General features: G+C 39.4%; 1 protein-coding gene across 1 annotated transcript; it reads right to left on the bottom strand.

Annotated features, from left to right (window-relative positions):
- Positions 1–56,211: 56,211 nt before the first annotated feature.
- Positions 56,212–64,930, bottom strand: AMIGO2 (adhesion molecule with Ig like domain 2). The gene is made up of 2 exons (XM_079303518.1): positions 64,542–64,930; positions 56,212–57,955 (listed from the first exon to the last, which is right to left on the bottom strand). Exon 2 carries the CDS (start codon positions 57,880–57,882, stop codon positions 56,317–56,319), a length of 1,566 nt encoding a protein of 521 aa, XP_079159644.1. The 5' UTR covers positions 57,883–57,955; positions 64,542–64,930; the 3' UTR covers positions 56,212–56,316.
- Between the last annotated feature and the right edge of the window lie 7,159 nt (positions 64,931–72,089).

The raw sequence follows: 72,089 nt of genomic DNA, 5'->3' as shown, positions 1-72,089 counted from the left end.
TCCCAAAAAATAGTTCAGTACAAGGAATGAAATTTTGTATAAATTTGGTCAAACGTTTAAAATTCTTTTTACCAGCAAAAAGGAATGATGATGAATTTTCTTTCTAATAATGGTTTGGAAAAAGGAAAGTGGGCAATATGAAAGACTGTGGATGAATTTCTCTGCTAAGATCAGACACTCCATCAGTAAATTCAATATATTCCTTAAAAATATTAGTGGTAGAAGTGCACTTTGTTCTTAGGAGGCCAGTAGAAATTTTAACATTAAGATAAGTGTGTGTTTGGGCATAAATCCTGGGATTAAAACAGAGAAGGCTTGTGGCTGTAGGCTTGGGGTAATTATAGGTTCAGCCTTATAGCTGGACCCTATAGCTGGAGCCTATAGGACTCATGTAGACGTAGCCCATATAACCAAAATGAACTTGATATTGAAACATATGTAAAAAATACTACTAACACCTAACTTTCCCAGCTCTTTCAGTCCAAGAAGAAGCTCACAGTGCACCTGGTAAAGATAGATATACAGTTGCTTTCTTGCAGTTGAAATGCCAAAGGTCCTTTCTAGGCAGTGAATATGACCCTTTCTTGTATTTCAGATCTTTTTTTTTTTTTTTTAATTTTGACCAACAATTTAAAATAATGTGTTTTCCCTAATTCTATGCTTTTTGACATAGTCTTTAGCATCTTCAACATCCATACTGAAAATAAGTGACACCTTGCTTTGTACCTGTGGACTTCATTTTGTGATGGAGCTCTGAAATAAAATTTAAAGGGTAAGTATGACACAACTGGAGAACATCTGTGAAAACAGAAATGAATTGACAGTCTTGTTGGTACCTGATGAGAAATGGCCTAATGACTTGGTTTCACACAAGAATTTTTCATGCATGGCCAGTTTTAGAAACCTTAGTTCACCCAGAGCTTCCTTCTTGAAGGCTCACACAAAATAAGTATGATTACTTAAGGCCATTCAGTGTGAATAAAGGTTTCAAAGTTTAAGCTCTGAGTTGTGAAAATGGGAGGTGTGGAAGGATAAAATGAGTCTGCTGGAGGAAACTGTGGCTGAGTAAGTGTGGTCAAAATAAGAAGGCATTTTTCTGTTAGGGTGTTCAAGAGCAGCACTGATAAAATATAGTTGAAGATCTCTTTGCTTTTCATTATTTTTGACTTATGCATAAATAATATAGGAAATTTAGCAATGAAATTTGCTTTTCCATTCAAATTTGAAGAAGAACCCTTTCCATCTATAATTTTTGACTGCTGTTCCCTCCTTTCCCTTCCAAACCATCAATTTTTGCACTGATGTGTCAAAGAGACAAGTAGAAAAGAACCCAACTCTGAATATTGTAAAAAAACATTGCTCTCATGGGCTGAAAATCAGCATTTGGATTTCATTGCTCCTCACATGACTGATGAGAGTGAGGAGAGTAACAGACATTAGGGTTAAGCATGTTTTCTGTCACTTTAATGCAGATATTCCTCAAATCTGGGTAATAAGTCAGTCTGTCTCTGCTTGTCTACTATTTGACCCAACTGGAGTGTGAGATAACTCAGAAGCAACACTGGATTCAGAGTATTCCTATAACTTAAATACAAGGAGGTAGAATTTAATTCATGCAGTTGGGCAAGAAAAGTGTTTCTGCACTGGTTGAATGAAAGACATGAGGTGTAAGATTATACAGGTTTATCCTGTACCATGAATGGCCTGACTTGCAGCACCCTTGATTTTACTGGAATCATCATACACAATATTTGGATGAGGAAATGGCTGCAGCTTCTCACTGAGAGCTGCTGATCTATGTTTCTTCAGGCACCCCAAATCAATCAGAACAGATCATCTTAGACCATCTTGTCCCTGCCTTGTCCTCTGCCTGGTTCCCAGTTTGGAGGAGTGTAAGACTGAGGACCACACAAGAGTTTAGTATGCATGTGGCCCTTTCACTGTGCATCACAGTGCCAGAGCACCTGGAATCACTGGGAAGTGTTGAACCACATTCTAACTAAGCTTGTTCATCACTGGTGCTACCCTGCTGCCCTATTTTAAGTTATAGAAACAGTGAGCTCTGCTGTCTTAACTTTCTCATAGCCTAAATGTTGTATTATCAGTATTAACCAGCCCTTTTATGTTGGGGCATAACCCCTTGAATAATATTTTTTATACCTGATTCGTGCAATATTATTTTTTCCTACACAAACTCTGAATTTCAAACTCAAAATATTTTATCCTTTTACTGCCTAAAGCTTTGATTTCCCCATGTGTAAAGCAATGAATTTTGTGTAAAACAGAAATGCAGTGATTTTTGGGAACATACTTCATGCCTTTCTGATACTGTGAATGCTCCTTAATGTCATCCAGCATACTTCAAAAATTGTCAACCATAAAATTTCTCTCAAAGTCTTCATCACTGTAGGTGAGTTTTCAGTTCCTGGATTCTCACACAGAACCCAGGAAGCCTGAGCTGGAAAACATTGTCCCTGGCATGGTGTTGTAACTGATGTTAAAACTGGACATTACTTTGCTGCTTACTTGGATTTTTGATGAGCTCATGATTTTGGTTCTCTGCAACTTGTAAAGTTTGTCCCTTTGTGGTAGTGGTGGGAGGCAGGGAAGGTTGGGGTTTCAGTTTCTGGTGGTTTTTGTGACTGTAACTGTGGAGTTTTGTCCAGAATTTCAGATGGAGCAATTGTCTGAACAAAAGGAAACTGTTCCAGATCAGCAGCACCTTACAAAAACTGTAAGACCTGAACCCTGTTGTGAGTCTCCACATGACACAGTTAAGATTCTTTTCTCTTTTGTTTGTTAAGATTGCTGTCAAAGCCATTTCTCCTGTCCTGACAGTAGAATCACAGAAGTGCTTAGGATAGAAAAGACTTTAAGATCATTGAGTCAAACTGTTAATACGTGCCCACCATTAAATCTGAAATGCCACATATATGTATATTTAAATTCTTCCCAGAATGGTGATTCCACCTCTTCCCTGAGCATCCTGTTCCAGTTCCTTCAGCATCTCCTCATAAGACCTGTGCTCCAAACCCTTCACCATTTTCCTTCTATGGACACTCTCCACCACCTCAATGTCCTTCCAGTAGTGACGGGCCCAAAACTGAACACAGTATTTGAGGTGCTGCCAGTACCAAGTACAGGGGGAGAATACTGATGAGATAGACTGAAGAAGTAAGTTTTAAACAGCCACAGTGAAAACTCTTTGATAAGCAAGTCATGAAAGCAAACAATGTAAAAACATTATTCATGACCCATGAGAAAGACAAAAGATAAAAAAGAAAAAAAAATTCAAGATGCTGTACCATTTAGTTCTAGAAAATGAGGAATTGCTTAAATTGCCAGTCAGAAATACAAAAAATATACAACTTCTTGTGGTTTATATTTTATTGCATATTTTATATTTTCTTTTCAAGTTCAACTTACTAGAAATCAGCATATGGTTGATTTCAGCTATTAAATATGCTGTGATTCACTACATATTGAAGATTGTTTTCCTGTTTTTAATAGTGACCTTTTAAGTTTACCATTTAGGGACAAACTATTGTTGCTGGGGTTGTTTGGGGATTTTGGGGTGTTGGGGTGGTAGGGATTCATGTCTGGATGGCATGCCCACAGTAGCTGCTCTTTCTTCTATTATCTTTTGCTCTTTGCATTGTTGTGTCAGTGGTGTGGTATTGTAACACTACAGGAAGAAAAAGCTCTTCAAGTGTACCCATGGTAACAGAAAGGGGTGTGTTTTCTGTCTGGTTTGAATCAGCATTTTCTGTATGAAATCCTGTTTGTCTGCTGTATCCTAAAAATATTTTAAAGAGATGGTGAAAAACTAAGAGCAGAACCTTGTCCTGATATGATAGCCTTATTCCAACCCTTTTCCCTCAAGTCTTTTTTCAGTTCATACACTAAAGCTACAAGAGAAGAACAGGAAGATTTGTCATTCTGATCTAGGAGATCCACATGACTTTTTAAAAGACCTAACCAGGTAAACACTGTGTTGTTAACTGGGAATGTGATATTGAGCCTAAAATCCCATGGAGGAGTCAGATTTCCAAAATAATGATGGTGCTTCTTTTGAAATCATGGATCACACCACTGAAACAGAGTGGGAAGGAGCAGAATAATAAATTCTCTTTCATATTTACTTAACCTAGAGTTTTACTGATCAGATTTTGATCCATATCTTCCGGCAAAGGTTTATCAACTTTCTCTTTCTACAGCACTGCTGAAGTCATCCTGGGTGATGTATAGCAGCTCTGCTTCTTGATTCTCCATGTAAACATTTACAGTGAAAATCTGTGCCTTATAATAGCACAAACTCTCAGCAGGAAATGCAGATGTTAACACTGTAGTTATCAAAGTAGTGCAATACATTGACTACAGGATGTATTTTAAATGTGGTCAGATTTTTTTCCCATTTTCTGAGTAGGATTTCCTGAATATCATAGGAGAATCTCCAAGTCTAAAATTAATAGGAAAAAAAAGAAGGGAACAGAGACAATTTCTCTCTTTAAACTAATTTCAATGCATTCAACATACTTTCACTATGAAAGGGTCTATTATACAGCCCAAAGTTCAAACAATTGAGTTCTTTCATTCAAATGATGCTCTGTATCACGCTGAAATCATTACAGGGCTTGGTCACTATAAGTCACATCCTTAAAAGGTGGCAAGGATAACCACATTAAAGAGGGATATTTTGTCTAGACTTATTTATCTCTTTCCAGACTTCCTAACTTCTTAAAAATCTTATTAAACACTAGATTTAATGTACTTAGCCTAATTGCTGTCTCCAAAACATTAAAGAATGTCTGTTACAGATAAAAGAGAACATATTAACTTTTCTCATATTTTTCCCACTTTTTCTACTATAATTTTTTCTAGCTTCTGAATTGAAAGAAATCCCTTATTTTGAATTCTGTTGCAATTTGTAAGAAAAGGATCTGAAATATATATAATTCAATTATATATATATATAATATATAATATATATTTTATATATATAATATATATATAATATATATATAATATATATAATATATAATATATATATATTGTGATACACAACTCTACCATCTTAATTTCAAAACTTGCTCACCATTTCTATTTCAATATGAAAACAAGCCATGTGTTAGCATAATTGTCCATCACGTCTTGAAGAATGCCTTATTCTTAATCCTGTATCTGAATTAGCTTTGATATCTGAACTTCTTTAATAATTAAACAGTATCATCAAATATTTTTTGCAACTGGTTGCTGCAGCCAGACAAAGGGCAGCCTGGAAATTGTGATGTGCTTTTTTAGTCAAATTTTTTAGTCTGCCTGCAGGCAGTGAAGAAGGTCTGTAGCTCTGTTTTGTGATGCAGGTGAGAGCTTTCCCAAAGTTCACTAACAGGCAGCTTGGGAGCCTGGAGATCTCCTGCTGCAGAGCCAGGAGTGAGAAAATCCTTGGTGGCCAGAGGGTGAGCACTCCAATGAGATGTAATTCAGCAGAGGTAAGCCTAGTAGATAACAAAGGCCTAATTAACACCAGTGACTGTAAATTGGAGACAGGGAAATTAATGTTGGGATTATAGTGTCATAGGATCACAGGATAATTCAGAATGGAGGGTGCTCAGAAGTCACCAGTCCAGCCTCCTACTGAAAGCAGCATCACCTCTGATCTCAGACCAGGTTGGTAAGAGTTTTATCCAGTCAGGTCATAAAATCTGAATGGGTGGAAAGCACAGCTTCCCTTGGGAACTTGCTCCATTTCTGATATCGTAGGGAAAAATTGTTTCCTGCATCCAGTAAGAACTTGTAATGCCAGAGACACATTTATATTGTTGTGCACTATTGGGATAGATCTGCCACAGGAAATGGGGAATTCCACATTTATTGTTACCTTCATGACTGGATAATTTTCTGGGAAACTTGTCTTTTATCAAAGGTAAGATGACATTTTCTGTATATACAGCTGTTCTTTGTGGCTTTAATTTAACAAATACATGAAGACATAGCTTATATCACCTAGCTGGAAGAGCTGAGGTATTTTGACAACAAAGGAATTTTTGTTTTTAAAACAAAAATGTTGAATCTCTTTTAATTTAAATTGCTAAAATTATAGTAAAGGGATTTACAGGAAGTGAAAACTTGGTTAAAGGAACAGTTGCCCTTTCTAATCTTTCCATGATTTTTGAATTCAATACTTCTGAAACCTTCTAATGGTATTTAATTATCACGTGACTTGGAAAAGAACAAGAATAGTCTCAGAAATATGTGAATAACCTAGTTTGTACTTGTGCAAAGCCATCAAAATACCTGTTGGTTTGTAAAAATAAAACAAAAAAAGCAGCAGACCATTGTCTTTCATGTGATAGGAAGACATAGCATACATGGCTTTCTGTCTGAACAACCACCACCCTTCTCTCTGTAATGCTTCAAAAGCTTTATTTGCTGAGTGATAAAATTTACTGATACATTGATTATCAGGCTAATGGCACATGCTGAGAATACAGACAAAGAGGTAGTTTTGAGGCTCTTCTGACATTTTCCTTTGCTGTTGCTGTCATAATAACATGTAGCAGGTGGCTGCATGGTCAGAGAAGAGGCCTATTGCTGGGGCACATCATCGTTTTATTGATGTATTTAAGCCTTTTTGTACTGCTTCTTGCCCTCAGTTTTCTGAGAGGTTCCATCTTCAATGAGAAAATGCACTAAGATTAAATTCAATGGAGATGCTACTTGTCCATTCTGTATCAAGACCCATACCAGGAACACAATGACACATGATGGTCTGAACTCAGCTTCACATTATACATTTAGTAGCAAGCAATTAAAGCATGCAAATTTTGGATTATCCAAACTAGAAATTGTTAATCTCTGTTTACCTTGTTTAATTTTGGACTGTACAACTTACTCAGCATATATATGCCAAATTGTTTATTTATCTAAAATTATTTATCTAATTCAGCTGACATATACATTCAAGACTTAGGGTATAATTGTGGTCTGATTCCCCAAAGGTGATGGTAGTATCCTAATCTCACTTTTGGGTTCTAGAGAGTTACATTCTCATAGTCTGCCTGAAGTGCAGATGCTGCCTAATTACATAGTACAAAGGACTCTTGTGTAATGTCTGCACACTTCTGAAAAGGCTTTGTCTGGAGGCAAAAAAAAAAAAAAAAAAAAATAAAGCAGCTTGAATCTGAATTCTATCCAAAGATTTTCTTTGTAAAAGAGCTGCATGAGTCCTAGCATGGAGATGAAAATACAGATAAAGGGTAAAATTTGTTTGTGGTACAACAGAGAGATAAGGTTCCATTTAGCACATGCCTGTGTGGGCACCTACAACTTGGCTGCTGTGCTGGTGGTTTCCAGCACTGGGAGTTTACTCTGCCCTTCCTCCCATGGCCATGGTCCTTGCTCTGCTCCCTCCAAGGTCCCAAGGACTTTTTCCTGCTCCTGCTGTCCACCAGGAGTTGTGCAATACCTGCCATGTGGTGTATCAAATATGACCATATAAATAAAAATGTGACTGGGAGGAAAAGTAGACAAAGCTGTGAGAACTTTGATGTTTTTGAGCAAGGGCTTTGCAGTAGATAAGTTTCAGTACAAGAGATGAAAACTACTGTTTTAACTAATTTCTTTGTCAGTAGTATCTAAGGACCTTTGAAGTTGATCCCCACTCAGCTTTTTAATATGATTTCTGGATTTTGAATCTTCCTTTTATGAAATCAACATAATTTCATTCTATTACATATTTTACATTCTATTACATTTTTTCTTTCTTTCTTAGAACTGTGAAAAAATCTTCAAAAATATATATTAAATATTAATAATATTTTTTCATTAACATTTTCAGTAGTAAGTCTTGCCTTTGCTAAAAAATTGCTCAATTGAAAAAGAGACTGACATTAAATACCTAACTATGCACACCAAAATGGAATCCTTATTTTTAAGTTATCATCAAAGCTAATAATAATAATGCCAAGTTAGAAATTTCCTAGGGGAGGGGGAGTGGGAGAAATAAATCCCTCGAGTTTTGCTTTTTACAGAGAGTTTTGATACATGTGTTTTCCACATGAAATTCTTGTTGGAAGCCCTGCTACACATGAGACAACAGCTGTGAGCAGACACAGGCAGTTCTGGCTTGGCTCACCTGTGCTGCAATGCACCTGGGCAGCCTTGGCACTGAAACTGAAATGTGCTGCAAGACCAAACTGAGAGCTGAGACCTTGGAACGGAACAAGGATATAACAAAGCTGCCTGAGTAAACTATTTTTTAAGGAGTCACAAGTGTTTTTTACATGGGCAATGTAGCACCAAACAAAAAGCTGGAGTGTATGATGGTTTTATGATGTCTAAAAGAGGATATCTGTGTTTAAAAATCTATAGATAATCAAATAATGTTTCTTTACATAAGTAGTAAGGCTTCTCATGATCAATTTCTATTTTAGCAGTGAAGTTCAGCATTCTGGGACTGCAAGATAACTTACCTCCTAATGCTAATTTCTTAAAAGGTTTGAAAAAAATTAAAATAATATTTTTACTGTGTCCAGACAGTGACTAGGTTCTGAAAATTAACCAGAGGCAGTAGTGACACTGGATTTTAAACAAGGCTTTAAAATTTTAGTGCTCCCTGACATGGCTTGAACAACTAAGACCTGTAGAAAAAAGTTTTTAATCTTTTTGACCAGAAGTAAAACATATCATTGGAGATGAAGTTTGTATCCCTGTAACTGTTAATAAGTGGAAAATTGGTATTGATTTTGTGATCTTGATGAAAATTTCCTGAGTGGTAAACTGACTGAAATGTTTTTTAACATGTAAGAAACTAGATGAAACTGTGGTGCTCTGGGGCAACTTCCATGCTATTTTGAAGCTAAAAGAAAAACAAATGAAAGTAGACATTTGTGTTAGAACTTCATTTACTCCAGGCAGTGTTAGGGGTTAGAACATAATATTTTCCTACTTCTCAAAGAGTTGAAGAGAAAAGACAAGAGACCTCATATGGACCTCATGTGAAGATTTATTGTTATCAGCCAAATCTATCTGAAATAATTTCCTGTTGCTCTGTCAGGCCCAAATTTATCTCATGAATGCTCTTTTCTAGATGTGCTGTTATTTATGCATGGTGTTATATATAAACCATGAAGTCTGATGCCCTTTACAGTTACAAGAAAGCCTTTGTAGAGATAGGAAATGAGGGATATCACAACACCATGTCTCCAGCCTTGCAACTGCTGTTGATCTAACAGTGTATATCCTGTGGTATTTCACAGAAACCCTGCCAGCCTCTGGTCTTCTGGTGGCTTTCTGTGCTGTTGCTGAGGGTGGAGATTTGCCATTTTCATATAAAGATAGAAACGACATATAAACTTTTCTATCAAATCCTGGAAGAATATTAAAGAGATAATTAGTAGCATTACTGATTAATTTATATCTGCTTTGGAAATTCCAGATTTTAATCTGTGTGCTGTGAATTCAATTTTTTTCTTATGAGAAAGCATTTGTGAGAAATTAAAGTGCTTTATCTATCTACTGATCTAACCTTCACCTAATTTGAAGTATTTTAACTTTGAAAAATGATCTGATTAAATACCTGGTGGGAAAGACACAATATTCATCAAAACCCTTCTAAAATGGTTCAGACTTCAACAAATGGAAGCAGAGGTTCACCATATGAAGACCATTTCTCCAGTGATGGAAGATTTAGGTGACTGCTCATTCTGGTTCTGCTCACAGCTGTTGATGAGAGCTCACTCTTGCTCTTTGGCTCTAGACAACAGCTGAGATAAGGGCTACAGAGGTCTAGGACTCTGGTTTGGAAGACACAAATACTAATAAATGGAACATAGACTATTCCTGTTCCAAGGACCTTTTTCCACAGAGGTAAGAAACCACCTTCAGCCTCAGGGAGCTAATCTGCTCACCCTCCATCCAGACTCTGGGAAAGAGCAAGTGAGTGCCTCAGAAGGGACTGTTATTTGGGCATTCTGACTTGGTGTCTGTAGAATTCCACCTCTTTCTGTTGCCTCTGGAAGGGGTTTCCTCAGAGAACACCTGTCTACATAACCAGGCTGGTGGAGAAAAGAGTTGGTTTTCAGAAAATTAGGATATAAGTTCTCCAGAAGGAAGCTGTCACCCCATGACCTGGGCATACCACAGCATGGACACCCCCCAGAGTTTTCCACTGCTGTGCCATGTAGTCATAATAGCACAGAATGGCCTTTTTTGTCTCAGACAGTAAGGCAGTAGGAGGTCCTTTCTATCTCAAAGTGTGTGACTGCACAGCAAGAAGAGCTGCCATACTGCAGCTTTTAAGTGTTGAACTCATCAGAAGTTTGAAGCAGAAGTCTTCGAGCTTGTGACTTGTTAAAAAGAAAAATATTTACAAAAACTGCTGAATAACCGGAGATTTTTGTATTATATATTATATTATATATATTATATTATATTATATATCTTGCATTATAACTCTTCCTACATTCCAAGAGTAGGTGGGTTCCTGAAATTTCTGGAACTCAGGATATTCAGCATGGAATTCATATTAGTAATTTCTGGATGTCCATGATGAAGATGGCTGTAAACTACTCATCCTTTTATAAGACTCGCTTTATAGTCATTAAAAGGCGAGTAAATATTTTTAGGATGCAATTCATCTAGTACAGCAGAGTTGAGTTAGCCTCTAGAAGTGCCCAATTCTCCCCAGTAAACATGAATTTAGAAATTGACTTCAGGGTCTGCTATTAGGTGGCACAACTTCCACTCATAAATCTTCACATCATGTTTTCTTCAGCTTACCATGCAATGGGACACAGAGATACTACACCTTTTATTACCATACTTCTGTCACTTTGAAAGAGGCCAAGAACTGAATGGAGAAAATAGGAATTATTTGTAGTCAATTTTGAAGGCATCCAGGAAGACTTCAAATTATGGGTTAAAAGAAAAGACAAAGGGTATTAATAAAAGAGGGACACTTAACTAAAATATCCATTCAGTTGAAGAAAAATAAGATGGAATGCCAAAGAATGAATTAGCTGAGGAACAAAAGTTAGTAGAGAAGGAATACTATCACTACTGGAATCCATCAATAAAAGAGTAATTTTTATTCATTAACTAAGTGCCTGTGTGACAGAAGTCCTTTGGTTGTGCTGAGAATTGAGGTAGGTGGTGACTAGGTGCATCACTTTTCACAGTCCCTGTACCCCAGTTTTCAGAGGAACCCCCAATTTTGTGTGCTACTGACCATCTTTCCATCCCCTCTCAGCATTTGAACCTCTATATTCAGCTCTGGGTGCCAGGAATGGGCCACCTGGGCTTCTAGAAGGAACATATTACACACCTAGAATGGGAGACTTCCAAAATGTGTGCATTTATAAAACAAAGATAAAACAGGACAGAATGATGTTGGTATGAACATTATGGAGAATCCCTTTCTTTATTTTGACAAAGCTGTTAAAGGGTTATGCTGGTCCATGGAAGTTATGCCAATAACCCAACCCAGAGGTCTATAGATAAACTTGCTGTCCCAAGAATATTATGGTCTGAACACAAAAATAGGCTGGGTGAAAGGAAGACATATACCCATTTATCTGGTAGGCAACTGAGACCTAGATAAATCAGAGAATGTCCCCAAACCATGGTGATCTGAATTACCTGGGATTTCTTCTATCCTCAGCAGCTTACAGGAATATTTCAGTTGATATTCCTTTCTCATACTCAGAGATCTGCATCAGGATTATAATTTTACTAATTGTGAAAGAAAACCAGACAAAATTTTACAAAGGTTTATCTCTTTTACTTTTAAGAAAAATAACTTTTCTCATACTTTGATTATTCATCTGAAATAGTAATATTCTGTTTTCATAAGCACACTCATGAAATTTTAACTAGTACCTGGACTAAAGCTAAGTTACATCAGTATTTTACTGCACCATAGACTACAGTTATATGGAATGAACTTAATCAGATTAAATGAGCAAAGGAAGAATCTGTAGTGCCAGACCACCTCTCATGAACTTCTGTGTATTTCTGCAGATAATCTCTTAATTGGATTTTTATAAGGAATGTTTGCCTATTTATCCAGCTTAGTTGTTTTCTGTTACAGACATGGCCCCTGTTTTCTCTGAACATCCAGAGTTCTATTGAATACTTTATGCAGTTCTGTACTTTCAAAACACAGAAGCAAACAAACACTACGGGAAATAACAATATACAGAACATATCGTGTGACAAACTGCTAAATTAGTACCCAGGTCATTACTATCAGACAAAGCTGCTTCCGTGAATAGCTGCATTTTTCATTCTTCATTCATTGCACAAGGAAAGAATGGCAGAAAATGCCTCTATCAGGGCTGGATTCCCTCCAGGCAGCGAGGTCATTGTTTGTAAAACGTTGCAGGCACGGCGTGGGGTGGCACTCTACCAAAGCAAGGCCCTTGCAGGATAAAGGCAAAGATGTGGAATTTTCCATTGGCCAAGGCGGGTTCACAGCCCTACAGAGGCATACTTTGGTAGGGAACCATAAAAATAACACTGTGATGGGTTGAGTAACATTCAACTAAAGGTTAATGTAATTACCAGGAAAAGCCCTCTGCTAATTACAGACTGTCCTGTCTTTTAAAGCTGTTATAATCACATTGCTTTCAGAACTGTAGCTGAAGCTTGGTTAATGCAGCCTGCTATTTGTGTGTATGTGACAACTTGGGTCAGCTCCAGTGCTCTCTCAAAAATGCATTAAACAGTGATTTTATTGCCTCAGAGGTTATGAACAGGAGCCTGGCAGAGCCTAAGGTGCTTCAGTTACTGAAAAGAGGGATGGGAAAAAAACTGAGGACTGAGAACAGGTGCGAAGGGAAGAGGGCAAAGATTATTGGAACAACTGCTTCTGCTGGCTGCAGGCAGAGGTGAACTGTGGTGTTGTTTCTTCAAACTCTGGCCATTGTCTCATGTGCCATATCCAATGTGCCCCCAGTCCTTGTAGCCTTCCCCTCCCAGAGTTCAAGCTTAAGAAAAATAGGCAATGGGAGCTGCCCAGAACAGCCTTTGGCACCTGGTGAATTCAACACTTTAGATACTTATTCTACACAATAGAAGACACGATAAAAACATTTTTTCTACAGTGTGAAACCTAGTCTTAATGATTTAAGACCAAAATACACAGGCTAAGCATAAAAAAATTGCATTACGAGCAAGTGCTGTGACTTCTAAGCAGTTTTCTTGCACTCCAAATACTGCTATAGATCAAAACATAAAATTATGTACCCAAAAACTTGTGTACATATCTGTTGCTTTTCCCTGGATCTTCCAGATATAAATAAAATAAAAATAGAAATAAGTACTTCCAGAACTGATAATAATTGTATCAACAACAATGATAATACAGTACATTTAAATTTGCTGTTATGAAAAGAGCCATAGGGTAACTTGTGAACACAGGGGGTAGGATTCTTTCCTGAGAGAAACCCTGCTCAAACCCTGTCCTGCAAAAAGAGGTCTTGGTCTGTTTGATGACAGCTAAAATTAAGGAAATTAGTCCTAAAAACAGCACTGTACAAAAGCCTGGACAGATGCTGAGGCACATGGGCACTGGGGTTAGTGCAGGAGTTTGTAATTAGAATAAAAATTGGGGATTAACTGCTGTTTCTGTCAGCTGGCATCAGGCAAGAACCCAAAAAGGATTTGTTCATAGCTGTGGCCCTGAGGGAGCTCAGGAAGTCTTTGGGTCTGATGGTTATGGAAAAAACAGGCTGGGAGCTATGACAAGGGGAGTGCTCTCTGGGTTTTGACTTTCTGGTGAACACGAAAGCAAAACTTCTTTGTCCATAGTTTTCAGATCCTCACTTGTGTTCAAGGAAATTCCTGATTTCATAATCATCTTATATAAAACTAAAGCAAGGGACTAAATACTTCCAAGCAAGTCAAGTGACTTGCATCTCTCCCAGCACTTCTGTTTGGTCCTTGAGCCACTATATGGCTGCATTTTGGCTTGAATGGGCACATTGTCTCACTAATTTTCCATACATCTTAGTAGCATTACAGAGCATTTTGCAATTTCAGTGCTTTTTCTGCAACTCGAGAGATTTTCTGAGCTGGAAAATCAACATTAGCAATAACATCCTTAGATGACTTCACTTTAGCATTGAGGAAAAGACTGGGAGCACTTGGGAGACTTTTTGGTGCCTTTCCCGTCTCTTTAAAGTGCTTTAAAAATTTGCTCTACTCCCATAGACCTCTGTAGGAAGGCAGACAGAGCAGCAGCAGCAATTTCAATGACAGAAACCTGCAAACCCTGTCATGCTTGTTCCCATAGCTGCTCCTGATCCCAAAGGCAAATGGGACAACTGCCCCTCCAGTTCCATGGCCAGAGGTACAGAGACATCTTCCTGGATTTATTGTTAAAAGTTCTTTGAAGTATTCAAAAAGCCAGTTTATATGGTTCTCCAGCAGCTTGGATCACAAATGCTAGCTGGTATATGGCAAAGAGGAAATGAAATAATGTTTCTTTCCTTGCAGCTGATTCTGGTTATGTTAGATTTGAAATAAATGTTTGTACATTCATAATGTTAAATAAATAACGAAGTTTTACTCTGATTAAGTGCGTACTAATAGAAAATCTTAGTGCCACTACAAAATGTATACAGAGGAAAAAGTCTGACTGCACACCTGAAGCAGTTCCACAGACCTCAGTCTGGAGGAACAGCCCCTTTTCCAGGGCTTTGTGTAGTCCTCTTCCAGGCTTATTTCCAGATGAAGCCACTACAGTGTTGTCTGACACTCAGCTATGCTTAGTCCCAGCTTTGGGAGATAAAAAGGGAAAGGAAAGGCCATGTGAACCCTTTGCCCAAGAAATCTTTAATGATCCCCATAAGATCCATGTTGTCCAGACTGAAAACATCATGAATACTGTGGAAGTTGAAGTATTCTTCATTCTATATCATCAAGCCTCTGCTCATTTGCATACAGATGTGTGCTTTGCAATAATCCCTAATCAGAGATGTCTGTGATAGGCAGTCTGGAGTGAATCACACTGCCAGTTTGCCATCTAGTGGTATAGCATAAAGCCAATTTTACATGCAATTTCATAATTTCTGCAGAAAGATGCCCTGAGAACACAAACACCACATGATTTTAGCAATCTATTAGCAGAAGACAGTCCATACCCATGACCCTTAATTCCTAGACCTTGCACTTGTTCCCCAGCAGCAGAGGCTGGCTCAAGGTTGGACAGTTTTTTTGACTCCATAGGGGAATGGTTGTATAGATTCAGTTCTGTTTAATACCTAAGGCTTTATTGCTTTCAGTGTTATCCTGGTCTTTTTTGACTGTATTTTTATACAAGTATCAGGGAATTTCAAAATGTGGAATATGAATGGCACTTGAGAGAGCATTGTCTGTAGGACAATGGGTCTTCAGTGACCACCCATGTCAAGAGAGGATCAGTGTGACCTCAAGAGCTCCCAACAGATGTTTGTTCAATCTGTTCCAAAAAACTTTCTGGTTCTCATGGCTTCACAAACCTCTTTGGGTGTGCTGCCAGGGTCATGGCAGTTGTCCTTTAATGCACTGATCCAGACTGCTGGAGGCAGCATTGCAAAAGAAAAATACCACTTTCCTGCAAAGTCTGTGAGTGCTGCTGAGGGAAAACTCATCAATTCCTCACTGAGCTGCTGTGGGATGGGAACCTCATCCCAGCCAAGGGATTCGACTGGCCACTCTGAGGGAGGTTAAAAATATCCAGGAAGGAAGTCTGGCATAACCAGCCAGAAGCTACAGGAGTTGAGAAAGTGATGAAAGACCATGTCAGGGCTTAGGGGACACTCACACAGCATGTCTAGGTTTTCACTCTACCCTAAGAATACAGCTAAGAAAATTTTCCCCTTCTATAATAACTCCCATATCCTTCATTCTTTTATATCTGATAGGTGCATAGGCTATAGCTATATTTGCAATCACTTGGATGGTTTTTTTTTACTGGTTTTTGGGAGGAGACAAATTATGGTTGCATGGAGACCAGAGAGACAGTGTAGTCAGACAGTCACTGTCTGAAATCTTTGTCATCAGTTAATTTAACCTCCTCAGAGTTTCAATAGCTGTTCTGGCAGCGTGTTCAGCCACATGGGCCCCTAAGGACTTCAAGTAATTTTGATAAGCCATTAATTTCTGATTTAAATACAGAAGGAGCTTATGACAAGACAGTTATAAAACCCTCACTTTGGGAAAATTTGCTTTGAGAAAAGTTTCAGATATGAAATTCTGCAGAGAAAGGAAAGCTGGGGAGAAACATTTACTTTATTTCTTTGCACCCTAAAGAGCAAACAACAATTTCCATCAGCTGCAGAACTTAATTTTGTGACTCTGTCTGCAGCAGTAGCTGGAACAGAAGACTGCCTTCCCAAGTAGCACAACTGAGCATGTGAATGCAAAGAGATGCTAAATACCTGTGAACAGTTTTGTATTCCTACTTCTATCACATACTTGCCAAGGAGCAGCATGGGAAAGACACAAGCTGGAAGAGCCATTTTGGAAAATAGTCACTGTAACTTGATGGGAAAAATTCCAGATCTATAGCAAACTCAGTTCATATGGGCAGTTCCTTTACTCTCTATGTTTTGATGTGAAACTGGTTGCCTCAGTTTTAGTGTGCTTTTGGAAGGGGAAATAATCTTTCAGAAGAACCAAACACCACTGTGTTCACCACTGAACCACATCCCTAAATGCAGCATCAGCATCTCTAGTAGATATCTCCAGGATGGTGACCCTGTCACTCCCCTGGGCAGCTGGTTCCAATGCTTGATAACCTTTCCACAAAAGAAAATATATTTCCTAATATCCTGATATCTAATTTTCTAATTTCCTAATATCTAAACATCCCCTGGAGCTACTTGAGGGCATTTTATTTCATCTCATAACTTGTTACCTGAAAGAAGAGACCAACAGCCACCCCTACTACAACCTCCTACAACCTTTTCCTTCATTGATTTAAGAAGGATAAAAAAATAAAATCTGTGTTCTTCATTCTGCTATAGTCTGGTTTTTTTTCAGAGATCACTGAAAAATCTTTACAGTTCAAATGCTTCTACAGAACTCTGCACTGAAGCTTAGTTTCAAACTGTAACTGGTGTATCACTGAAATTAGAGGGAGTAGTAACCTACTATATAATTTATTTCTTAGTCTCATGACAAACTAGTGCCAAGAGCTGATCTTCCCATTTCCTCCAGTGAGGAATTATTTGATAATCAAAAATGAGTTAATTACCAGGAAGTTTTTTCTGTCATTTGGCCAACTAAGTATTAGTGAGTTTTTTGCATCATAATGTAATCACATCTGCTTAGTGCTCTGAAATCACTCTGCAATACTAATAAGAAAACCCTGAGTCAGGGAACAGTGGTTTAAAAGAGATTTTCAAAAGTGAGAGTAGATTACACTGATTTACTAAGTACAAGGAGAGAACTAGTGACTAAGGTTCTTGTTTTGTCCAAGGTTAGGCACCTGTGAGAAAGTAACAGAACTATTTATATGATTCAGCTGCATTTTTAAAAAATGCATTTCCTCTAAAACCATTTGATTACTGACACAAAAAATACTGCCTGCTTTGTTGTAGTTACACTGAAATTTGGGAATTGCACAGCTTTGTGCTTTCCCCAAATAATGATTGTAATATAGTCTCCATCTGCTCTGAAATAAGCAACATGGTTTCTAATATCTCCCATCTGTATGTATATTTTTATTCGCACATTCAGGTTTGTAATCCCCCTGCTCCAGTCTACATTCCTGGCATAAAACATAAGGCTTGTTATTCAAAAATTTTAAATTATGTTTGTGTGCGCATGTGTCTGTATTTCAAGTTCTTTTCTTAACTCTGGGGAAACAGTCTGAAATGAGACATTTCCTATTTCTCTTAAATCTTAAAAAGTTTCTATTCTTGAATTGTGAGCCATATAGTTTCTAGATAGTTATCAACAAAACACCAAAAAGTAGAGAAATTAGAGGACATAGAAACCTGAACTGAAGCACTATGGGCCAAGCTATTGGAAAGTACCTTTTAAACATGGATTTCACTTTATAACACTGAGTTCTCATTTATCAGGATTTGAAGAACAAGCTGAAGGCTTAGCATGATTGACAGATAACCAAAGGATGAAAAATAACATCCCATATGGGGTTCTCAGTTGTGTTTTGTGGAAGCAGTGCAGAATATGGAATTTCCTGCAGTGCAAGAAACCCAATTACTTAACGAGACATGGAGGGAAAGAAAACAAATATTTTCAGTGACTGAAGAAAATGCATCCACAGGGGAAACACAGCTTGTATTCAGAGTTCTTAAGCATTTGCATTGCCCCTAGCTTATTTTGGTGAAACTATTTGCATGCTGAGAACAACTACCTAATTAAGGAACAGCGAGAAACAGATATTCCAGCAACAGAGATATTGTTGCAGCAGTTGAGAAAGGACAGATTCCTATTCCCAGACTGCTTTAAGGAAGCTGGAAGGTCTTCTGTGGAGCACACTGGCATTCAGATCAGCTGCAGCTAGTGCCTCTCTTCAGTGCAATGCACACATAAAGCTGGTGGCTGGGCTCTGAGGATCTGAGCTAAGAAACAGCCTTCCAGCACCCTCCAGAAGGTGTTTTGAGGGTTTTGAGCAAGTCACTCAGTCTTTGTGCCTCAGATTCCCATCTGTTTATTCTAGAGAGGTGATGGGAAGAAACACACACTCAGGTTTACCTTGCACCTCAGTCCCTGGTGGTGTAGGGATCAAGAGTCCCTGTTAGGAGATCCCAGTGCAACCATCTCCACCAGAATTCTGGCCCTGGTGCCAGCTCATGACACATCCTTTACAGGAAGGAACATGGCACTGGGCAATAAAGAAAAATCTTCCCATTAAGATAGATGTTCTTTCCATATGAATTAGTGTTGCTTTATAAGACATAAATCCTTCTGTTGCTATATTAACAATATTTCACAAATATCTTCTCCACCAGAACTGTTAGTTAATCCTTTCCCCCTACTCCATGCCTTCTAAGACAACTATGGCTCTTTGACAAATTTCAGCCAAATTCTAGAATTTACAGTGGACAAAAATAAATTTGTTTATTTGCTTGTTATTATTTAATGCTAGAATTCTTTCCCCGAGTTTTTATATTATAATTAAGAGCAAATGAGAAAGTTTGGTTCAATTTTGTCTGACTCCTGCTTATTTTTAATGCCTCTGTTACATTCTTCCTAAAGAAAGCTCTCAGAGTTGCTACAAGTTACTCTCCTGCAGAGATCTTTTTCATCTTTGATTTTTCTTAAAGTTCTTTTTGCACTTCATGTGTAATCAGTAACTTCCTACAGAGGTGAGGTTGACAGATGCTGGCCCAGTGTTGCAAATACATTAGTGAATGAATGTGTAGTGGCAAATAAATTTATTTTAGAGTTATTTTCCATTATATTCCCTTAACATTCTTTTCTTTCCATTGTGACTGGACTTTGGGCTATGGTTTACAGCAGAGCACTGAAGATGTGCAAAAGCTTGGAAACTACTAGAAAAGTGTGTCTGAGGAAGCTGTGTAGGGAGCCTAGCAGAATACAAATTATTTAACTTCTTAAACCAAAGGAATCTTTACAAACACACTACCACTGACTAATTATGTTCTCACTGCCAAAGGCTATTACCAGATATTTTGGACAAGGATTCTCAAAGAATATAAAAGAAACAGAAAGTCAAAAGGAGAATTTTCATTTACTTCAATGGGTTCTGAACCAGAAATTAAGATACAGACTGGATATTATTTAAAAATATATCAAATATCTGATGCTAATTTTCTTCCTCTTACTAGGCTTTCCCCTTGGTTTTAATTAGCCCTTGAATAAGTTTAGTTTTAAATGTCATGATCAGCTTTGAGAAGTGCAAAATAAAACTGTGGCATTTGTAGGTCTTCAATTAGAGTAATTACTGCACCATCATTTTGTGAAACTAAGGAAATTAGGGTCTTAGAAAAAAATTATGGGACAATACAGAAGAAGATCATAAGCAGGTGGAGTAATTTTACCTGTAGCATACTCTGGTTGAAGTACTTAAAGCACTGGGACAGTTACAATACTTTACCATGCACTGAGCAGGCACATTATGATTTAATGGGTGACTTCTAAAGAAAATGCCACAGTCGGGTAGAAGTGTCAATTAGTGCAGCGTTTCCCAACATCCCACTGATTAATTTCTTCACCTTTGAGTGTTAGAGGAATTGAAAATGTTGCACATTTAAACTGCTCTCGGCTAATTTGATTTTTTTTGGGCCCTTCATGGTACATTTTATTCCACTTTGGACATTTAGAAACAATGTTCTACCTGAACACAAAGGAAAACGGATTCCCAGATGAGCTGTTATTTCAGCCTGACAGCATGTGGGAAGAAAAGTGCATTCAGGCTGCAAATCAAATATAAGGTATGTGAGGTTACATCTCCTGCTTTGTTCAGGTTTTTGTCAGGAAAGGAGTGTGGGGAACAGCTGCCACCATTGGCGTTGAAGGCACCAGAGAGGTGCAGCCCTGAGATCTCCAGCCAACTTTTCTAGTATTTCCAGTGATCTGGCCACTGCCCATTTTTTAGCCCCCTGCCATCTCTCTGTCATGAAAGGAATCTGGGGCACTTGGAAAGTCCTTTCCTGATCCCCCAGTAGAGGTACACTGAGTTGGTTTAACTGTGATCTTGAGATCACAAATCCCATCAGAGATTTGGGGATTGCTCTCTGTAGCCCATAATAACAGTGGGCTTTTCTATACAAATTATATACAAATATTTATGAAAATTATTCAGAAATAGCTGTTGAGGTGGTGCAAATTCACACTCTGCATAAATCTGCTTTCATTTGCAAGTTTGCACAAGCCTTTATGCTTTATTATCTAAGTAAAGGTGATAATTGGTGTGAAATCAGCAGAGTAAAAACTCCCCAACTAACAAGACATAAAGGAAACTAGGCCTTGAGCAGGTGATACATTTAAAGAAACAGCTCTTTTTTTTTTTTTTTTTCCAGTGGGAGATCTGAGCTGCTGGTTACAACTAAGCTGTGAAGATGAGCATGATGCTTTGCTCTGCACAGGAAAGTGTTACCAGAGGCAGTATTGATGTCCTACTGCAGCACTGGCCTCCTCATGATGACTTAACACAATAAACATTGTGCTCAGGCAGCCAGACTGCTCCCAGGGGTGAGGTACCTTTGCTTGGCATGGTGTTGTGCTGCACATATTTACTGTCTGCTGTCACCTGCAGCTTGCTAGAGTCCAGCCTCCTTTTTACAGCATTGCCAAGTCATGAAATCAGGTTTCCATGAGAGAGGAGAGAGGGCACCAGCTCTGAACAGGGTCATGTCTACCAAATCTTGAGTCTTATATCTATGATGATTACTGACAGTCATAGCACTGGTCAGCTGAAGATATTTAGTTCACAACTAACCCTCCCCTTTTGCACTGGGCACAGTACTTCTTTTGGGGACTCCTGTCACACTTGCTGAAAGCAGCCCATGAACTAAGCAGCAGCACAAACATGACTTTTCTTCTATTTCTTAGCCTGCTAAATCTTTTCTAAAACTGGACAAAAATGCAGCATGAAATTTTCCTTGATTAAAATTAGACCTGAAAACATCTGCAGTCGATGCATGTAGGTAAGACAGCAGCAGCAAATTGTTCTGCTGCCAATTGTGATTTTATTGTGAGTCCTCCCTAGAAGCTGCTTTTCTCTGCAGCTTTAAGATAGAAATGCCCAATTTTCCATAAAAATAGGTTTCTAGCTGGAATCAAAAGAAAGTTTTATACATAAAATGCTATACAGGAGGTTGAAGATCAGAAATTAGGTAAAAAGAAACCCATAATACCTGTCCAACACTGTCGAGATTTAAATAAAAAACTTATGATTATACAGTGGAAGTCATTGGCCATAAATTTCAAACATTCTGACTTAGCAACACTGAAATTACCTCTATGGTAGCTATTTCAAGCTCATTGAGTACCTTGAAATATTTCTCCTACTATTTTTCAACAGCTCCAGGTGATTAAAAGGGTTTTAGAAATCTTTAATCTGACTTCTGAAATTTTTGGACAAAGAGTCAGCTGCCCAGATTTTGTAGACTATAGTGGAGGAAGGAGGCCTCAGGGATCATTTTGTCCAATCTTTCTTGGCAAATAAATGTTCTAAACAGTATATCCCAGCACCCTCTTTTTTAAGAGTACAACACTGGGCAATCCATCACTTTCCTGGGGAAATTGCTACAATGACTGATTTGCCTCATTCTGAAAAAAAATGATCCTGTGTCTAATCAGAATCTCCCCAGGATGAACTTGTACCCATTATCCTTAGTCTTTTCCATGTGACTCCTTGCAAACAGAGTCTCCATCTTCTTTGTAGTCACCTGTCTTGCAGAACATCACAGCACTTTATAAAGAAAACACTTGAATGATCTCTTACTTTACTGCTGAATATGGTGTTGTGTTTCAACTGAAGCCTTTTTTTGCAAAGCCTGAGGCAGGCATGTGACATTTGAGGGGACACAGTGCTGTCCTGCTGCAGCACCCTCCAGGGCTGGGGCAGTGAGGGTGCTGCCTCTGGCTGCAGAGCAGCCTTACAGCCAAATTCACATGCTGGGCCATCTTCATACATCCTAGTAGGAGGCTCAAAGTGCCCACTGATCTAATTCCCATGCTTTGGAGTTATAGAATAAGATAGGACTGGAAAAGCTGTGCTATAATTTTATAACCTGCAAAAAGGTCACTGCACTGAAGCAGAATAAGATGAAAGCCAATTTTATGCCCCATTCTTGTTGCATGAGTATTGAGAGGCCATAAAAGTTACAGACTTGAATATCCGTGACAGACTGGGAGTGTTTTTCCTGCTGATGAGAGGAGTTCAGGATATCTTTTGGAACCAAAATCAGCTTTTGGCTCTACAAGGTTGATGGCAAAAGCAATGCCCCTTTCAGTCCTACTGATGAAAAAGAAAAGTTGAGACACAGCCTAATGAAGGCTTTTAATTCTACTGGAAGAAGTGGTGGAGGAACTCTAACTACAGTTTGTATTTTGGTCTGAAAGTGGTGGGGCTGAATTTTGGAAATATGCCATTCCTCTGCCCTAATGTCTCTGTAGAACCACTAGAGGGCCCCGAAGTCCACCTTAAAAAATTGTTTTTGGCGTTTTTGAAAAGACGAGACAGCAATGAACGCGTTTTCCAGAACTCATGTGCTTTCTCATTTTGCTGTTAACATGGAAAATGTAGGGTGAACATAATCACAAGGAAATAAGGATTTGGGGAAGAGGATACCTTGAAGGATAGCATCACCAGTGATTTCTATCCATTAAGGACTTGCATGGCTTCCTGGAGTTTGGTGGAAGTGGTATCTCCCCAGCAGCAGCTGGATTTCCCCTGTGTCTTTTCTATTTTATGAGACAGAAGTATACGTAGTAGATTTTCTGAGAGTGCACAGGAGGCTTTTGATTTTGTACCATCCCTATGAGGATGTTTGCCATTTTTTAAACCTCACCCCAAGCCTTACATCCATAGCTTGCATTTTGATTGTGGAGGAGTGAAGCAGCTGGGTTATGCTTGTTGTTGAGTGTGAGTTATAAAAAGGGTGAGTTCTTTTGCAAAAAAGAAAAGGCTCCTTTTGAACAATGTTCCTTTTTCCTCGTAGGGTTGAATGTGGAAGGCAGAAATGATGTTCTGCTCTGCATTTGTGGATGTATCTCAGCAAAGAACTTCTGGGCTTTTGGTCATCCTGAAGAGCATTTCTTTGTGCTCTGTCTCCTTGCAGTCCAGAGTAATAACTAGAATTTTGAAGGTGTTCAGACACATGCCAAGTTTAAAAATAACTCCAAAAATTTTTCCCTTTTTTTTATCTTTTCCCTTCCTTTTGACTAAATAAGCCTTTCACCTCACATGCCATGATGAGACATTTAGCTAAAGATGTGTAAAATTGTATTCAATTTTTGGCATCCTTCTCAGGACTGAAACTGAAGCTGAATCATATGAAGAGAGAATATATCATTGGGACCAACCATTCACTCACTTCTGTCCTGGGAGAGTTTGAAATGTTGGGCACTGAAATACAAAATATCATAAATTTTATGGCTTTTGCTGAAACACTTATGATTTGATGGATGATAGCTAGAGCAACTGACTCCACAAGTCAGAGAGGACAAAATACTAAAATTTCCAGAAACTTTCCTAAAATACTTTGCCTGTGACATACAAGGAAGCAGGTTGGGCTGGCTCTACTGCTATTTGCTTTAAATGACCTGCATCATGTCAGTGGCCCTTCCACCCCAGACTAAAGCAGCTGCTCAGAGTGACCCCTGTTACTCATTTAATGCACTGTGCCTACACTGCCCTGTTTTTCCAGGGGCTGCCAGTGGATACAGATGAGGCACAAACTACCTGTTTTCCTTCAGAGATAATTCTGCCTTTCCAGAAGTGAATTAGACACTTGCATAATAAATAGCATTTAAGACAGATGTATGCCTGCTCGGCTAGTGAATTCCAGAAAAATTGTTCACTCAATCTAAAGGTAGATGACAAAAATATATTATGCAGGTCATGTCTGAGAGGTATTCATTTATCTCCCTTAATTACCAAAGAAGTCTAGATGACTCCATGGGTTGTATACTATATATATCTACTTTTTGGCAAGATGGATTCCACCCATACTGTCAAGTGTCACCATGTGAATCTTGCATTATTTTTGTGCTAAATTACCAAGTACAGCCTCTGTGCTGTGTATGTGGCACTTGAGAGAGAAAAGCTTACCCTGGGGGCAGCTTTCAACACTTATAGGATCTTGAGAGACGCTGCAACTCCAAGGAATGACCAGGCAGGGTTCAGGTATTCCAAAGGAGGTCCCTTTCCCAGCCTGGGACTCTGGAGATGCTGTGTGAACAGGTGCAGACAAGCTGCTCTTGAGGAAAGAGTGACCACAGATCTTTGGCTCAAGGGTAACACAATTCTGTGTCCTGAGCACCTCCAAGGGTCGTTTTTTGGGGCTTTTCTCAATCCTTCCAGCATCCCCCCAGGAGTGAAGAGTGCTTTATACAGGAGCCTTACTTGGGACCTGGCATGCAAGGAGGGTGATCTGTGAGGAAGGATGGAGAAAGAGGGCTCTGGTAAATCATTTTAAATACACATCATTCTTCAGGGTGTAGGTTAACACTCTCTGCTTTTTTTTGGTCTCCTACTGCAGATGTTTCACTTCTGTTATGAGTGAATGTTCTATTCTTAAAATAATAAAGCTTTCTATTAAGGAGTGGTTTGAATTTGCAGTAATTCAAATTCTATTTTTACTATTTTTTAATAAAATTCTTTATAGTATTTAAATTCCTTTTATAAGCATATTTTGGGTCTTGAGGGATGTTCAAAACAAACATGTTTTTGTTCAAAGTACATTTCTTCTTAAAACCCTTGTGTTTTGGGACACAGCCAGATATGACAGAATATATATTATTTTTATAGCTCATATGTTGGGTTGACAGAATGAAGAATGTTTTATCCTTGCAAGAAAATTAAATATTCCTGTCTAATTTTAAAAAAGGGGTTGTCTAAAGGACTTGCTTTATATACTTTCAGGATCCTCTTTCTCTTCATTAAGAAATGTTCTGTATTCTTTTGCAATCAGTTGTCATCATTTATTGTGTCATTTCAATTGTAAGTGGTTTAAAAATGCCTAAAAAAGCTCTGTGATCATCTAGTGTGTTAACTGGTTGGGGAAGAGAAAGGTGTTAGATACAGTATAAAGTATCTTTGGCCAAGATACTGCAGTTTAGTGGCTGATTGTATGATTCATTCAATATTGAATGAGGAGCAAGAATTCCTTTGAAACAATGGTTGTCTTTTGTGTTGTTTTTGTTTTTAATAATACAGCTGGGAAGTTTAGGAAAAAATAGTAAGTTCATTTAATAAAAAAAAAAAAAAGGGAAGACCATTATTCTCAAGAAAAATAAAATTTTCTGAAATAGAATTTATCTCACCCTCCTTCAGGCTAATGAATAATAACATATTTTGCTGACAAAAGACAACTATAGAAATATGATATCATCAAAGTTAAATCTTATTGATTGATCCCATGCAGTTAGCAGGATGTTAGTTGTGATAGCCTTATACAAATTACTTCCTCCTAGAGTTACAGATCCACTTTATGTTTCTTTTTTTTATTTCTCTCATTGTCATTATCTCCGTCACTGGTGAGAAATACCTGGAGTACTGGGTCCAGGACTGGTTCTCAAGTAAAAGAGAAACAGGGACATACAGGAATCAAATCAAGCACAGCATCATGAAGGAATGGGAGAATCTGACAGAGGAGGAGTGTCCAAGAGAGCTGAGATTGTAAAGCCTAAAGATAAGATGGCACCAGAGGGATCTCATCAATGCATATGAACAAGATATGAGTTGATGAACTGATGAACAAGAGTAAGGAAGAGGGATCCTGACTCAGGATCATAGGAAGAGGGCACAAACTGAAACACAGGAGACTCCCTCAGAATACAGGAAAACACCTTTCTACATAGAGGGTGATTGAACTCCTGCACATGTGGAGCAGAGATGTTGTAGGAGCATCTGTTCTTTATTAGCCTGGAGAAGAGCAGGCTCAGAGGTGACATTATCACTCCCTACAGTTCCCTGAAAGGAAGGTGTAGCCAGCTGGGGGCTGTCCTCCAGAGGTCTCCCATATCCCACGTCTCTTCCAGCCTAATTTTATCTGTGATTTTCCAAATCCCTCTGAACATCATCCTGGCCAGCCTTATCAAGATGACCCTACATGAGCAGGGGGTTGCACTAGACCACCTCAATCCTCAGCTCTTCTGTGCTTCTGCCACTGTTTATGCAGTTTGACAAGAGCCTGGACAGGCTGTGGCTGAGCAGCCTTAATGCCACCTCATTTATGTGCAGGCATGAGCTTCTGAAAAAGGTATTTTGTTGATTTACAGGTTGAGAAAGAGATTTCTTCATTTCCCCAGTGAAATAGAGACAAAGACCAAAATGGACAATGTATACATCCAGATTGAAGCCCTGTTCATTAGAAGCCATAATGCCTAGTCTAAATTAATTAACAGTAAAATAAGATCTTCTGAGGCTGAGTAGTCTGTCTCTTTGTCCCTAGGCAGAATTAAATGTACCTTAATCATTACTGGCAACATTTCCAGTCATTAGTGATCTTTACTATTAGAAAGAGTTCCTTAATATCTAAGTGAAACTTCAGCAACTGATTTCCTAGATTCTCATTAATGTCTTTTTGCTACACTGGTCATTGAGCAAAGTTTTCAAGACTGTTGTCATTCCCTTCTCAGCCTTTTCTTCTCCAGGCTGAGCAAACACTTCAGTTCTGTCCACCTTTTCTCACTAAAGACACAGAAGAAGTCAGTGGGTACTTTGAATCCAAAGAGTGGCACATGCCTGCATGTTTTCTAGCCTAACCTAAGTGCAAATAAATTACTGGATGCTCTCAGTCTGACCCTGGAAAACAGCCCCTGATGTGATGTGTGACATGTACTGAACAAAATGACCTTGTAAATGCACTTAGAGGCTTTTGGAACATTTCACCGAGACTAAAAGCATTGTTTAGGTAAATCATTCTGTACCTAAATAAAACCAGTGTTCCCCCAAGGGAAGATGCACACGGGGTGTCTCTGGGCTTCCTGCCTTGTCAGGCAGTGTCTGAGCTTTGGGACAGCAGTTCACTGCAGGTTTGTAATAACAGATTTTGACAACTTCCTGTGTGGAGGAGCTTGTCTCCCTCCCTTGAGCTGCCTCCTACTCCAGGCACAGCTGCTTTCCCAGAGCTCAGGAGAGCTCTGGTCCCTGGGGGCATCATCGGCACCTGCAGCACAGCTGGGATGCACTCACCCACAGGATGCTCTGGGGTTAACCAAGTCCACACAGCACCAGTGCCCCCAGATGCCCCAAACTCCCCTGGTGGCAGCAGAAACTGCACTAGCCAGCATTTGAGGCATTTTCTTTGCTGCCTCAAGCACCAGGTAAACCTTTGCCCTCAACTACCACAATCTGCCTGAAGAAAGAGTAGAAAGCAAATGGATAGATACAAGTTAAAATAGGAAAGAGAACAGGGGGAAAATTACTCCACATCATGTCCTCTGTTCCTAGCCTGGTCAGGCAGTAAAGGCCTTGAAAGATGGATTTTGCTTCTGTATTTGTTACAATACAAACTGAAGGAGTTATAGATGCACTAAATTCAACACAAACAGTTCAACTTCCCCCAGGAACAGCACTATTTGCCCAGAGACAATTTAAAAAATAAGAAGTGATAAGTCTTGTATGCTGAGTTATGAAATCTGTAGCTTCTATAAACATAATAGGGCTACAAACAATAAACCAAGAAAACTGGTAAGACTTTGCAATCACAAAAAAAGTTGCTGCTATGGGGAATAATAAGGAACAAGAGTCTGCTCCTATAGAAGTCCCTGAAATTTTTTTTTCTCACTCATTTCACTTTGAAAATACCTTGAGAAATAAGGTATATTCTGACCTTAAAATTCTAACAAATGAATAGAAATTCACAATACTTTTCAGTGCCACCTAATCTGTATTTTATTCAAGTGAACTCACTGAATAAAAATAGATAAAAGAGGAAACAGGCCCAAAGTACTGAAGTGGATAAAATAATTTAAATGCAAAGTGTAGTCTGCTAAAATAGAGTGCACATTTATATGTTCAGAAAAATACTGATGCTTTCAATCTCTCCCACATATTACTAAAGTATGAACCATTTTACTCAAAATGTTGTATTCTAATTTCTTTGTCAATCTCCATTGATTTAATAAGATACTGTTGGAAAGAAATGTGGAATTAGAAAATAAAATGTTCTAATGCAGGCATTTGCTTTTACAGATCTGTTTCAGATGTCCTTGATCATGCTTTGCTGGAGTCTTTGAAATCACCTTCCAAGTCCTTTCTGTGGAGGCTACAGTGTTATTCCCACCTCTTTCTTGTACCCCTGTGGATGTTTGTGGGCACCACAGCAGTATCACCTCCTGGCAGAAGGACTAAGTTTTAAACAGAACTTATTATCTGCTGTGACAAATTGTTATGAGCCCTGGCAACATAGGTGCAAGATCACCTAGAAATGCAAAAGACAAATAGACTTGCTAGCTCAACAAAGTCAAAATTATTTGAGAAAGGTTAGGGGTTTGAGCTTTATTTAAGATGTATGGGTTTAAAGTTCTCTCTGGCAGAATGTCAATTGTAATACATTTATAACTTGGGAAAAAGAGCATAATATCATTTTTCAGCAGTTTGATAAATGAGACACTGGGGAAAAAATGTTTATCCTAAACCAGAAAATATCCAGAAAGCTTCTGTCACAGACCATGGACTTTTCAAACCATGAGCACCTCTCTTGCAGTAGTCAATTAAGCCATATTTGGAATTATCATCAGCTTAACTTTGATTTTCTTTATCACTGTTTTACAAAAAATAGAGCTGGGTAAAGGTTAGAAAAAAGATTTAATTAGTTTTCTTGATAAAGTTATTAAGCTCATGCTTTTTATTGGGCATTCATATCTAATTTCTGTTTCTCTCAATGCCCAGAGGGTAAAAGAGATCAGCAACAAGTAAGTCTGAAAGAATAAGATTTTTTATGAATAAGAACATAGAAAGAGAATTACAGGGCATGCTTTGACGGAAAAAATGTAGAAAAATGGATTGGGAAAAAAAAGTGAAAGTTAAAAGATACTGAGATATACTGTGAGCTTTTTTATTTTCCAGATTTGAAATAATAATCAAAACCATTTGTCACAACGGTTAATTTCAGCATTTTTCAAAGTAAAATGCTTCACTTTCCAAACTGAAGTTATTTGTTTTCTTTTGATTTAATAAAATCACCACTTTGTTTTAAATGGACTGCACTGAAAGCACATTGACTTAAGATAATTCTGTAATTAAAAAAAAAAAAAAATATGCTATTCAGCTACAGATAATTCTACTACTTGATTCTGCAATATTTTCAAAATGTTCCAGTTTTCAGTCTGACCAGGAAATTAGAATATTTTGTAGTTGCTAGTTGTTTCAGCAGACCTGTCATTAGGGGTAGAAATGAGCCAAGACACAGACTCTCATTCAACACCATGAAAAGGGTTCTGGTTTATTCTTTACAGCTCAGCCACCCTGACTCTGCTGCAGCAAGCTCCCACTGCAGGGTCCAGCTGCAGACTGACTGTGGCTGTTTCCTGCTGGGCTGTGGCTGCCAGTGTTGGTTTGCAGACTCTGAACAGCTTTCACCAGCTCAGCTGAGACTGCAGCTCCAGCAGCAGCTCTGACTCCATCAGAGCCAGACTGACCTCACAGCAGATCTTCTACTACAGCAGCTCTCTTCCTGGGTTTGTTCTTCTTTGGGTCTCTCTGGATCATTCCTTCTTCCTCAGGGCTCCTCTTCCTCCAAGGTCCTCTTACCCCAAGACCTCCTGACCAGCCAACCCACCCCTTTTATTACACTTATCTTTGTTAGTCACATTAGACCCTATAAAGGCAAGGCTGTTCCTCTTGTTTAATAATAAGTAAAACTGTTACTTATCAGGGGCAAGGTCACCTGTAATCTCTTCTTCTACATCTACAGCTAGTGGGTTAAAAAAATAGAACTATTTTCTTAGCAGATCACATTAGGTGGTAGCACTCCATAGTGTCAGAAGACTAAAAGATGCTGCACTTAGACTAACAGTTGAGAAGGGGAAAAGGCACAAAAAATTTCATCACAAACCCCTGCTAGTATTTAAGTATTTGGAGAAAAACAGTAGCACTGATTTTGAAGATATGACCAAATATGATATGATTCACTGATAGAGCTTTAGCATAAACAGTTCTGTTTTCTTGGAGGGGAAAAGAGAAGTGGTTTGATAACTTTCCCTGATAATGTGACTAAAAATTTTACCTTGAAGTTTTGGCTTAATTTGCTTCATTTGTTTTAGTAGTGGAAAAAAAAATGAAATAGAAAATGCCCTGATATAAGGAAAACATCAGTGATAGAGGAAGGACAGACAGTCAACTTTTCCAGTTTTTACAGGATTTGGAACAGTGCTAGGAGGGCAAGTCGCACACAAATTTTGATTAAAAAAATTTAGTTTTCCTGAAAGATATGCATTTTTTCCCATCAGTTTTCCTCTATAAGAACATCATTCTGGTTTGGGGAATTAAACTTGTACCTTTTGGTGTAGTGGGGACTTGCAGGCACTCCTGCTCTTTATTTGACTGGAGTAGAAACTCAGCAGAGACCCTGTTTCTGTGGCATTGACTCTGCTCTGATATCTCCACCTTGAGTCCTCAAAACAAGTGGCAGCTGCAGGGAATAGTATGCAGTTTGTAGCTGGCCTCAGCATTTATATTACCTGAATAAATTTTAATGACATAGTTGTGGTAAGAATGCAGTGCTTTGCAGCTTTGTGAGAAATAAATTGTTCTCTGTAAATTTTTAAAAAAATATTTTTAACAGTATGGATCTTGGTTTTTTTTTTGTTTGTTTTGTTTTTTTGGTTTTTTTTACCACCTAATTATCTGCCTTGCATTCCCATTCCTTCATTGTTTTATCATTAATTTCTTTGTCGTTGGCTGTGGTCATACCATTTGTTACAAATTTCTGCCATAATTTTTTTGCCATACATCCCCATCCCTTTCCCTGCTGGGCAGTGTTCTGGAGCTAGAGGTGGGTTATGATGTTCAGTGCCCCAGCCTAAGGCTGATAACATCCCCACAGGGGATGACCCCACACAGTTATCAGATGGCCATGTGCAAGGAAGGTCTCTCCAAATCCTGTTGTGTTCTCATAAAAATGTAAGTTAGTGGAGTAACTAGGATATTTTGATGGGATTTCCCCTCCTCAAAGCTAGAGGGGGTGATGAAGAGGGAAATGAAGGAGCAATACTCCTAGATCTTGTCATGTGCTTTTTCTTTCCTCAGTGCTGAAATGTGGAGTTACAGAAAGAAAAGATGCTCTAAGAGATATTTGATCAATATCTGCAAATTAATTTGACAGATGCAATTAAAACTGAAAATGGAGGCAGTAGAAAAGAGTAGGACAGATCTAGTTTAATGAAGATATTTGACAAAATTACATAACTTGTGGTACAAAAATAGCACTTCTATTCATCTCCATAGTAGAAAAACAAGGCAACTTACTGTGAAATTGGAAAAAAATCCATTTTAAAGCTGATAGAAGAGAATGTGTTGATACACAGTATGCTATTAGCCTGGGACTCCTCACAATTTCTATCACAGACAGCTTTTGGCTGGGCTGACCGTTTCTTGTGGGAACATTGAGACAGCAGACAGTAAAGCACTGAAATAAACTCAGCACTTAAATGTGCATAGGGACACACCTCAATATTAAATCATATATTCTTGTCTTTCATTAAGTCCATATAACAGAGGCAAGTGACTTTTGTTTTCAATTAAATATAAAATAAATCAATAAAAGACACTAATCTTCAGTGAAACAAATCTGTCTTTGTGTGAGATGCTTGCAAAAATATTTATTTTTCCATTTCACTTCAGTTTCAGGCCTCTTACTTATCTAAACAACACTCATCCCTTGTGTTTAAGATGACAATAATTTTCTCTTATAATAACTCTACAAGCTCTAAGAATAATAATAAAAAAACTTTTCTCTACTATTTCCTTTCCTGTGCAGGAGGCATATTATGGTATACTTTTATTTCATGCTTCTCAACTTCTACATTGAAATTATTTGCTGAAATAAAAGTATATTTTGTATGTAAAATAGACTTAAACAAAATTTTTAGAGTGGAGGAAACAGAAAGGTGAAAAATCTGCAATTATCCTGAGTTTTCCATAGTTAAAGGAGTTTGTAAGAGTGGTGAATTCATAACTTTGGTTATTTCCACAATTTCTGTTTTACACTTGTGTCTCTCTGCCATTCCCTTTTTATCTGAAGTTTCTGAACAAGACTCACTGGCAGCCATTGTTATTTATAGGTTAATGTGCAATGCTACAAAAATTTCATCATGTTTGATAAAATATGGTCAATGGCCATCAATGAGTTGGGTCTCAATCCTGAAGTAGTTACATATGAATTTATAATTCCTATTCTTACACTTGTGTTAGATTTTAAGAGGTTTAATTTGAGGCATGATTAACTGCAGAGCATGAGGTAAAGTACCATAAGTCTAAATACCTTACCTTTCCATATGTGTAAGAAAATTTTTGTGTTTCAGAGCCTTGGTGAATGTAGGTAGCATACACACTTTGAATAAAAAAACTAACAAAAAATACTTAAACCCAGAAAAGTATTAAGAAAGGTAGAGTGGCTGTGTCTGTAATGTGCTTGTGGACCCAATGTGACCCAGCTGGGATCTCTGCCTCTTCTCTGCCTGTACTGGCAGGGGACACCTCTTAGAGCACTGCCTTAGCAGAGAGCCACTAGCAAAGTGCATTGGCCCTTCATCCTCCTCTCTCTGCACACAGGGAGGATGGGGAAAGGCTCGGCCAGAGGGACTTAGTGGGCATTTTCCAAAGAAAGGAATGGTGTGGACCATGCTAAAGGTCATTATTATTTGCATCTCTTGTAACCTTTCAATAAGACCCACAGCACACATGGTTGACCTTTCCACGGTCCAGCTGCTGCAGAGTTTACAAAGAACGTGTTTAACTTTGCTATTTGCAACAGGAATTGTATATTTATAATGCAGGGTAAAGTCTTGAACAAAGACCATAGGTCTTAATCACCCCATATCCTCTAGATCCAGGATAGTCTTAATCTGTTTTTACTATGTCCCTTCAAGTAATGCAACAATGATATTTTAAAAACGATTGCATTCACATCCAGTTTGAGCCAAGATAGATGTAAAGTTGTCCTGGTTAGAACTATGGAGGAATGCAAAATTTCTGTTAAATGTGCTGTGTCCACAGGTGATCTGTGTTTTGCTTGACTTGCTGTTGATCTTCTCCCCTTAGCTGCCTGGAATTGGCAGACTGGGGTTGGACTGTTGGGGTGCTCTTCATGCCTTCTATGTTGATGGGCTAATACAAGATGGATCTAGCAGGGATCCTTGCTACCTGCATAGCTACAAGTATTCTCTGTTCTCAGTACTATGATGAAACTGGAAGCACTAAATAAGAGAAAACAAATCCTTGTAGTAAAGGGACTCTGGAAACAAATATGCTGTGAAAACGTTTCTTACATAATTGTATTCTGAAGTAATATGATTGGTGAGAGGAGCTGAATGAGGGAGAATGGGGAGCTTGACTCGTGGTAGTCACCCTTGGAATAATTTTTCTAGACAAATGTTTACCCTGTATTTTCACTTGGCCTTCCTGTGCAAAGTTGGTTAATGCACATTTTTGCTTTATCTACCTTAGAATCACTGAATCTGCCTTACACATTGTTCTTCACTTCCATTGTTTCAGCAGTGGCACAGCTCTGAAAGGCCAGTTCTGATGTATGATTAACCAAGCAATGCATGGCTTAAAATAAATAGTTTTAGAAGGAAATCAGGAAGAACTTATATTACATATGCTAATTATAATACGTCACTGAATGTAAGACTAAAAGGCAATTTAATATGGAATTTGTCTTGCCTAACTCTAGCTGTCAAAGCTAAATTAGGAACACACAGGGGAACTAGGCTATCAAAGACAGTAATTTAATGTCTTTCATATAAGGGGAGAGAAACAAAACAGACACCATCATAGAGCAAGTTTTTCAAGGATTCTTAGATATGTATTTTAGATATACTTCACTGGTTATGGAAAATCCTAGCTGATTAGCTTAGACTGTGTGATGAACATGCAAATTAGATGAGGCAAATCTTTGTCTTGATACTGTAGCAAAGCAGATAATGAAATAAGACAACAGCAAGTTATTAACAGCCATGGCTAACAGTAATGACATTCAAATCATTGAGATAATATTAAATAATTAAAAAATAATTCCTGAAGAATTAGCAGAAGTGTGTCATTAACTCACCTGCTTCCATTCCCTCCCATTCACAAAATATACTCTGTCCCTCTGCACAGAGAGATGGTTGCTTGCCCTTGTCTGGTCAGCAAGATACAGGGAGCAATGGGTTGAGATGAGTGGAGATTAGGTTGTAAAGATCTGTCCATGGTGTCTAAATTGACAGAGTTATAGCTGAAACACATTTAATGTGAAAATAAGCAGTCAGCATCAATGACATCTTTATATGAGCTTTGAGGAATGGTCATTTAGTAGTGACTGAAGGAAGCATGAAAATGCTGACATAGAATCCAAGAAGACATTCAAATATTTGCCATTTTCCTGCTTTGTATTTCAGTTCTGAACTTAAGGTCGCTGCAAATGAGGCATGGTAGTCAAAACATATTAGTGGCCATAACAGTGGCAGACATTGCTTGCTGCAATGAAATTAGAATCACTTTTTAAAAACCTTCCCTCAACATCAACTCTAGTACTACATAGTCAAAATACTAACCTTTTTTTATTTTCTTCAGAACCTAATGACTGGATTGAGCGAATATTTGTGATAGGAGTTATTTGGGAGCCACTAAAAAATGACACTTAGAAAATTCTGTTGTTCCAGCAGGGTTGCTCAGCTCCTAGGAAACAACATCTCGCCAGTACCAAATCAGCAACAGACTCTGTACATCAAGAGGGTACATTGCTGGTTACATCTCCTCAGTGACTGTTCTTTTGGTTGAGAGATGGAAAGAGAATTAATGAGCCCATGGTGTTCCTTGCTGTCTTTGTAGCTGGACAAAGACAAACAGGATGTACTGAAACTATGAGAAAGGTGACAATTCAATTACTTTTGTTTGAGGCATGGGAAGGCTGAAAATCTTTGCTTTGAGAATGGGGAGGTGTTTTAAAGCTATTTAAATGCTGTCTAGCTTGAATATTAAACAGCTATTGGAGACTACTGAGAGAAAAAGACAGAAATGTCAGGAAATACTTGTGGTGTGACTGTAACTTGCCTGTGTGTAAGAGGTGTCATTGAATTAGCTGTGAATCATATAAACTTGGCACTGCACTGTGATTTTTGGCCTCTATCAAATTGCAGTGGGTGACCTGTGCATTTGGTGGATATATTTTCATGTTCCCTCTAATCAGTTCTTGCATGCCAGTCATTTTGTAATTCCATTAAAGGCTAAGCTTGAAGAGCAAGCTGTATGCAAATCCTATGACATTGCTGACTTTCTGTGTTAGAAAAAAAAGACAACACAAGTACAACGAGTGCTGCCTACTGACAATATTGCAGAGCCAGAAAACATTTCTTTAGGGGCCATGAAAAGTGTAAGAAACAGAAATAACTAGAAAAGAAAGTGTCTGCATGCTGAGAAACACAGTGTGGAAGTCAGTGTTTCCTCCAAATGTTAACCTGTGGCCATTCTAAAATCCAGATTTGTGTCCATTCAGATGGAAACCCCAACTACTGTTAAGAGAGTATCCTGAAATGCATGAGAGGATGGATGAGAGGACACGAGAGCATCCTGGAACACAGCTCAGGATGCCATGGGCTGCTTTCCCTGCCAGTCTCTGCCAGTCTTTGAGATTTGCCAGTTACCTCCAGTACTGGAGTTGTATCTGCTTTTTCCTCCAGAGCCAGAGATGAGGAAAGAAGGCCTGACTACTTCCCTCCAGCAACTAGGAGTGTTTCTCCCAAAATCAGAGGGATCTGCAAAAAGGAAGGTGCACTGGCCTCTTTCATTAGGGTTTCTGGGCCCTCCATCCTCCTATGCAACTATGGTCCACTAAGAATGGTGGTCTTGGAGGTAACATTTCCCACATTTCTGCTGCTAATGCCAAGAAGCTAAATTCTAGGAACTATGTGTTTCTAAAAATAGGTTGAAGGCTGTCCTAGTTTCAGCCAACGATGGGGTTGATTTTCCCAGTAGCCCTTGAGAGGGTAGTTTGGAGCCATGTGGGCATAGCAAATACCTCTCTTTACCCCATATCATCTTAAAACAGGTCTGGGGTGGGGGAAGCAACTCTCACTTCTGCCTCAGCTTCTGAGAGGAAGGAACACATTTCCAGTCATGCCAAAATGTGCTGGATACAGGGCACAGCTACCATTATTCATTGTCTCAGGTTGGTGAGCATTCTGCTTGTAAATAGCCCTCTCTTTGCACATGCTGCTATTATACTGTTGCTGTTACTGTTCATTTTCTTATCCCATTGCTGTTTCCAGTAAATTGTTCTTATCTCAGCCCATAATCTCTGCCTTTTGTGTCTCCCACTGGAGGGGGGAAGGAAGCAAGCAATCAGCATGGGATTTGGGAGAGTCTACTTGTAGTGGGACAGTGAACTAGGGAGTGCTGTTCCTAAAGCACAGCACAGCCCAAGATCACCCCTGCAAGAGATGGGAACTGTGACTACTTGCTGAGGCAGACTTACAGTACCTGCCCACTTCATCCCTTGCCCATTTGAATTCCCTGACAAATCCAGTGCTGGTAGGTAGTGCATCTATGACGTGTTGTGCAAATGTGAGTCAGAGCTACAATACATTTCATATTAATGTAGTCAATATCAATAGTTTACCATGCAGTGAGTCTTCTATTATTTGAAGGTAAAGAATAGAGGTAAATTAAAACCAAGATTATGGGTCCACTAAGGTGAAAGTAATTTGCCTAATGTGTGAGTTTCACTTAAAAACATGAAATAGTTTTCTTTGTCCTTGAAAGGAAGGCATCACAAATTTTTACCACTTGTTTAAGAGCAAGTTTCATATTACTCATGGATAAGACTTCTTGAGCCAATAACACTTTATTCCTTCTCATTTGATTCTGCTTTTCTGGAGAATTGTTTCAGATATATTTGTCTTTGAGAAACCCAAACTTGGGATTTTGTGTTTCTTAGAAGTTGTCCCCTTTTGGTCTTGCTCTTGATGGATTAATTTTTTTTTCATTCACACATACAAAAATATAATGTTATTGTTGTAATTTAGAGAACAGTAAATCAGTTCCACATACATGCATTTCCCTAGAATCTCACAGCAACTGGAAGGAACTGACATTTTTGTCAGCTGCCTGCTTTGTGCAAAAAGAAAACAAGCAGAAATGTCAAGTTTAGGTAATACTGGAGTCTTCACAAGTTATGCAGTTTGGAATATTCTCTACCATGAGAACTTTCCTTCAGTGGCTCTGAGATACATATGATTTTCTGCAATTTAAAGACCTTCTATATTTTTGTAATATGTTCTGGTTGATGAAACCATATTTTGTGATGAACATCTGTGGTTTTTATTGTAAGCACTTGCCTCTAGCACTCTGATTATGAGTGAATGTACACCCATAAATGTCACTGCCAAAGTCTGACCCTGTGGACAAGCCTCAAATCAGAGAGCTGCATCTGTTGAGTAGGATTAAACCTTCTCTTTAACTGTGAAGAGGCCACACACTGTATTTCAGCCACAATTGTGCACACAGAATAGAAGATGTGCCTAATGCTTCTATCACAGGTAATTTTGTTCCCTGGTGGATTTGCACTGCCAGACAATTTCTCTGGGATAGGTTTCACAGGAGTCCATGCCTGAGCTAGTCAGAAAAGCCATGTAGGGCATGTAACTTGTATTGGACAAATGCTTCTGTTCACCAGCTATCCAGGGAATCTAGAGAACCAGTTCAGATGTAGACATCAGCTAAAGAGATGGCTGGGGTTTTCTGCTGGCCTTTACTGTAGGTATGCTTCTATTCTTCTCTACTGCTCAGCCTCTGCATTTTGTAACCTGCCAGTGCCCCCATGGGGAAACAGGGCCAGCAGAGTCAATTTACATGGCCTTGTGCTGCAAGCTGTTCCACACAGCACAAGCATCCTATGGTCCTGAAACATGGTGCCCTCAACTCGTGTGCTGATCTGCTCACAAATTTGTGAATGCTTATCACTGATTTCCTCAGGGTACATTTGACCATATTCTTCCCATATTTAGAGTTTCTCAGTGGTGGATAGATGTTATCATTTGTGAATTTGTGAAAGGGAGATTTTTTAAAGGTTTATGTCCAGGCTCAATCAAGATGGAAGCATATCTGATCTGCTTGTCTGGCTGATTTGCTGAAACATATTCCAACACTAATCTAGAAAAACCAAGGCTTTTCTTTTGAAAAATTGGCATGCAGAGGCAAATCTGGTCCCAGTGCTGCAGATGCATAAAGCACTTTAGCAGAGGGATAAATGTGGTTCTTCTGCACAGACTTTGCTGCTTCTCTCTGCAAAACCCAATTCTTCTCTCAGAGGATCTCTGCAGGAAAGACAGAGTGGTGCTGATCCTGGGTGATAGTTTGCAGCTTTTCACTGTCACCTTTGCAACTCAAAGAAGGGGAACTTTGAAACCACTTTTGCATGTAATTGAGATGAAGGACAATTTGGAGACTTCAAAAAGAGTCATATTGTTATCAGTCAAGAGTCAGAAGAACTGGCTTTTTTTGCTTGGGTTTTTTTTTTTTTTTTTTTTTTTGTACAAGATGGCACTTTGAGGTTGTTTTATGCCTCTGAAAATGACTGTGAAATATAAATGGAGAGTGGAGAGGGAAATTTTGTCTGAATGCATTAAGATGAGGTGTAACTGTGCAGTGGCATTTTAGATTCCTTCTAAACAAAGGGCTGAATAGTAGAGGACAAGGCGTAGGACAGGAAGAACATTCTTTCCATGTGTCCTTCTCAAATTATTCAGGATAGAAGTGGAACAAATACTTTTCTAATGGTGAACTGGGAATATACAATCATTATTTTGTCCTTACACTATTATGATGGAGGCCTGATGATTCTTCAAATGGACTCCTGCAGCTGAGAATGCATTAATAAAAACATCCTGCTTATCCTGCTTTACTAGTCTTTCTAGAGTAGAAAATTGGGAATAGCTTCATTTTTTGTATTTTCCATAGAAAACCTGGAAATAAGTTAATCTCACTTAGAATGGGCACTAGAATCAAGTTAATAAATAAAATGTTGCTGTTCCCATATGGTCATGTAAATTAACAGAATTGTATTTTAATAGTCAGCATATAAATACAAGAGCACTGAAAGACAATTATATGCATAGGGGAAATTGAGGGAATTCTGTAGTGTTTTATGACAAGATCTGCATGAGCAAGAAGAAAAAGGCACAAACTATGACTGGATGTGAAAGCACTGCCTGCCACTTTGGTCAGAGTTTATGAGCTGTCAGACCAGGGAGAAACCATCCAGTATGAAAATCATCTCACCTACACAGAAGTTCATTGTCCCATATCAGTCAACGTGAATTGCGCAGCACACTCTTCAGAAACTGTGGAAAGAAGCAGCTGCCTCTGGTAAACAATTTCTCTGCTCTGTTTTTAGGATTGAACAGAATATCCTCTGAGGGTGTTTATTTTTTTAAGGAAAGCACCTCAGCCTGAGGGGCCAGTTTGAGCTGTAAATGATATATGATCAGATCCCTAACTTAGGGCATTTGAATCTCACTACTAAACTAATGTGAGACTTCTGTGAAATAACATTTTTGATCTAAAGCATTTTGTGGAAAAAAACAAAAAATCTTGTGCTTAAAATGATCAGTCGTGAAGGATCTGATGCATTTTCTAGTAAATCTAGTAAATTTTCTAGTGTCTTAAAAGCCCTTTGCTTTATTTATAGCTTGATTTAGTTCACTTTCAACTTTTAGCAGATAGATCTCATTAAACCCTGGCCTGCTCCATCAAGCTACTGCATAGCTTTGCTCCAATGCAGTGTATGTGAGGATTTATCTCTTTTTAATTCACTTGTCTCAGTATCAGGTGTCTAGTCTGAATAAATCATTTACTTTCCCCTTGTAGCCCACGGAGACAGATAATGATTTATCCAGGTTGTTTGGGACATTTGTTTTCTGCTGGAGGAAAAGCATCCTGGGGTGATGACACTTTCCTTCAGTTACACAGGAGGCCTGGAAGAGGTGACTTACACTAGGTGACACTAGATCAGCTAAGATCAGGTGGAATAAATTCTTCTCTGACATGTGCTCATGACTTTCCTAACCTTGGTTTCATTAAATTAAGCACACTAAGCTGCTGGAAACAGCCTTTAAAGGTTTTCTTAAATGATTTCCCCCTCTTCCTTCCCTCTCTTCTACACTCTTATGTTACTCTCAATTGAATCCTTCTGAATTTCTTAACACTCCTCTCAATGAGTGGTCACTAGAAGTGACACTCTTGGCTCAAAGGAACATATTGTCCTGCTCCTACTTGGGATTCCCACTTGAAATTGTGACTGCATAGTGTTTTGGACAATGCCCAGTCTCTCATGCCTCAGCATGATTGTTTTTCTCCCATGAACCTCAAATCCTTTCTAAAGAACCACATCCCAAAACATGGTTCTCTGTCCTGTGCACATGGCCTACATTCTTTGAAAGGATAAATGTTTTGAGGGAATGAGATAAGCCAATTTATTTTTAAATACCAGATCTCAAGACACATAAGGCAGACACTTAGTAGAAGAATAATATTTAATCTGTAAAATTTGACCTTAGCTGAAATCACAGGCATGTAGCTCATAGGAGACAGTATTTTGTAAACCATATGTTCTCCACTTATGGAATCACAGTGTAGCCACAGAAAATAGTCATAAATTAACTGTTTGAATGCCTGACAATCTGTGATGCAGAGGAATCCTGCAGGAGTTCTGCCTCATGCTCACACATCCCTCATATATGCAGTGGCAGGTCTTTGGAAGGAGACCTGCATTTTCTGTGCACAATAAATGTCAGTTTGGCTGGAATCTGATCTCAGCTGAACCAGCCTGAATCTAAAGGAACATCACTGACTGTGCAGCTGTCACTCTAGGTTTACACTCTTGTAACTCAGCCCATTCTGAAATCTCAGTCAGACTGCATCTTCATGGACTGAGTGTATAATTTACTGAAAGTTTGTCTGCAAGAGAGAAAATAAGGCAAAGGATATATAGAAAAATTGCTCCATTTCTCAAATGTCCTCAGAATCTTAGGAAAACATCAGGTGGTTTTAAAGAGAGGACACAGAGACTGATTTGGTGTAATTTGTTCTGGGTTGTCTTAGTAAAGATGCATGGATAATGTTGGGAATGCCTATGTACAGACAGATGTAACCTTGTGTCTCTTCAGCTCCAGGCCAGAAGTATTTGCCAAGTGCTGTTGCTTGTGCTAAAAAATACCTTGCCAGTTTGGTTTTGGTTTTTTTTTTTTTCCTGGAATGGAATATAACATTAGCCCTTGGTGAGAGGAAAAGGTTGGAATATTTAAATCCCATATATTTTTAATATGTCTGTGACCAGTGTCACAGATACCAGCATTCCCATAGAAATATATAGTCAACAACATCCTTAAAACTAAATTGTGTTATGATGGAAGTTGTATATAAAAACTGTGGGCACCTGCTCCCATTTCTGTTCCATATTATACAAGTGCTCCTGGGAATGTTTTCTCTTTATGTCCGGTTTTTATTTTATTTACTAAAGTCTTCTGATTATAATAAAGAAAAATAGTCATGTAATTCAATATGGTAATTAAAAGACTTGCTTTCTACAAAATAATTGCCCTACATTTTTTCTTCTGGTTTATTTATACACCTTGCCTCCAATTCTTCCCACATGTGGGCCTTTAACTCAGCTTATTTTGTCCCTGAGGAGTTAGAGATGAAATCACCATCATTAAACATTTAATTTTATTCCATATCCTTCACAGCTTCACATTTACTCCTCTGAGAATGTGTTTTATTTTAGCCATAATGGTTTGATGATGGTTACCAGAGACTAACTTTAATAAAGGTGAAAGAAGGTTTTCCTAGAGAATAATTTTATTTTGGAAATACTCAAAGAACATATCTTTACCAAGAATGTATCAAAAGGTGGATAAATTGCAACAGAAAAAAACTGCAACAATAAAACTGCCATGATTGTACTAAAATGTTTTATGCTGGCTATGCAGAAATACAGATTTTTAGTTTTATTTATTTTCATTTCAATTTGCTGTATGCTTAAATGTAGCATGAAATATGTATTTCTTACTATGTAGTAATGTATACATTTTCATATTGTCACAGTAAAATGATCTTAAATCAAAACAGATGATAACAACTATATAAATCCTTGCACAGTGCATCCAAACAACATAAGACTGGCTCCTTTCGGAGCTGGTGCAGCAAAACAACACCCAAGTCCAATAGGCTTTCAAGCACCTCAAGCAGCTTCCCTGGAGTTTCTTGTGCCCTGGAGATGGCTCAGCTCACACCTGAGCAATGCCCACTATTTTGCCTTTTTTGCTCTCATTCCTTTTCACAGCCCCTCCTCTGTGTCTGCCTGGCACTGGTGACAGTGATGTGTCCCATCTCCTTCTGGGCATGGGAGAGCTGTGGGCTGCCCTGCTCCTTCCACAAAGCCTGCAATCACATCTTCCAGCTCACAGCAAAACTCTGTCAGCCACTGAACAGAGCAGAGAGCTGGGACTGCCTCTGAAATACACTTGCTATTATATAAGGATTTGGGCTTGAGGAAATAGAGTGATAGCAGGTGGCTTGAATGAAAATTGTTTTGGCATGATATGACTCAAAAGTCCTAGCTCTAGCCACCATTTGTCCCTTAATATGCTAGTACACACACCAGGAAGATTTGAGTCAATTAGCAAGCCACAGTCACAACTGACTTTGGAAGGAAGAGCCTATCCACCTGAGACTCTTCAGATGTGTAACTAATAACAAGTTGTCAGCTTACATTAAATCTTACACATCTTGGCTATACAGGCAGAGATATACAGGCAAATCTAGTGTTCAGAGAAATGACATGGAGTTGAGGAGTCCACAGGGACCTTAATCAGTGCACGCATTATATTGATCACAAGTTGTTTTTTCATTTTGATGAGAATTCTCTCCTTGTGTAACTCTTTTAGAATAATGTGCAGGAGAAAAGATAATAGAATGGAAATTGTATCTGTGAAATACAAGAGGCAGTTGGAATACTTTGTGAAATGCTGCTCAGTGAAGCAAAACATCTCTCACAGTATGAGTTCTCTGTCTGAAAGATGCATCCAATATGCATAAATGTAGGTGACTTTCGGCCTCAGAAACATGGATTGTCATATGATCATAAAACCATTAAATGGCCTGAGTTAGGAAGGGCCCTAAAGATAATCTAGTCCCAACCTCCCTATCACAGGCAGTAACACCTTTTACTAGACCAGGTAGTTCAGAGCCTCACCCAGCCTGTCCTTGAACACTTTCAGGGATGGGGAACCCAGAGCATCTCTGGACAACCTATTCCAGTGAGTCACACCCTCACAGTAAAGAATTCCTCCCTAATATCTAATCCAAACCTACTCTCAGAAACTCAGAAACTCAGAAACAGAGACAGACTCATCCTGAATGATCAGCATTTACAGCTAAGGCAATATTGTGGTCCAGTGACCTGGAAATATTTGAAAAGTGTATCCAAAAACACTGTTTGTGGGGCTGTTTTAAAAGCAGCAGCACAAGATATTCCCAACATGCTCATGTTTAGTGCAAGGCAGTTTCAAGAAAAAATTGCATTCACTTCTGTAATGGAGTGGCCACATTCTGCCCCCCAACAAATTAAGCAGTTCTCCTGTAAAATTGCATTTATTTCACAGGTACTGTTGAGAAAAAGCAGATTTCAGAAGTACCATTTGTATAAACTTAAGGAGCGAAATCAAAACAAACTTCTGGGGAAAATTACTGCTTGCTTTCTGCTAAAGTTTCCAAAGGAAAATGAAGCACACATGAACAATTTCAATTTCAGATCAATTTGAATAAAAGAGTTTATAGGTAATCCCAATCTTCAGTTGCCTGCATTCAGGGCAGAAAACATATAATGCAAGTCATGGGGCAAAGGGGACCTAAATAAACACTGCAGGCCTGGGAAAGATCTTGGAGCTCTTCTAGTAAAACACCCTACACTGAAGAAAGACCAAAAACGATGATAACTTTCATAGAAGTTGTGTGTCTGACTTGTTTTTAAAGATCCTTTAGTCAAAGAAGAAAAGAAAAAGCTACAGCAGCATCAGTCAATAGTCTCCCCTATTGTTTCACTGTCCTTTGGCCAAAAGGCTGTCCTTATTATTCAGCCAAGGCCAGCTAACTTGTCAGCAGTGAGCAGGGTCAATACAATTCGTTCTTGTCAAATCTGTCAGCTGTTTTTACCATTTTAATATGCTCCATGCACTTCTGAATTGGTTACCTAACCACCTATTCCAGAATAATTCCAGGAACTGGTGTTGCACTGAATAATCTATAATTCCCTGTTTGTGGCTGGATTTTTTTTTTAAAGGTAGTTATTGTATTTGCTTTTCTTGCAGGGGGTCTGCCCATCTTCTGTGAGATAGATAACTGCATGTTTCAGAGATTTTTAGAATATTTTTTGTAGGAGTGAAATGGAATGACATTAGGACTTGATGGGTTCAATTTCACTTATCCAGACATTTTTTAACTTGGTCATGCTCCTATTTTCATATTAAATGTAATGTAGTTAAATATCTGATCAGAAATTAATCTTTGTATGTAAAGACAGCGAACACTTCAGGACTCTGTGAATTGCCTGTTAGGTTATGAACTTTTACTTTGCCCTTCTTTTGATTCTCATGTACTTATTTTACCTTGCAGAATTTTGCTACCTTTATGTTCCAAAATAATGTTAACCCTTACTCTCTGAATTTTCTTAATTCCTGTTAAACTCATATATAATTATGTTCTTACTTCTACTTTTTGCATGACCCCTTTTGATTTTAGGTTCTTAGGAAGGTCGTATTGCAGTTGTAATGCACGTTGCTCCTAATATTTTAAGTTATCTCCTGCAAATTTATCACTGTACATTTGATGTAGCTCCTTTATTTCTCAGATTACATATTTCAGAAACTCAAGTAACACTTCTTTTTACTGATCTCTAGGCTTCTCTCATTGTGCTTTCTCTAAAATTTAGCTCACTTCTAGCTTTAACAACCTCACTGATGTAGTGATTGCTGGTTTGTGGGTGACTAAATTAGAGGGTTTTGTTACTGAGATTCTTAAATTGGAAACAATGATAGAAAACTGAAGTGCCTTTGTGCTTCAGCTGCGAAACTTAAAATTGCTCACAGACACAGTATATTTATATATATTGTTCATGTAAAGATTACTGACAATCTCAGAGGATTTTTGAAACATTCAAGAAACCCTGCCTTGAATATCAAAAGTCAGTTTGAAATTCTGTCATAAATTGAATAATGTGTCTTATGTTATCAGATCACATCTGGATATTATTCCCCTTTGCAGGGAGTCCTCAGGGGTAAAAGGCCTTCTTGGACCCCTTGAGGTGCACATCACAACCTCATCATGGTCAGGAGCAAGGCCCATGGGGCAGGGAGAGAGGGAAATAAAGGCAAAGAGGTTGCATAGGGACAGCATAGTTAAATCTGGCTTATATTCATGAATTCATGTAGAAATTAACTAAAAGAAAAATGTAAAGAAACCTCCAAAAAAGCTTCCAGATGCCGCTGTTATTCAAAGGAAGTACAGTTGACAGAAGGCAAAGCCTAAACTCTAGTTGTGTCAGCAGATTAATGTCAGGAATATGCCAGTGTTATTCCAGGGAGCAGTCAGTGATGACAACTTTTTCTCAGCAATAAGAGGGTTCAAAACCATAGAGCCAAAACCAGGATTTCTCTGTCAGCCTGGAAAGGTCAGCTGGCATCCCATCTTCACTGATCAGTAAGGCTCCTTTCTGGCTACTACAGCACACAGCTCAACTTCAAGGACTGGCTTAGCATGTGAGTTTCTGGAGAGCCTTTCAGCACAAATACCAGAGAAGAGCACTTGTCACAACTACAAGCATGGCTTTGGAAAGGATTCAGAGCTAGACTCAAATGGTCCGTTATGGCAACACTCCTGCAGTCTGATGTACCCTAAAGGACATTAGTCTCCCATTTATTTTCCTCTGTGGTCAAGTGCAGAGAGAAAGGTTTTCTGAAGCTCTGAACTGTCTTCTGGAGGAAAAGATCTCTCTTCAAGCTCAGCAGATGGCAGAAGGCTACAGTATGGGAGTTCTTGTATTAAAATGCAATAGGCATAGCAAGAATGTCATGGTATTTTTGAAAATGCAGACACTGTATGTTAATAAATACCTACCTGTAAACGTATTTGCTCCTTAAAGTACAATGCATGCTTGCTGTCCTTCATAAAACATTAATAAAGAATGCAAGGTGTGGAAAGATCTTATGCTACAGGCTACTATAATGCTTCCTGTCCCCAGAAATCAAAATGTTTTTGAGCTACTAATGAACTACTCCACAAAGTAGTCAGAGTCAGATGTTAAAGTAGACATTACCAAACTACCATTAACACCGTATTCCACAGTGGTTATCAGTAATCAGGAACAGTAGCTTACAGCTTCCTAGATGTACATTAAGCTCCTTTTAAAAGTCCTATAAACCTGGTAAAATTCCTCTCATATGCTCTGAGAAAAAGGATTCCTTATCAGAAAGATAAGGCTAATCCTACTTTGCTCTGGATGAGTGTGTTGGAATATCTGAAATGTGGTAGCTGTACATTCTGCTGACAGTATGCAGTTGTTCCAGAAGAGCTGTGTTTCTTCTGCCCTCCGTGAGAACACAATTTTCCATACTGGCTGTTCAGGAAACCCTATAGAGCAACCATCACCTTTTATATTTAGACTCGAGAAATACACATGCATTTTTCCATCTTATTGTGTCAGTTCTTCTCATCCCACTACAAGGGTGAAATATTAATTGGCAAAGCTGACAGCAATACACATACCCTGATGCAAATACATCTCTAAAGAAGAAAATGTTACATTTTGTCTTTAGGGCACAATTAAGTTAGTTACTTCATTTTCTGCAGAGGAAAGAATAAAAATCCTAAACACTCCTACTTCAATGACAGTATTTCAATGCCTTTCAAATGATGGCTTGGAGACAATAAGGGAATCTACTTAAAACTACAAACTTCCAGCTCACTAGTCCTTTCTACTCTTAGAAATCAGTCCAGTTACCCACTGCCTCTTAGGAAAATCATGGACTAATATTAATATGGTCTACCTACTGGGAGCAACGTGGCCTGAACTAATGATGACAATCAAAGATAACCATAAAGTACTTTTCTGTCCATGTGTAAGGTCTTGATATTTCTGGGATGAATGATCTGCACCTGTGTTATTGAAACAACAGTTCTCCATGAAGGAGGAAAACACTAAGCAGTATGAAAATTTAATATATTTTCAAAAGCCTGAGACCCTATGAAGGTTCAGGTACTGCTTTTGTTTTTCACTTTTGACTTTCAACTTCTGTACATTATTTTCCCACATTTACTTAAAGGGTAGTATCCTTCTTCTGGAAAATTTTCCTACTCCAACACTTCTATTTTTAACAAATTGCAACCTGTGCTATCTACAGAAGCAGCTCATTACTTCTGGACAGCAAGAAATCAGCACTCCTCTGAGGCTTAGTCTTCACTCTGCCTTTGAACAGTTTTGATAAAAGGGGCCCCCTCACACATCATCACTGTGAAATGCACCCTGCATAATACAGCAGGTGACACATCCACACAGATACTAAAAGCTAGTGTAGCCCTCAACTCCTTATAATAGATGAACATAAACCTTGCAAGTTAAACCTTACTAAGCAAAATGTGGAAGAGAGCTTCAGGAAATGTCCCCAAAACTCTGAATTATTACCAGTCCCCATGGTATCTTGCATAGGCCTAATTGGATACTGAGTATGAAAATGACCCAATAATGACAGAAAAGCTTTATAACATTTTTATGCACCATAATGATGAGAATTTTAAAACTTCCTTCTATCACTTTTCTTTATTATGAAGCAATTATAAATCACCATGAATGTGCCAAGTACACAGCACATTGATTCTTCTGGCATGCTTTCCAACAATTTCTCCCTGATGAATATAAAAGGAGCAGGGTCTGGCCACACTGGAGAGCTGGCCATGTGCATTCTTATCACTCCCAGGCACTCACATGAGGTGACAGGCACATGACTGAGCTGGGAATTCATCACAAACAGTAACAGCAAACAGCACTTTGCAACAGCAATTTTCCACATGAAGCACCAATGAGAATTAGTTTTTGTTAATACGAAATTATAATGCCAAGAGCCACACTGACAACCCTATAATAAAATTCTTGGTGAATAAGTGATGAGAATGTATCTTCTACACTCTTATAATGTAAATGTTTTCCTTTCTACGTGGAAGGAAGAAGTCTGTTTTCACAACTGATATGAAGCAGGTGCTCTTGAAAGCCTTCTGACTCTGCATTCAGTGTGAATTACTAGGTGGGACTGCTAAAAGATAAAACATTACAGTGTTAAAGGACAAAAATTGCTTTTTCAGTAAATGATTTCTGACATTCTACTGTATTTTTTAAATCTGTAATGAGAAGGAAATTAAAAAAAATATATGCCACAAATGTAGCAACAATAATAACAACATGTCTAAATATATTTTAAAAATATGAAATTAGAAACAGAACAGCATAATAAACAAACCAGCTTGTCTCTACAGAAAACATGGATCACAGACCATTCACTGCAACACGATAATTTTGCTTAAATTATATGGGCTGATTATCCCTGCCTGAAAATAAAAAGGGGAAGGGATACACATGCATTCAAAAATAGTTGCATTATCAAAAACGGAAGGAGAAGAGAGAAAACAATTCTTTAATCCCCAAATTACAAATCAACAGATAGAGTTACAATGACAAATGTCATTCATTTGCATTCATGAAAGTCATTTAAAAAATAAGATTTGAAATATATTAACTCAATTACATTAAATTTGCTTAGCAAAACAAGGTCAGAGAAGCAAGTATAACCTCTGCTATTTTGTAAAACACCTCCTTCAATGGAATCCAGCCTTGACTTACATAAGTGAGTGGTGAAAACCTTTGTTTCTCTTCCACCAGTGTTTTTGCAGGCAGTGGTGGACTGCCTGGAAAAAGGCTCAAGGTTTTATTTGAGCCATTGTAAAACAAATAAAAAATATAACAAATCTAGTGGCTCTCTGATTCTGGTGTCAGGTAAAAGGAGCAAAGAGGACAAAAGTCAGATGTAGCCTGGTCTGAGGCTCTATCTGGTACTACAAACCTTTCTCCTCCAAAGGCAAAAGGCTAATTGAGCTGCTCCAGGCAACAGCAGTGCTTATCAGAGCTAATTCATTTTGTGGTCTGTTATTGCCAACATCACCTCAGCTACCAGGGAAAGTGCTAGAAATTCTTTGTTTCTGTGAGAGGACATTTTGTCTTATGCAAAGGCAGCAGTTGCTGAGGCTCTCACATATTGGAGCCTCCACTGCTCTGGAGAAGGTGTCTAAAATTTGTTTGGATTTGATAAGCATTTCAAATTTAGGACCATTAACCCTTGAGGAGAGAATCTGGCAGCTCTCAAGCAAACATGTTCACTCCCCCTTGACTGTTTTTTCCCTCTCCTGATGTCCCTATCAGGAATATACTCTGCCTGTTATGTTCCATGCATAGTTCAAAAGTGCAAATAAAAGCACTGAGTTCAAAAGTGCAAATAAAAACACTGAGTTCAAAATGGGATCTGCAGAAAGGCCTAAATGGGGATTGCAATTGAATTTGTTAAACTAATCTCATTGAAGAAAACATCTTCCTGATTGTCTAGGAAAGGTCTGTATAATGCAATTTGGCTCTAGCCTGCTTAGGAAATACAGTTGATCCCTGGCTGTCATAAGAAATGCTCCTATAGACTGGACAGCATCTCTGTATACCAGAGTCACTTTATGCTAACAGAGCTGTTTCACATCACTGATGGTTTCTATATCAATTTAGTTAAGTTGATGCAAGAAGCTTCAGGAATAGTCTTTCTCCTTTAAAAAAACCCCCTAAAATATGCCACTTTGGATTATTCAAATGAGACAGAAAATATCAGTTAAATTAAAACAACCCACAGGTTTATGCCTGAATAATCTCATGTTTGATCAAAAAATACTTAAATCCATAACTAACTTTCCTTGACATCTCAGCGATGTCAAGCTGATTATATAATTCTTGACCCTCCTTGCCCTCCCTACTAAATGTAGACTTCATTAGGAGAGCTAAATGAGAAAATATTATTCCAGTTAATTATGTTATTCTGCAAAAGAAAATAGATTAATACAAGGAAAAGAACCCTCCTAACAAAATCAGAATATAAAACAGTAATTGACAATAAAAATATTTTCTCCATTGCATCTGTTCCATTTTTTACTGTTAATGTTAGAGATTTCTTTTAAGTAAGGAAAAGAAGTATGGTCTTTTTATCTATGACATGACCTCTTCAGCATAGTTGGGATACCCCTCTTTCAGAACTACTAATAATACTCTTATGCTTTGATTTTTGCATGGATCACTTTGACAGCTTTATTACTGCCAGAACTCTGTTAACATACAGAACCTCCAAAATACCCAAGAAATCTGTATTTAGGTAAAAAGTGCTTGGGTTTTCTTTATTCTTTTTTAATTTTTTATTTTATTTTTAACATGTGCCCACTGAAGACAAGAGCTAAGATATTAGCCTCCTTTTAAAATATCAAGGGAACTTTGGCTCAAATTATTTCTTGCCCTTATCCCACTCAACCTCAAATTTCTCCTTTTACTCATATCTGAGCCCTACTGGACAAATGGAAAAAGAGTAATAGAGGGGAAAAAAACCCCTTAAATATGCACTTTCTTTTTTCTAGATGTTTAATGATTCAAGTACTGTTTACCAGAAAGAGAAAAAAGAAAGTAAAACCTAAATTACTAAATCTGTAAATGGAATGTGTTTCCTAAGCTACTACTTACCAATGTCAGCTCTCATCATTTAGAAGCCACTTACAAGTAGTTGTTTTAATTTTTCAATTCAAATAATCCCTCACAGCAACTTTGCAGTTCATCCAGAAATCTTCAGGAAGCCAGTCTTTAAGCTGAAAACTATGAAGGAAGAGGCTGAAAAATGTCCCTGCACCTGCCACAGCTAAATGGTGATGACACAGCCTTGAAGAAGACAACAGGAGTGTGTGCTGGGTGGGATGGCCAGTGGCTGCAGTCCACACTAAGGGGAGTATCAGTGCTGCACCACTTTGGAGATGACCACAACAGCATCATTTAGCCCATAAAGGCTGGTTTATTTTCATCCAGTTCAGAGACACGAGAGGTGCATAGGAGTAAGCTGTAGACAAGGTATAAAAGCACTCCAAAGGAGGTTGACTTACTCTAGAGGGAAGAAATCATCTTGTGCAATCCTAAATTAAAGTTTTTGTTTAATCACAATTTTGCCCAAGGGTTTTGGCTGTTCAGAAGAATGAGCTATATAATCTGTTAGTTCTTTGACACTCAAGAACTAGCAGTCCTTAGAAATCTGACTTTTTGAAGCAGTGATTCTAAGGAGAGACACATTATTAACCTGGAGCATCACTTGCCTAGCATGCAGGAGGTACATTACTGTGCTAAAAGCACATATTATTGGCTAACACAGCTAACTGCAGATTAAAGGCTGCTGTCAGGAAAGCTCTTAGGATCACCCTCAGCTTCCATCATGATGGCAGCTGCTCAGTGTACTTGGGGGATAGTCAGATATTGTATGTGCCCATTGCTAGTGAGGTGGTCTGAGTCAGACACTGAATCTTTGCAAGGTCAGAAGAGACAATCAGCAGGCAGCTTTACCTGTCTCCTGCCCATACAGGTAGAGAACACAGGGACAGTTTGGTTGTGCAGCTGCTGTTGCACTCTGTACTGATCTGAGATGTTTCATGCTGGCTTTACATGACGTGTTTCCAACGCACTCCACAAAAACTGACGCCTGCAGGCATGTGTGGTACTGGAAACAGAGGCAAGGACATAATTTCCCAGAGCTGCCTGCAGACATTACCCTTATTTTTGATCCATGAGACAGCTGGAACCAATGCAATAGGCCCTTGAGTAGGAGAAAAGCTACTTACCACCATAAAGTGGTGAAGGATGTATATTCAAAGGAGCCCCCAAGAAAAAGGCAGTGTCAAACTAAAGAGCTCTGCCTATGACCTTATACAGCATGGTCTCAGGCACTGAAAAGCAGAACAAGGGAGAGCAAAAGCACCTGGGGTCATCAGAGCATGGTGGGGAATATCTCACTCCAGGCATCCTGCAGAGGCAGTGAGTGACCCCATTTCCAGTCACAGAATTCTTGCCAGTAGCTTGGTAGCTCTGCAAACCCATTTTAGTCCATGTCTGGTGCCAGAGCATTCATCACCTCACAGAACTGTGCTCTCTGCATTAAAAATATCATTCAGCTTTTTGTAGTTGCTGGAAACACCAATGGGAAACGCAGGACACAGGCTAATGGGGAAGACATGGCTGTAGGACAGGCCTGTCAACAAAGCCTTTCTAGGAGAGCAGACCACAGCAGAGCTGCAGGTGTGGCACCTGGGCAGCCCCTTTGCCCATGTGACAACCAGGGTGCTGCAAGGCCATGCAGCTGGATGGCAGGGCTGGCTCCCTGTTCACAGCCCTGATGGGCTCACACTGCTGTGGGAAGAGAAGAACTGATGAGCTGCTTTGGCTTTTCACAGCCTTCCAGAACAAGAGGTGACTGGGGCTGTGCATTTTGGTGTTGCTGCTATAGATAAATATTCGTTAACGATTAAAAATCTTCATTAACTTCATTAAACTCACTAAATTAATGAGGCTATAATGTAAAGAAGCAGCAAAAAAGCCATGTCTTTCAAAAGCTTTGTTTTTACCACCTTGTTTATACTCATGGCTTCAACAGTGAGTACTTTGGAGGCAGTAAAATACAGGCAGTTAATAGTCACGGTGAATATCTGCTGCTTAGATCAATGCTTCTCCAGCTATCTGTCAGGATTACTCTGATCCCACAAATCCCCATATTTTTGCTGCAGGGCAGCAGCCCTGTGGAGGAAAGGCAGAGGGATCTCTACCTTTTTCTGTTCAGGAGTACCACACAGGTACTCCCACTGCCCTGTGCTGGAAACAGCAGTGGAGTGCACCTGCTCAGCTGTAGCTGCTAAGGAGAAGTGTGTCTGCCTCCCAGCCATACTGACAACTGCAGCCTGTTTCCTTTTTCTGCCCAATTTGGAACTGGCCATCCAGTGTGTAAACACTGAAATCTGGGTCAATCAACCTGATGTACGACAAGAGAGCAAAACATCTGCCAGAGCTGGAACTGATCTACACAACTGCCTGCAGAGAATTTGTCTCTCTGCTTCACCATTTCAGTCCTCTGGCCCTGGGTGCCCCATCATCTCCTTGCACAACACAGAGGACATCCACCCTCTCACCAACCATACATGTGAAAGAGTAGGAGATCATGCTGCTTAGTAGAATCTTAAAAAAAAAAAAAAAAAAAGTCTTTGAGAAGGAGACAATGTCACAGTGTCAGATGATTTTAGCAAAGACAATCATTGGTTTTCCATTATACTTTATATGTAAAAATATAGATTTTGAGTTACTGCATATACACAGACGAAAGAGGGAAAGAGCTTTATGAAAGGATGCTAACCTGCTTGACAGCAGAAGCTATTTTTAAATTTACACAGAAAAATGTACAAATAAATGATAAAGACTTCTGATCATCTTCCTCTCCTCAGTATTTATTATCCTCTACCCAGAAAAATAATTTCCATTTTCCATTTCCCTGAATATCTGAGTTAATATCTCCAGCTTTTTTATAATTCCACATACTTAGTACACAATACAGAGACACTGTTTCCTGAGCTAATCTGTTTATCAGATAGCTTCTCTTCAAACAATTAGCTACATCAGGATTTCTCCATAGCAAATCAATAGCTTTGGCTCAGCCAGATATAGGCTTTAGCATGTTGACACGCCTCTCAAAATAAATCACAAAAAGTGGCAAGTGGCTGCTACAGTAAGCTTCTCAAAAATAAATTACAGTTGTCATACCATGTAGCCCTTTGATTCTGATTTAGTTTATCCTTTACTCTTTCAGTATATTTCCCCAAAATAAAATCAGACAGACATGCTCCATTTACTTATCTTTGGTAAATTGTAATTACTGAGAAACTCCTTTGAAGTTCCTACTTATCAATGTGAGGAAGATTGCAAAAGTCCAGCCCAGCCCCAAGGTAAGCAAGCTTAAAAAAACAAAAAAAACAACAAAAAAAAAAAGAAAAACGTATAAAAGAAAAAGCTAATAGAACAAAACGCTCATTAAAATACATGCTTTGTGCAACTTTGCATAACCAGCCCAGATCTGTTTTACCAGACTTATAAGCTTTGACTGTGATGCATGCAAGAAAGCTGTACATACAAGACAAGGGCCAAGTCTAGGTAAAATCTGTGTTTTCTGAATTTAGAGTGTATAAAGTATTTTATATTTTCATGAGTTTGTCCAAATACTGCATTTCCTCTTTTAAGAAAAAACATTAGGAAGCTAATTTGATAAGACTGCAGAAACATATGCCACAGAAAAAAAATATTAAAATATTTCCCTGACTTCACAATTGTCTTTGAAGAGAAGTCACTCACCCCTAAGATGAAGCAGAAGTCCTGGTGATGGTGCAGATTTGTTTACCACATGTGATGCCAAGCATACAGTGAGCAGTGCAGGTTAAGACAGTTGGTTATAATCAATCCAGTTATCACAGCTTAATTAGTTACTGCTGATTTGTGTAAGTCCTCATGCCTGGCAACTTTCATTTTTTGACTGAGGCAACTGCAAAGGTATCATGTTAACTTTTATCTGTTTTCATTACATGAAACATTTATAAACAAATGCAAACACATTTCACAAGGAACCTCATGACTCTCTTTTGAATAAAATTATCACAATGCCCCTCATTTAATATTTTCAAGCAATTATTTGCAAATATATTTTCAGTTGGAGGCCACAAACCTTTATCAAGTGCTGCTAGGTGCTTTGGTAGCAAATTTAATCCTTTTGTGCCAAGCAGCCAAGAAAAATTGTGATTTTTTTTTTCTGTAGTGATTTTATGTAAAGATTTTACAAGCCTGTGAAAGGAATTGCAGAAAGTCTGGACATTTTTCTCCTTAGCCATAAGTTGCTTCTGTGCACAATTCAGAAGAGCTGAGTTATCAGCATGACTGGGTGTTGCATAGGGGTCAGCCTCTGCAGAGTCAGCTGTATGCACTGAAAGTGTCTCTAAACATGCATGAGAAAGTGCTGTGTATGGACCACAGAGGAAAACCAAGGCTAAGCTTGCATTAAAAATATTCCCACTAATGACAAGCTGTTTGCTCTTCCTGAGTGAGGTATCACTGTTGCGTGGCCTTTACACAGAGGAGACGCAGTTCAAGGACTGACAAAACATGACTCTTTTTAAAACATTTTATCTCTTTTTATTTGTCTGTCCTGATGGTTCGCTACAGGCAAAGGAGGTATTCAGAAAGTGAACTGCACGATACAAACACAGGCAGCAAACTAAGCTGGTGGCATGAAAGGCGTATCTGAGAACACAGAGTTGACAGAGTCAGAGTCAGATTTTGTTCGAGTAGTTTTTAAGATACTCTCTGTAACGACACTGTCATTAGGAAGCAGTTTTACCTTTCCATTCTGACTCTGTTTGGGCTCGTGCACAGGCTCCAGGAACACCACCCGTTTACCGGTGCTCGCCTTCTTCTCGTCAGCAGGCAGCTCCTGCGCCAGCGCGGAATTCAGTATGGATGGGTGGGCACTGCTTTGGTTCAGCTTCCTCTTCTTCTTCTTTCCCTTACATTGACACGGGCAGGGGGTCAGATAGAGATACAGCAGCACTAAAATAATACTGGCCACACAGGCAGCAAGGGTGGTAAAAGCTGTATTAAATGCTTCATGAGCGTGGGACCTGTTCACTGTGAAATTGCTAACGTTTATTCTGACCTCTACGGTTTCATTTAATAGTCTTTTCTTATTTATTGCAATGCAGGAATACAGCCCTGAGTTCTCTAGCTGGGCATCTGTTATCTCCAGGCTGCCATTAGGAAACACCTTGAAGTTATCAGTCTCCCTGTCTGGCTCCAGCAATCTATTGTCTGGACTAACCCAAACAAACTGTGTGCCCGTATCGCTGATTCTGCTGTCACAGTGTACAATCAGCCTGTCACCAACCTGGGCATCATGAATAAGCCCAAAGGCTTGGAAAGAGCTGTTGACGGTACTTTCAGAGCAATTCATAAAGCTGTCCTGCAGTAAAGGCAGTTTATTATGACCTCTCGGGTCTGACTGCAACAAACAGCTGTACTCATTCTTGAAGTCCACCACTGAGCTGAAATGCCTTTGATACCAGAAGATTAGCATGGAGTACAGGACACAGTCACAATAGAATGGGTTGCCATGAAGATAAATTCCACTAAGTTGTTTGGCTGGCACTGAACTCAGGCGCTGAACAGGCATCGTCTGGATGCGATTAAAGGAAATGTCCAACAACACAAGGTCTGTCAGTTTATGTTTTCCAACATATAAGTCCAGTGGGAAATGTGAGACCAAGTTGTAGCTTAGGTACAGTTTCTGCAATTTGTACAATCCTCCAAAGGCTAAAGACTCGATCTGTGTTATTTGATTGTTGTACAGCAGGAGAACCTCCAGTGCCTTTAGCTCATGGAACACAGGGCTGCTCAGAGTTTTCAGGCTGTTGGATGACAAGTCTAGATACTTCAGGTTCGGAGTCATGGAAAAGCTTCCAGGGCTAATGCTGCTAATGCTATTATGATTGACTATTAAAGTGTTCAGTTTCTCAGACAGCACTGGGACCCATTCAGGCTCCAAAATCCCAATTCTGTTATAACTCAGATCCAGCCTTTTCATACATTTATAAAGATTTCCTGGCACTCGAGTGAGGTTCTTATTTGTGCAGCTCACGATGTCACTGGCACAGATGCAGGCTGCTGGACACATCCCCGGGGCACTGCCACAAACACTCATGGTGAAGACCAAGAGGCATGCGAGTCCTCTGCAGCTCACTTTAAAAACTCCAAGTCGGGTAGGAAGTGTCTGCCAGTTTAAAGACATTGTCACTGTCTTTTAGCTGTCTCCCAGTGCTCCTTGCCACAGATTACTTGTGCAGTTAGCTTTGCACTCGTTGCTGTCAAAAGAGGGATACAGAGGTACAGCATGTTAACATTTACCATTCATACTCTGCATCATTTCCTAGGCCTTTTGAAAAATACAGAGAATTAATTCTTAGGTTTTCATACAATTAATGGTAAAATCTAGTTTTAAGGTGATGTAAAATTAACACTGGTTTTATGCAAACATGAAATTCTGCATTCCTGTTTCAATATATATACTGTAGATACAGTATTTTTTGTTTTCTAAAAGAATGCAACTATTATTCATTCTTGGACAAAGTAATGCAATTTCTGACAGTTCATTAAAAAAGAATTGGAAATGTTCCTCTGTGGAGCATGACTTGGCAATGGCATCCTCTACGTGTTTCCAAACCAACACAGATTCCCAGTAGAAGAAAGAAAAAGCCTCATCCTAAAATGCTTTTTTCTTGTCTAGTGGGAAGCAGTTACATGCTTTTCTTTACAATCAGAAAATGTCACACGTCTTCAAGCAAAGAATTTTCTCAGCCTTTCTGGCTTTAAATGTCATGTGAATTTCTTTCCTTTTTTTTTTTCTTTTTAATTCAGTAACTTATGGTTCAGGTAGCAACAGCCTATTTTGAAAGTTATTAAAGTTGTTCAATAGCAATATTTTGTATTCTGCTTCTTCTACCTTTGCCAATATAGGTAATGAGGAAGAAATCTATGCCTAGTGCTTACCTCAGGCACAAATTTCAGGAACATTCAGTAAGGATGAGTCAGCTGTTTCTCAAAACTTAGTAAAGACTTTGCTCATATGTAGACAGAAAAAACCCAACAATACTCTTTTCTGATAATATTTTAGAGTCAGTCTTGTTTGAAACAGGGGTGTAAGATTTGGCACAGTAGTGGTTCTGTGCTAAGGGATGTGCTTTTTACCATCTCCTGAGAAAATTTATACATATATAGCTGAGGAATAAACATTTCTATTCACTCTTGCTCTCCCTGGTACCTGTTTAGAGTTTGTCAGTAAATTCAGAGGTGAGTTTATCTGCATTGATTACTGTCACCCTTTCAGAGTTCAGATGTGGTATTCACCCCCACATTATTACTCTCAAACTCATTTCTCCAATCTCCCCCACCTGTTGGAGCAGTATCTGAGCAGGATAAACCCTGACATATCTGCTCAGAGCTGCTGGTAGTGGCTATGGTCAGGAGCCTGTGGACAGTGGGATGAGGAGAAAGAAGCAGCCTCAGATGGAAAGGAGCAGAATAAAAGAAATTGTATTCTCTGATGATGCAAGATGGACAAAGACAAGATGTGCCTTGAGGGCAAAAAAATTAAAATCAAGACCTAAGTGGTAGAGGGCAGCAGGGCAGAGGGACAGTTAAAGAAGGGGAGAGAGAAGGGTAAGAGACATAGGGAAGGAAGTGCAAAACCAGGGGGGATGGATGCTAAGGGAGCATCATCACTGCTACTAAAGAAACTGAGGAGGAGGTAGTCTGAGGATGTAGAAGTCAGTCAAGGCATATGAGACTGGAAAAGCAGATGAGGAGGGTGCAAAGAAAAAGAAGAGGACTAAGCAGAAGACAAACAAGAGTTTCAGGAGGTAAACCTTAGAGAATACCTCTCCAGAGAATTTACATCTGCTATTTAAGAACCCATGATTACTGATGCAATTAATTAATATATGCAAAAAGCAAAAATTTTCACTCCTCTTCAGTTCTTTATTTCCTTCTTCTGTGACCTTCTGCCAATCTGGCAGGCTGCTGTCTTCTGCTGACAAATCTACTCCTAAGTGCTAGAAGTGGTAAAAGATATGCTATGAAACTAAAGAGCTGAACCTCATAAAGACCCATTAAAAGAAATATGAAGGCAGCATGGGAGAATGGGACATTTCACCTTTCACAACAATTTATATATACATTAGCTTTGTTTCCATTAAAAAGAAAAAAAAATTAAGAGAATTGCAGGACTGCCAACTCAAATGCTCAAAAGTGTCAGAATTGCATTTCTATTTTCATTTAAGATTTTATATACAGTCCCTGGTTACATGATTGCTCAATTTTACCCCCAAAACCTTTCATGACACTGTGCACAGGTTCTGAGGAAGAACACGGTGAATAATGGGTTATTACATCAAGAGCTTGATAAATCCTTATCCCTGAGAACTGCAGCTGTCCTAGCCTTTGCCACAAAAGTCCTGTGAGATCAGGCAAACCATGTGAACTGGTAACTATTACAAAATAATGAACATGTTACAGTCACCAGCTTGCCACTTTAAAATAAGGAACCTCTGTATGTTAAATTTGGGAAGGACTGATGGGAGGAAGTGCTGAGATGAGAGTCAAAATGCTGTGACTCTATCTGGCACTTCTGATTGCACAGGGAATCCCTTGTTTATACAAGGGATACACTAACATTATTTTAGCTATAGAAATATTGTAAAAATAAATTGATTGGCTTGAATTAAAGTTTAATATCAAGATTCATAAATTCTCCTAGGCTTTTAAAGTTTCCTGAAGCCTCTAACTGCATGGGGTTCTCAATGGAAAGTTAGGAATCCAGAGGAGTATTTTTTAATCAGTCCTAAGCTCCTTACTTATTTGTTTTTGCTAGTTAGGTAGTCTATAGCAACAATTAATAGATACAAGTTCTTCTAGAGGGTGAAACCTATGAAGCATTAGAGAAACTGCCATAAAAAAAATAATTCTGTACTGCAGTGTGAATTTGTATGACATACAGACATAAGGCACAGTGAAAACACACTGGCAGATGAAGAAGGTATTTAGTAATTGCTCATTTAGTTAGTCTACCGTATGAAGCAAGGCATCTGAATACTACATTACCATAAAACCACGTGCCTTGAGACTGGATTAGAAAGGACATGAACATTAGCTGCAAAGGTTGCCTTTCCCACCAATATGTGAATGCCTGAGTCTGCAAGCTCTGCAGCCTGATTTTCAATATAAGTGCACTTGCAACAAGTGAATGGCACTTAAAAAAATTATATCCCATGTTGAATATAATCCTGGATTATATAAATCCTATGATCCTAGAGATCCTCCAAATGGGACATATTAGATCAATGCTCAGGTTTGTAAGGGTTACCAAATTTAATACACTACATTAATCTTGCATATTTTCTTCTGTCCATGCCTACAACTACCTCATCAGAAACTCCAAGCTAGTCTGCAACCAAATCCCATGGGCAGACACACACCAGTCACTGGTGTATATCAGCATAATACTTTTTAGTTCTAAGGAGCAAAAAACAATCTAAAAGGGCTGAAAACTGGATTGTCCATTTTCAAAGCTCACTGGAGCTGCAAAACGAAAACTGTTTCAGATAACCTGACTTGTCTGGCAGGGCAAATCCAAATTACAGACCTCCTAAACATACCACAGGACACACAAGAGTATTTAGAGTATTTAAAGAGTACTCTGATGAGCAGAAGACTTTCTTTCCATGCCCAACTTGTAGTGTAGTGCCTACATTCCCAAAAAGTTCTTTACTCTTTTGGAGAGTACGACTGTTGAGTTGCAACTTGTTCTTCAACCTGCGTTCCCCGTATCTTCTGCACAAATTACCCCAGATGTTCTCCAAAGCCAAGAATGCTCAACATAAATATTTATAGGGTATGTGATCCTTTTAACTTACTCAAAATGCTTGCATAAACATTTCTGGGTTGTAAAGTGTTAAGTAGCAAGAAGAACAAAGCCTACAATTAGCCTCATATTAAAAAACCTGGCATTTTGTTTCATCTCAGGTCTTAGAGAAGTCTTATTTTAGAAATTTCAATGCTGCAGATTTTCTCAAGAGAGATATTGCCATTGAATACTATCAGCTAACAAGTGCCAACAGACTTTGGCCAAGTACTCAACCATTATTTCTAAATGAGCTGCGTAGATACCTTTTCTGATTTATAGTAAAAGTGAAGGGCATGGTCGGGAGTTTTGTTTTTGGATTCTGCTCAAATAAATAACTTTTTTGTGATGCTAAAGTGCAATATTTTAAGTTCAGTGCCAAAAACTACATTGCTCCCAGAGATGATTCATCTGAACAGCAATGGTGCACGTGCTTCTAAACTGTTCAAGAAAGGCGGGACATACCCTGCTACCATAGGGAAAATCCTCAGAAACAGCAAAATTGACTACAACCAATCACATTCTAGAGAAGCTAAGGATTTGGTTCTTGGTTTTGAACTTTTTAATGTGGATGTTTGTTGTTGTTTCTTGTTTATTTCTGAGGGGGTTGGATGTTTGTTGTTTTGTTTTTAAAAGTAACGAGAACCTAGACCTGCTTATGGAAAAGGGAACATACAGTCCCACCATCAGTTATCACTTGAAGATCAACTAATGTTCTTAACATTCCTTTCTCTGGGCTCTCTCTCTCACTAATTAATAATATCTACACCACTTTTCTCATCCTCTGTTAGCACCTTCAGGCTTATTGTTGCTTCTCCAATGGAACATGTACACCAAACTTCCTCTCCCAGTTAATCTGAGACTTTGCTAAAAAATTGTTATGTCTCACATCTCTTAATTTAAGCAATGAATTGGACTGGAGACCACAATTCACCTGAATGGTTTTGCAAACACTACTGTTAGTCTTTTCACTGTTAAAAAATCAAATTGGTAGGTGCTATTCGTACTGTAAAGCATTTTCCTGTACACTGGTGATACAAATAGTCCTACATCTGGCTGGTACTTTTTGCACAGTGAAAACACATATACTGGCACACAACCCTGCTGCCTGTGGTACTACCGCAGGAATAGTGTTGAGCCCCTAAAGAGAGCAAGCACTCATTTCATTTTCCAGAAGGTTCACACCACTTTACATCCCCTACCTCCTTCTCTTGTACCACATCTCCTGTGACTGCCTTCTATTGAGCCTCCCCTCAGTCTCACCAGCCCATAAGACATTAATACATCTCTGCACCTCTCATTAACTTCCAATGTCCACACAGGTGCTCTTCCCCTCTACTAGTCTACATATCAGATGAATTAGGGCTGTACTAGTCAAATACAGCAATACATGAAATAAAAAAGTGATGGCTCAGGTATTTGTGTTCTCACAGCCCTATTTTTTTCTGACGTGACATTTGACAAAGGTTCCTCATGAACTCAGAAGTAGAAGTGATTTTTAGAATGGAGTTTTATTAAATTATAACATCAATATTATACAAGTATTATTACTGGTTTTAGTCCCAACTTTACAAATCCTGTTCAAATACATGAGACAGCCATTAATTACATATAGACTAATGGCATCCTATGCAATTAGTATTTTTAAAAGTTACATTTTTAAGGAAGGTCTGCATAAACTCACATTCCTTGTGTGTGTGTGATACTGTCAGAGGAAATATTCATACAACAGCCACCTTTCCTCAGCCTCCAGGCTCTACTCTGTCTTTATCATTCCTGAGTGGAAAAGGTACTCTGCATCAAATCATCCTGACAGCTGTGCTCAGAATCTTTGACTCAACAGATACAGATTACCCAAACATAATCCATGAGATTTAGTGACATGATAGATTGAACAGCAAAGACTGTTGTTGAGCTACATCTGGGAGATATCTTGATACACTGGACTAAATCCCTGAAGTGGGCTAAACTGTGCTTGGTGCAGGACCTAACAGTGATGAAAAAATGGCTTTACATCATATTTGCAGCAAGCTGATCCTGAGATCAGCAAGGCAAATGGAGTGTTCTCTCCAGCCAGCATCTGGCCAGACCTCAATCATGCTGAATTAGAGATTAATTTGTCCTAGTAACCTTAGCCACATAAAACTATCATCTCCCACTAATCCCTCACTAAAGATTGAATTTCCTTGAACAGAGATTTTTTTTTCTTCTTAAAACACGATAACTCACTTGTCTTAAAGAAAACCGAGACACAGAAGAGAAACTGGGTGACGTACAAGAGCCTCAGTTGGACTAATCAACAGTCTCTTTACAGCAGTACAGCTACGTGAAGTCAACATCTCTGCAGCTCTTATCCCTCTGAGGCAGTACAAGGGAAACACACATCAGTGAAACAACAAATTCATCCCTCTTGCCATGTTACTTTGTATACCAAGCTGCAACCAAGCTTCAACCTTGTAAATCACTTTAGTTGCTAAGGAGATCAGCAAATAATAAAGAAAAAATGCAACGGTAAGTGGCAGTGCCTATTACCGTATCAGTAACCAGTCTCCAAGCAATGTCAGATCTTACCAAAGTTTAGTTGCCCAGCGAAAGATCCTCACCGCCTCCAAAAATGAATCTGATGGCTAAATTACGTAGAAACCTCTTTCCATACGACTTGGGGAGGTCTCCTACCAGTCTCACGTCGGGGATTGCCGCTGCAGCCCCAGATTCCCAACGGGAGTCGGCGGAGGGCAAAGTTTCGGCCAGCCCGAGCAGCTAAAGGGGACATGGGACCGGGGGCACCCGCGAGCATCCCGAGGGGGCTCTGACCGGGGCAGGCGCGGCCACGGCCGCCGCTCCTGGCGGGGGCAGGGACCGGAGCTCCCCGCCCGCTGCCGGGCTGCGCTCGCCTCCGTCCGCCCCGACCCCTGCCCCTGCGGACCCTGCCCCGTCACAGCCCGGGCACCGGCGGTGTCTGCTCCGCCACCCCGCACCCCGGGCAGCGTTACCTGGAGCTTCCGATGGCCGCTTCATGTCCGGGGAGCGCGATGCCGGCCCCGGCGCCGCCTGCAGCCCCTGCCCCGCATGCTGCTCCGCTCGGCTCCGGGCAAGTGGCGGGACGCCGGGAGCGCGGCAGCGGCTCCGCTGCGCTCCCCCGCGGCCGCAGGCAGCGCTGGCCCCGGCGGTGGAGATGAGGCCCGGAGCTCGGCACCGGCGGCGGGCGAGCAGGGCGGGCGGCACACTCCCAGTCACGGCGGCGACACAGCGGGCTTTTATCCCCTCCTGTCTGCGCCCTCCCGGTCCCCCCGCCGCGCAGCACCCGACCCGACCCCACGCCGCTCGCCCCGACGCCCTCCCGGCGCTTCCGCGGCGGCGGGACGGAGCCGTCGGTGCCGGGGGAGGAGCGCAGCCCCCGGGCTGCCCCCGCTCCGCCCCTCGCCGCCCGGGGGCCGCCGCCGCTCCGCCCCGCTCCGGCCGCGCTCCTCGCCCGCCGCAGCCCCCGGCAGCGGGCAGGCTCCGCAGCCCGGGTGGGCTCTGCCCTGCCCGGCTCTGCCCCTGCCCTGCGCAGCAGCCCGGCCCGCCTGCGGGGGGCGGAGAGCCGGGGAAGCCCCTGCTTCGGGAGGCGCAGCGGAGGCACGGCTCCTCTCCAAGAATGCATCGAAAGCCCCCGTGTGCGGAGATGGAGCTGCGGGGGGTTCCTAGGGCGCGGTAAATGTAAAAGGCACTGCGTTAGCTCTTAGAAATCGTCCTCTGTTTAATTAAATGGTCAAGCCCCACGGAATCTCTGTAGTAAAGAAGGCTTTGATCAGAGCAAATTTGACTCTATCAAATGATAAAAGGCGTTATCGAAAATTAATTGCCATGTTCTTGACCATGGAATCCGTGGGAGAACTGCTTCAAAACAAATTGAGACCAGAACACGAAGAGGTAAAAGCTGCAGCTGAAAGCCAAAGAACACAATTTACTTCTGTTTCGCACCGGTTTTTACCTCCCCCGGCCAAGTTTCTCACGACATTTCCACTGTAATTTAGAGTACCCTACATTTAGAGACTGAAACTGAACACCGGCTACTTTAGCAAATAACAAGCATCGTGGATTTATTGTCATCCAGACATGCAATTTATAGAACAGTTTTCAGCAAAATGGGTTTGCATATTAAAGCTGCTACAAATCACACTTTTCTTTTAAGGGCACATAGCAAAGTCGTTTTTAATATGAGTGTTCGTGACTACATATAAAACTAAAAGGCTCCTTGTCCTAGAAGTCACCCTACAGGCAAACTAAAATTCTTTAGTACAATATAAGGTATATGTCAAAGATCTGGTTCAATATAGATCAAAGCCAGGTGAGATATAGGTGATACTGCTATTAGTTTGAAAGACTTTTTGAACACTACCTTAATCATAAAGATTCATCGTGTTTATTTTGTGCTGAATTTCTATGCAGTTAGGCTATATAGCACTGAAGTAATTTTAATCTTGAGGTTATCGATTGAACACTGTTTTATTTCAGACTTCCCATTGAAATATTCATTTGTTTAAAGAAGCTTGTTGTCTTCATTTAGACTAAACCATTAAATTTTCCTGATGACCTTGATACCACAAAATGCTGGGTGAAATTTATGTTGATCACATTACCAATACAGTCTGAAGAAGAGGGTAATCACTTTTGTAGTTTTCCTTCCTCTGCTTTCAAAACTCTTGAGCCTGAATTCTTCCTAAAGACTTACTTATGGAATGAAAACTCCTTCTGTGTTAGCATATGGAGTAGCTGTCCATTTGTGAGTTTTGTACGTACTTTTATTGAAGTAAACTGGTTCTAAAATACTAAGAATTTTTATTGCAGCTTGTTCAGACCTCGGTAAGTGTGGACTGTTAGGTGCAAAGTGACAGTATTGCTTGTAGTTATTTAGTTATTATAATAAGTTATTTAGATTCCAGCCATGCTATCTGGACATAGTAATAATTGCTCTGGAGAATGCAGGATCCAGATCAAAGTGAAGTCTGACACTTAAGACAATTAGAATTTTGATTTTCAATTTTATTTTTGTTGTTAGTGGTGACTGGGATCTACTTTTTATATTGCAGATCTCAGGGCTCAGGAGCTCAAAAAATTGCTGTGAGTTGTGATCATCCTTTCATGAGTTGCTCAGCTTACAGAGAGAGGCCATGTGCCAGTAAGGAGACTTTGCAGAGAAATCATGATCAAGGGATGTATCGAACGGTCTGAAAGGAGTTCAGAACCACAGGATTCTTGTAAGTCTGGAAACAGCTGGTTGTAAGCCCAGCAACTCTTTGTTCCCACTGAATGCTGACAAATTTGAACATGGCATGATGCAATCTAATTCTCTGTGCTATTTCACAACATAAAGGTGCTTTTGTCACTTGTCACATACTAAATTAGAAGGAAGATTGCTTTATAAAATCTAATTTGGATGAGAACAACAGGTATTTATCTTTCCTCTACCAAATAGCAGTGATGTGAAAACAGTACCTCTCCAAAATCTTTGTTGATCATACGTGGGACACAAGCTGTGTGAAGCTGACAGTACATTAATTAGGATGTGAAAACCTCTCTTTTGATAATCTGTACAAATGTAAGGTTTCTGGCATCACCAATAGAGATTCTTATTGCAGAGAATTGCTGATAGCAGTCTGCTCCTTCCAAAGCCATCAGGATCCTGCCTGTGTTTCCCTGCCCCTGCACTAAACTATCTATTAGAGTGGAAGCTTTTCAGTGCTTGTTTTCACATCCTGTGCAGTGCCAGACAGACTGATGGGGCTTGATAACGTCTTTTAATAACAATATTTACTGTGTGATCTTGAAAGCCCCCACAAATACAGAAATGCCTCTAGTACTTCCAATATTAAGTTTCTTTATTAAAACCACAAATTTATTACAGTTATATAATGCAATTGATCATTTAAAGATTTTTTCAAAAGTCATTTGGCTACAGGGAGTTTACAATACCTTCATGAGCAAGCAATGTAGCTACTGGGCTAGAGATTAACTAGGAGGGGGGTTCTGAGAGAAAATAATATCCTCTCTTCTTACACTCTGCTTTTGGAAGGGCATGATTTTTCTGCCAAAGTGCTCATGCAGGAGTAAGGATTTCCAGCCTCCATTTTAAGTCCTGGTTACATTCATTATAGCCATTAGGCACACAGTAATAAGGATCAGATAGTCATATTCTTTTTTTTTTTTTTGTTATTCCCCTCTCTCCATCCTGAATTAATTCTCTCTCAGTGTGAGGGTTAGGGTACTTCAGTGAGCTCGAAGAGGTGACCTGCAGTCCCTCTGCATGAACTCTGAGCCCCCAGAAGACAGGGATGCAAGTAGCACAAGGACTTAAACAGAGATTTTTGAGTACATGAGGGGAGTTCTCTTCCCTCAGCTGGCACAAATATTTTCATTAAAGTCTATACCAAGCAGTTGTCAACAGCCAGTGGGCCAAGCCCCTTAGCTGCAAACACGTGGGTCATGGATCCTGTCGACTTCACTGTGAGACACAAGCACACATGCTTGGTCCTGTTAAGGCTCTCACACTTTTGGCATGTCCTGAGGCAGAACATGTTCTCTGCCCTGTCTGTGTGACTCTGGGAATCCTGCAGTGCCTCAGGGGATGGAGAGAACAAAAAGCAGGTCTGGTAGGGATGGCTGTAGCAGAAAAGTGTTTTAAGGCTTTTATCAGATGATAAGAGAAAACCATCACTTGGAAGTTGCAATTGCTCTTGGGATAGTTTATTGGGTCTGTCTGAGATGGAGTTAAACCTTTCTAGCTACCAAAGCAAAGACCAGCACTATGAGGGCTGCTGTGGGGAAAATTGTTGGTAACACACCAGTGCTTTGGCTACAGCTGGCACAGCATCAGCCTCATCTGTCAGCATTTCCTCCCCCATGTGTAGCTGGGGGTGGGCAAAATCCTGGGAGGGGACACAACTAGGCTGGTGACTCAACTGATGGGATATTCCATACCATATGGTGTCAGCTCAGATGTAAAAGCTAATAAAAGGAGGAGGAATGGGAGACTTTTATTATTTACAATGTTTGCTTTCCTGAGCAGTTGCTACCTGTGCTGCAGCTCTGCTTCCTGGGCAGTGGCCTGACATGGCTTGCTGGCAGGAAGTAGAGAATAAAATTATTCTTTTTCCTCTTTGTTCATGTGCATGCAAACTTTAATGCTTGTTTTAGGAAATTGCCTTGTATCAGCCTATGAGTCGTTTTCCATCTTATTTTCTCACCCTGTTCATTTGGGGAGTGATAGAGTGGCATGGTGGGTACCTGGCCTCCAGCCAAGGTGAAGCCACCAAAAGAGATGATGATAAGGTTGAGTTCCTATGGATAAGGATCAGGGGGAAGGCTGTCAAGGCAGACATACTGGTGGGAGTCTGTCATAGACTATGCAACCAGGATGAAGGGGTGAATGAACTATTCTCTAAGCAGCTGGCTGACACTTCACAATCGCTAGCCCTTGTTTTTCTGGGAGACTTTGTCCTGCCTGATGTCTGCTGGAAATTCAGTGCAGTGGAGAGGAGGCAGTCTAGGAAATTCCTGGGGTGTTAGGGAGAGAAATTCCTGACTTGGATCACAACAACACTCTGCCCCACATCCTGGATCAGAGTGACTGGAAAGTGGCCCCGTGACAAGGACCTGGGGATGCTGGTGACAGTGTCTGAACATGAGCCAGTGTGTGCCCAGGTGGCCACAAAGGCCAATGGTATCCTGGCTTGCAACAGAAATAGTGTGGCCAGCAAGACCAGGGCAGTGATTGCCCTCTAAACTTGGCAACCCTCTAAACCCTCTAAACCACCTGAAAGGAGCTTGTAGCCAGGTGGGGACCCATCTCTTCTATCAGGCAGTATGTGACAGGATGAGAGGACACAGTCTCAAGCTGCACCAGAGGGGGCTCAGTTGGACATAAGGAATGATTTCTTTCCTGAAAGAGTGGTGAAACATCACCCAGGAGGGTAGTGGAGTCAACCTGTTCAAGTTCAGTGTTCAAGAAACAACTGGAGAGGGCAAATGCTGTAGTTTAGTTGTCACAGTAGTGTTGGGTCAAAGTTGGACTCAGTGAATTTTGAGGTCTTTTCCAACCTCAATCATTCCATGATTCCTTTGGGTTCTGCTTTCCATCCAGCTTGAAGCTGCACCCTGAGAACAGCTCTTCTGTTCTACCAGCACACCATGCTGCTTAGTCTCCAAGGAATCACTCTTTTATTCTTTCCTTCCTTTTTTTTTTTTTTTTTCCTTTCTGAAAAGCTCATTTTTTACTCCCACATGGAATGAATGCTATTTATTAGACTAAGGACAAAGAAAATGAGTCTTTAGACCAGTGTGGGGATGTGAGAGATTGTACTCACTCCATATCTGGACAGATGGTTCTTTGCTCTCCTTAGTTAGGCATTCAGAACTGACTTTTCTTCCTGTCTCTCAGACATATTCTGTTACTCCCTGTTTTCGCTTTCATAACTCTGCAGATCTAGAGGGGATGTTTGAAGACATCACCTGTCCATCAGTGCTACCCTTTCTCATTCTGTCCTCAGAATTGCCATTGGCTGGTAAGTACTGTTGAAGAAGGAATAAGAATGGCTAATGTTAAAATGAGCTTCTCATTAGGAGTGTGTATATTTCAGAATAAAATCTTTGTACTACTTTTATTTGTCCATATAGCCCTGACTTCTGGCCTTTTCTACTTTCAAATGTCTCTTTAGTACTCAAAATATCAGTTCCTCAGTTTGGCAGGTTTGCTGTTACTTATAGTCCTCCCTGGAGTCTTTGTTTTCTCGAGGATTTCGTAAGACCAAAGATAGGATCAGATACATCTTAAATATTTCTGTTTATCAAATTTATTTACTTTACTTGCTGTGTGCTTGCACCATCAAGTTTGTGTATAATTTACTGAACATGCAGTTTATGTCCTGAATAATTTCTAAAACTCGGAAAGAGCTTAAATGGAGATATTATCTTATATATTTTCCAAAGGTATGTTTCATACATTGAATGAAAAATAAATGAACATTCTGAGATGAGTTCTTATTTTGAGATGGATTTGCTCTTGAAAGCAAAGTTTGGAGGAATGGAGGTGTCAGCGGATTTGTGTGCCTTGCGGATTTTTAGGGTCTCTAAGTCTTTGAATTTGCAGAACAAAAACACCCAAAGACTTTATTAAGCAGTATTCCAATCTTCAGAGCATGTTTATATGCAAGGAAGGCATTGTTAAGCACTGGAGGATAATTTATTTTCATTTTCTATTCCGTAGGCAGAACTTGAGAAAATGTGGCAAATTAGCAGTAAGTTATTGGTTCACTGACTTGAGCCTTTAAAAGTAAGGGCATTTGGAAAAGTAATTTGTCATGGCCTTGAGCAGTCTATTTTAGAGCACTAGAGCAGCTTTTCTATGACAACAGGTAACTTAACCTTTAAAATGCAGTTCTTCATGCAAATAAACCTGGGTAATGGACTTTAAAAGGTGATTTTGCATGGCCTTGGGCATGACTTATTTCTTGGAACACTATGTCTCCTTCATGCATCCAAAATAAAACAGGAAATCTTTCTAGAACACCAAATTCATTTTGCATTATAATGAAATGTAGTGACGTTCTACAGTAACTACAAAATATTGTCTAAAGAGAGAACATGCAAGTGGATTTTCTAATTAAACATGGATACTACCCCACAGCAGTATATAAAGTACTTGTGAATACTCTAGATTTGCAATATCAGTCACGAGGTGAAGGAATATGGGCAATCTCACTCTTGGCTTTAATTGTTCATGGATAGAGCACTAGAGTAGCTGTATTCATCAGGAGTTATAGTTCAAACTCATTTTGTGGATATGCAGCACTGGGAAGCAATTGAGAAGGTTCTTGAAGTATCTTATATTGAGTGTGTGACTCATTTAATTGGCTCCTACGTCCTGCTCCCCCTCATACTTTTTGTGGTGCTTTTCTGCACATTTTCTGTCTCATTCTAAGACCCCACATGCTGAATATGGCAGATCATGAATGGTCAGCCTGGACTTACAAAGTGGGAGAAAGCACAGGAGGTGGTGCATTGCATAGGAAAAAAAAACCAAAAACAAAAAAAAAAGAAAAAAAAAAAAAAAAAAAAAACAAAAAAAAAAAAAACAAAAAAAAAAAAAAAAAAAAAGAAAAAAGAAGAAAAATAAAAGCAATTACAAAGCCCATCTGGAAAATCAGAACAGCCTTCTTCTGCATCTCCTTCTCCCTGATATGTGAGCTCTGGGCCTCCATTCTGAGACCAATGTGTGGAACCTCAGATCACAGTGCCACAGGATTCCCCAGGCTGGCAAAAAGGCACCAGATCTAGTACAGAAGTGCTGTGAGTTTTCTCAGGGGCTGTGTGAGGGTGTAGATACATGTCTGAAAAGGACAGGCAAGTTTCTGACCCAAATTCCTTCAAAAGAGAGTTCTAGATCTGTAACTCCTAATGAAAATGAGTTATGGCTGAAAGTCAACAAAAATACTTTTTAGGAGATGTAAAACCAATGGGGGTTTTTTTGTTTTTACATTTTATAAAAGAAATCAAATCTCCAA

The sequence above is a fragment of the Erithacus rubecula genome, assembly GCF_903797595.1.
Source record: "Erithacus rubecula genome assembly, chromosome: 4".
NCBI lineage: Eukaryota > Metazoa > Chordata > Aves > Passeriformes > Muscicapidae > Erithacus > Erithacus rubecula.
The sequence above is the reverse complement of the archived record's forward strand: the minus strand, read 5'-3'. Positions and strand labels throughout refer to the sequence as shown.

Excerpts from the sequence above, each read along its gene's own strand:
- AMIGO2 (XM_079303518.1), bottom strand. The coding sequence starts at position 57,882 with ATGTCTTTAAACTGGCAGACACTTCCTACCCGACTTGGAGTTTTTAAA.